At 41.7% G+C, this 52,374-nt stretch overlaps 1 protein-coding gene across 1 annotated transcript; it reads right to left on the bottom strand.

Moving 5' to 3' along the window:
* Positions 1-8,097: 8,097 nt before the first annotated feature.
* Positions 8,098-51,311, bottom strand: TMEM120A (transmembrane protein 120A). Its single transcript, XM_089676587.1, has 12 exons — positions 51,146-51,311; positions 30,062-30,180; positions 24,270-24,383; positions 21,712-21,771; positions 19,144-19,239; positions 18,072-18,161; positions 16,459-16,524; positions 14,214-14,275; positions 14,018-14,110; positions 12,386-12,450; positions 11,753-11,821; positions 8,098-9,034 (listed from the first exon to the last, which is right to left on the bottom strand). The coding sequence occupies exons 1-12, from the start codon at positions 51,215-51,217 to the stop codon at positions 8,921-8,923; spliced, it is 1,020 nt and encodes a 339-aa protein (XP_089532713.1). The 5' UTR covers positions 51,218-51,311; the 3' UTR covers positions 8,098-8,920.
* Between the last annotated feature and the right edge of the window lie 1,063 nt (positions 51,312-52,374).

The following is a 52,374-nucleotide window of genomic DNA, read 5'->3' as shown; positions in this document are numbered from 1 at the left end:
AGGGAGGCCACTGGGACTTTTGGCTCAGATTGCCTAAAGTTCGGCATTTGGCCAAAAGAACCATTGTACAAGATGGAGCTCCAATGGCCCCTGGCGATGCAGTGAAAAGCATTCTGGAAAAACTTGTCTATTTCAGGAATCTTTTCTAGCAGGTCCCTGGGAATAAAGAGATGCTTATTCTTCAGAAAATAGGCTGAGGAACTGTGCTCATAGACTTTTTCTTTTGTATTTCTGGGTTTCCACCACATTATGTTGGTTTTTGGCATCAGGTAGTTCAGTAGGAGGTATTAAGCCTTTAAAAGATAAATTCACCTTTGGGAACATGTTACATATTCCACCCGTTTTTAGGGCGAAACATGTAACATGTTCCCATAATCGCAGCCACCCCTCCCTCTGACAGTAAGGGGAGACGTCTCCCTGTACTATCTGTCAAATTTGAAAACCATGCGGGGCCTGGCCCACACGGCTGTATCATTCATTCATGGAATTCCGTGACTGAATGAACTGCAAGTCCCAAAAGCGATTTCTCCTGCACTCCGGGACCCAGGCCGGTGGTGAGTAGATGGAATCTACTCTGAGCTCTGAGGAAGAAGGCATGACCTTCGAAACGCATCAGCTGTACTGAGTGCCTACCCCCATGATGGGATTCGCGCTGGCCTCTTGCCTTTGAAGTCCCTTGGTGGACTTACATGCCTGTTTTTATTCACTGTTTGTGAGTACCATTCTTTTATTAAATACATTTTGGTTACTGAGGTAATGCACAAGGTTGGTGCGCTTCTTGTTGTTTCACTTCACAGCATGAACTGCAAGTCCCAACAGCCTTAGCAGTGGTGGGCTTGTAGTTTTCAATGAATTACCATGGTGCTGTGGAGCACCGTGGCAGTTCATTGAAGCTTCCTGTCAAAATATCTGCTTGATCGTACATCCCGTACGGCTAGCAGATATTCTGCCAGGACTCGCATGAACACAGTATGCATTGTTTCCAGATTACTTATATTTTTGTGGCTGTCTTCAATGTAGGCAAACCTTTTATAGAATAGTGCCACCTAATGGCTGATTACACTATTACAGTAACTTTCATATCTTGGCAGTTCTCCAGCTCCAGTCTCTGTAAATGCTGCAAATCAAATTCTTTCACTGATTGTTAAAGCCTAAGTGTAGCTACAGTATAATTAAAAACAAAAAAATCAGCACAAGTGACATAACTTACAGAGGCAGTATGTTGTGCTGATTCCTCTTTTAGCTCAAATCCTCCATCTATGTCCACCTCCCGCTTCCATTGTTTATTCAGGTGTGGCACAGCTAAATACAACTAAGGGGTTGTCACAGGCTCTTATCAAGAGAGCATGACTATGCTCACCCTTTATTTATAACTGCCACATTCATAGAAGCTGTACTACAGCTTTTATGAATGAAACAGGATCTAAGAATGGAGGCCAGTGATGATAGACGGCCCTGCCCCTTCCATTCATAGAAGCTGTTGGCTATTGACAGGGATGGATAAGGATTTCAACTGCAAGAGGAGGGATTGGCACAAGGGACACATCCAAGGTTTTGTACTTATGGTTTTGTTTGGAAGCTACTAACATATTCTGTGCAACAATCACAGTAGTAGATGACGGTCAGTTCCTTTTTAGAATGTGTTTTTTGGTTTTATCATAGGGAACTTAATTGTTAACCACTTAAAGTCCAGACACTTTTACCCCCTTTCTGCCCAGGTCAATTTTCAGCTTTCAGTGCTGTCACACTTTGAATGACAATTGCATGGTCATGCAACACTGTACCCATATGACATTTTTTAGCATTTTTTTGAGACAGATATAACTTTATTTTGGTGGTATTTATGTATCACTGGGATTTTTTTTTCTTGCTATATAAATGAAAGCCCAAAAAAAGTGTTTCTTATAAAAGTTTGCAAATAATCTTTCTTCATAAATCTTGGCCACAATGTATTTAGCTATCTTTTTAGTAAAAAAAAAAAAATAACTCAAATCAATTTCTAACCAAAAATTTATAATTTTTCAAAAAGTTTTTTACATTTTTATTTTATTCTTTTATCATTTTTTTTAACATATGGTCACCCTAGCAGTACAGTGTCACCATAGTGACACTGTACTACTTGTGGGGGGTGATTATTTTTTTTTTTGACACTGATTGTTTTTACACTCGGGCTGTAAAAGCAATCATTTCTGCTCCTCTCTGGCTGCATTCTTACAGCCATTGAGAAATACTGTGAGAGCTGTGATTGGTCACAGCTTATCACAAGGTACAAGGCTGTGGTGAATAGCCTTGTACCATGTGATCTCTGATTATTCACAGATTTCACACGTAGTAAGCAATGATGTCAGAAGTGACATCTTGCTTACTACTATTCATGTCACATGATCGGGACCTCACACAGAGGTCCCGTACAGTGAGCGGTGTTCACACACCAGGCACCGGAATACGGTGCTGTGTGCTCCCAGGGAGCGTGCGCAGGCTGAAAATGCAGGCGCCGTTTATGAACGGCAACCCTCTCCTGCACTGCTCCCGTCTGGCTGTTTATGTATATGGGCTGGATGGGAAGTGGTTAAAATATTCATTATATAGTTAAATTCATTCTCACCATTGAGTGACATAGGAATCTAGATACAGTCACGATGTCCAAAAACATTTATTTGGACAAGAGTCGCTGACAGGCCCAAGGAATTGCAGATGGTGTGCAACTCAGGACAGACTGAAAACTAATGAAGCAGATGAGAAGCAAGCTGACAATGGCCAAGAGGAGGCCACAGAGAATTGTCCTGCTATTCAAGACTCAGCACCAGAGAAAGAGGACTCCACCCTAAGAAACACTGAGCTTGAACCAGTGAGAAACTGAGAAACCGTATGATTAAAGAAGAAAAAGATCCACAACGTGATGTGGTCAACAGTAAAAAAAAAAAAAATAAACCAGTGGGGAAAGCCTCTAGATTAGAAGAACAGGTCCCTGAAGAGAACTTCAGACAAAGTCAGGTCCACAGGAAAAGACCTGTCTGCCTGCACAAGAAGGCTCAGGCCTTAATCCCCTAATCCTTATGATAAACAGAAGGACATTCTGGGATAGGAAGTGGTTTGCCTAGCTAGACAACCAATTCACACCATATGAAAACTCCAGAGGATGTAAGAACCACCACAAACACAACCAAAAAAGGTTGTGAAGTGATCCTTGAGACAGGAAGAGAATTCAAGGGTACAATCCCATTAAATCAGCCTGTCTGAAAGGAGTAGGGTGCCAGAAGAGCACCCCTACTAAGGCAGGCAGGGATGGAAATTATAATTCAACCCCAGACTAGTGAAAGGGAACCACTAGAAGAAAAGGAAGATTTAAAGAAAAAAAAACAACCAAAAAACATACCCAAATGTGTCTCTGGAGCTTGACAGAAGAACTCTGCCTAGCTGTGAACACAGGACATGGTATACAAAGTGTACACACCTCTCCTTTCTGTTTTGGACTACCAGTTGAGAAGAAATGGAAGAGAAGACAGTGCAGCAGGGATTAGTACACTGAGGGGTTTGTACACTAAAATTAAAGTGCACAAAATCTGGTGCACCTTTGGATGAAAACCAATTAGCTTCCAGGTTTTATTGGCAAAGCTTAATCAAATAAGCTGAAGTTAGAAGCTGGTTGGCTACAATGCACAGCTTCAGCAGATTCTGAGTGTACCAGTTTTATTAAATCTACCCCTAAGTGTCATTCAGTATAGGAACCAGGTTACTTGTCCTTTTGCAGAAAGGACTTCCACAACTTTCACAAGATGAAGGCATTGCAACACCTAGGTGATAGTCCAACCCAGGAAACGGACTCAATTTGGGGCACTCCAGCAAGGAGGCAACCATCTATTATGGAGGGGCAGACTAGAGCCCCGGGTACAGAGGCACCCTGGCGGTTGTGGTTTCCTCACAGGGCAGGGTTGAAAGTGCACCCCACTCACATGAAGAGACTGATGGGCCACACCGGGGACTATGTGGTCTATGGGGACAATGTGGATGTTTCGATCATAATCTAGACCCCTAGCAATAGAAATGGGAGCTGAGATGAACTAGAATCAACAATAGAAGACCATCCTTAGAGAAGGTTACCCCAACATCCAACACACTCCGGGCTTGAGAAAAGGGGTAAACTCCCTGACTGTTGACAAAGGGGTCAGAGGCACATAGGGTGAAGACTGGTTTAGCACAGGTTTGCAGTAAACAACCTCGGGAGCTACCAACCGTTCATGGCTGTGAGGCCTTACCCAAGCGAATCTTGGACCTTCTGAGGGGTGCAAGGGTCCACAAAGCTGACTCTTTAGAGCAGGGGTCTCCAAACTTTTGAAACAAAGAGCCAGTTTACTGCCCTTCAAACTTTAGGGGAGTCAGATTGTGGCCATTGGGAGTAAATACCCTAGGCTTGTTGGTCAATGAGAGGAACAGTGCCCCAATGTTGGTGCCAGTGGAGTAATTAGTTCCCCATTTCTGGTGTCAGTGGGAGGAACAGTGCCCCTTCGCTGGTGTCAGCGGGAGGAACAGTGTCCCTTCGCTGGTGTCAGCGGAAGGAACAGTGCCCCGTCGCTGTTGTCAGTGGGAGGAACAGTGCCCCGTCGTTGGGATCAGTGGAAGGAACAGTGTCCCATCGTTGGTGTCAGTAGGAGGAACAGCACCCCATCATTGGTGTCAGTGGGAAGAATAGCGCCCCATCGTTGTTGTTAATGGAAGGAACAGTGCTTCATACCAGTGGAAGGAAAAGTGCCACAAAGGGTCAGATAAAAGCAAGCAAAGGGCCACATATGGCCCGGGGGCCGCAGTTTGGGGACCCCTGTTTTATAGAAAGTCTTCTGAACATCCCAAAATGGGGATGCTAGGAAAAGGCACTGGGGTGAACACATGGACAAGACAGTGGCACAAGAGGGGTAGTGAGTAGTGAGCAACTAAGGGAGGTGACAGGGACAAGTGGGTGGTATGTTGGCTAAAAAAGGGTCTCTCCCACACCTAAATGCCAAATTATCCATGTGACCAACAAATGCACATTCAGTCCCACAATTATAGTGGGGGCACCTTCATGCAGAAGGTTTTTCAGGGGCTTTGGCTGACCTCTGGCTTCAGGCTTTGAAGGCAAGTGTCTACTGCTGATGTAGATGGGTAGGATTCCACCTTCCCCTTCACAGACATCCTGTATTGAGGCAGTTTCAAGAGCAATGCTTGAAAGACAAAGTCCCTTGAAGGCTGATGGGGCAAACACTCATTGAATGCAGCATCAGCATCTCAACCATGCAGCCAGAGTGCTCTGTGCATCTCTATACACATCAGTCCTATGCGAGCACACGTGTAGATGCATGTGTGTTTGCTTCAGCCACACCCTGAAAGAGGCGCCTACCCAAGTGGGGGAGGAATCCTTTTTAAAGGAAATCCACCCATTCTGCGATGGCTTTACAGATTAAAGTCACTGCCAATATTGAACAGAGAGCAAGACGAGACAATTTTAAACTGGGATTTTAGGCGGGTGTCAGAACCAGGGTCTGAGCCTGCAATCTCTGCTGTGTCTGGAAGATGTCCTTTCTTACTGAGCCACCTGGGATGCTGGACAGCTCCCTAAACAATTCCTTGAATGATCTTGCCTTCAACCTTGCTTCCCTCTTTGCTCCTACCATGAACTTCAAATTTTAGCCATGCCTTTGCACTGTTTTTTTATTGTATTCTCTTTAGCCAATATCTTGCTCTGGTCATTCCTGCTGATGTCTATCTTCGCTACCACTCGTTACCGACCTTTGGCTTGTTCCTTGACTATGCTTCTCCTTGATCTCAACCTGCAACCACTACTTACCAACCTTTGGTTTGTTTACGAACTATGCTTCTGCTATATCTGCTACTGGACCCTGGCTTGTACACCTCCTGGTGGGGCAATCCTAAGGATTGCAACCTGATACTAACACACAACAAAACCCATCTCCATCAGGAGCTCTGGTGAACACTGGTTAGTATTTAGACTTCAGACCTCACGTGAGCCTGTGTCATCCGCCAGGGTGACCTGCTTTGGCACTTATCCAGCTGGTCGGTGGGAGCCTCTCTACTGCTATAGTTGGTGGTCTCCGAACCTGACCCCTATCTGTGACAGAGGGTCTCTAGCTGTCTGTCAGTGGAATCCTGAAATTGAAGCACAACATCAACCTAGCGGTTCTTCTGTTAGGTGGACCAATGGTGTATCTACTGTAGGTACAGACCACAGTTAAATTCCATCTCAGACACACTTTCGGGTGGGACCCAAAACTCCTCACCGTGCTCTCATTCAGCATAGAGGAATATCACAAACAGTCGTTATGAATGCTGCAATGCCTCTAAAGACCCAAAGCCTGGAATGACGAACTGATCCTCCAGATTCAGGGTAGTATGCACTGCATTAATAAGGTTTGAAACAGCCCCCTGTATATTTGAGAAAATGACAGGAGTCTGTGATGCCTTAAAAGCAATCTTTTCAGAGATAGACTGCTGGGACTTTGCTTCGGAGTCAGAGATGGTGACAGGGGTCAAAGGCCCAGTCTGGTCTACAGGTTCAGAAAGGTTAGAGGCCAACTCTACAGGGGGGGGGGGGGGTGTTGCTGAAGAATACTTAAAGCCTTTGTGGGCAGGGTGTGATTTTTAATTGGGCAAATGCATGGATGTCCCTGTAGAAATCAAACAAGACTCAGCTACATCTGACAGAGAGAAAGAAGACTCCAGTGAAGACTATGCTATAAGAACAGGATTGCCAGGTTTTGGATTACAGGCACTGATTAATTCTGGGGATACTAAGTAAATGCCCCCAAAAAACCTTTAGAGGGGTATGAGCTATTAGGGACACCTGTGGCAGCAAAGCTGTCCGTTGTTTGTTGCCTTTGTGTTTTGGTAAGTAACTAGGACCAACATAAGGCAAGGCCTCAGGTACATACAAACTCAGGTAGTTGATGCTGAGGAGGGTTTTAGGCAGCAGTAGGTAATTAGATCACTGTGGGTGGAAAATGGAAACAGAGCAGAGACCACTAATCCAAGTGGTGCTTCGCAAGCAAGAACAGCAGCAAGATGGTGCTTCCTCCAAGCAGAATAGCAGGAAAAAAAGTGGATGTCACTCCATCTAGTGGATGGTGCTATGGTAAGGTTGCTCCTGGTGCTTTAGCCCAAACTGCATAACAAAGTGAGTCTTCAGAGACAGGGTCACACCTGGGGCTAGGCCTTGTCTCTATATCTGGAAAGATCTCCAAGGCTAACACAGTACACTTTGCTCTTGAAAGGGACACAATGTTGAGCCCAGTGCCAAAGGTCACATTCTACGCTAGCCCTGAATGTCCAGTTCAGTCCCGTGGTGGTTTGACCTTCAAAGCTAGGCTAGAGATACAAAGAGCTGGATAGCTGCAATATAGTGACCAGCTCAAGCAGCGGTCAATTATCCAACCATAGGAACAGCTAATTCCTGTTTACTTTCATCTGCACATGATTGGGTATTCAAAATGAACAGGAATTTGCTTATCAAATGATCCAACAGTCTAAATGAATATTCACAAAATGTAGTGAGTAAAGATTTTCACCTCCTTTAATAAATCTGACTCGCGGTGTTAAACTTTCTTTAGGGGCAAATTTTTAAAGCAGTGAATTTGGCTTTCAACAAACATTCATTGGTGGTGAATCAATCACTGTCATTTCAGGCACATGCACATAGAAAATACATCTGCAGTAAATGTTTGGTGAATGTCATATTTACTGCTTTATAAATATGAACAACAGGGGAAATTTACTAAAACTGGTGCACACATAATCTGGTGCAGCAGTGCATAGTAACCAATCAGCTTCTAACTTCACCTTGTTCAATTAAGCTTTGACAATAAAACCTAAAACCTGACTGGTTACTATACGCGGCTGCACCAGACTCTGTGTGCACCAGTTTTAGTAAATCCCCCCCCTTAGTGTCCATCAAAACCTTACATTAGCTGTAGGGGATGTGTGCCACAAGCTGCCTGTTGTGCTGTAAATTCAAGTGTCTGTAGCTGCAGGGTCTAAAATGTTGCAGAGTTATTCTTTTTTGCTTTTGACATTGTAACATTTACCATAAATAAAAAAAGATCCAGAATCTTTTGTTGAAGATTTTATTATACATTGGGTTTGTAAAAAAAAAAAAAAAAAAAGAAAAGAAGAGAGAGTGTATAGCAATGGCGAGATTATTTCCAAAAGGACGGCAGATGAACAACAGGTCACTTATCAGAACAGATCACTAAATGTTCATAATATGAGTTCACATAGTTATGAGGCTTAAAAACTAGGTAGGTTTGTACATACAAATACAATACATTTCAGTTCTCTGTGATACAAGTTAGATTTTTCATCCATGTGCTTACAGGGCATCGTAGATGGCCATATATACAGTTCTGAGCAAACCCTGGAAATGACAATATCTGACAATATCTAATATCTATCCCTCCCACGAACTGCACCACTGAATTCTGCTGTCTTTATCATCCAGAATACTTCTGGACTGTGGGATTCCTGGTCCCGTACCAAGCCCTGTGGTTTTATGAATATCCTCCAGTCACCTACAGGATACAGCTTTGATGTAGGGCCAGCTAAAGAAATGAGGAAAATGAATGGGGGTGTAGCATCTGACACACACAGAAGTGGCAAATTCAGAAGATTTGTCAGCAATTTTATCTTTTAAAGACAGCTTGGTGATGCAGAGTAACAATGCTTTTCTTTGAAGGCTGGTCTTATTTTTAGTGGTGTAGCAACACAGTAACTTTAGGATGTGCACTCCTACAGAGTCTTCCATACAGTTTTCCCTAAACCTTAAAAAAAACAAGTGGAGTGCTTGGAATAATAGGGAAACAATTCAGGCTGTCAGTCATCATATGATTTCCCAAATTACAATACAACTAGATATCATAATTGACGTACAGTTGATTCACTTGTCCTTCTGTTCTTCAGTTTGTTTCTGAAATTTCTGGTGGACGACTCGCAGAGTTGTAAAGAAATTTCCCAAGAAATGTACAAGAAAAGGGAGACCACACATTATTACCTACAAAAAACAAACCAAATGATTTATTTTGAAGGAAAAAGGAAAAACAATAAGGTGTATTGTGCAAATCTCAAACTGCATTTTAAATTTGGTGTGACCAGATCTACAGTTGAAAGGAAAAAAGAACTTTAGAACGGTTTGGATCAGATGGATCACTGCATGATTGTAAAAATGACTGTTCTTTAACAGCATCACAATAACAGCAAACACAATCTGCTTACAGCAGAAGTCTATTATATATTGTTTTAGAATACAGCACCAAACCTCATTAGTAATGTGTATTGTTGTTTACCCCATTACTTGCAGGCTGCTGTTTCTGGTAAAAATCCCCCTGGCAGTGTCTCCTTCACAGTTACTGGATGCTGCCCTGATTGGCTGTCTTCCAGCTTTGTAAAGTTTAACAGCAGCCTCTGCTACAGAGAAAAGTTGCACCACTTGCCCGCCCCCTTCTGCCCTCACCACTATTCATACTGCTATACTATACTCCCACAATGCATTGCATTTTTTTTGAATGTGTGAAGGAGACCTTGTCATCCAACTGCTCCTCCAACATTCAAAGAACGTAATGCATTGTTGAAGGATAACAGTAGGAGTTCTATGAATGGCAGAGAGGGAGGGGGGCAAATTTTCTCAGTAGCAGCTACTCTGGTTACTCTTCACAGTGTCAGAAGAAAATCAATCAAACTATTTGGTAACTGCGAAGGATATACTGCAGGAATTAACCTCTTGACGCCGAGAGCACACAAGTATGCGGCCTCTCGGCGTTTGGGCCTTGACGCTTCCCGGCCGCATATTTGAAAATATATATGTACTGAGGGCGCTCGCCCTGCGCGCTCCCAGCACATATGTCTGTGACTCACGGAAAGGTCCTGATCTCCCCTTTCGATTGGGACCTTTTCCGATCATGTGACTGCCATGATGGCGAATCACGGTGGTCACATGACCCTAAAACCTCGCCTGCCTTCTGAAACTCTTAAAGGGCCGGGAGCCGCCAGCGCAAAGAGGTTAATTTTATCAGAAGCAGCTACTAAGATATGAACAATTACACATAACTAATGTGTGTGGTGTTAATTCCCCCAAAAATATTACTAAACTTCTGCTTTCAATTGTACTCTCAAGTTTGTGAACACAATAAAACCTAATTTACTAACTTACAGACTGTTCACTTTGCAAACTGAATCTTCCCCCATCTCAGTAAGGTTTAAGCTATACCGTAGATTGTACGCCCATTGCGGGTTAGGAACTGATGTGAATGTACAATATAAGTGTAAATCGCTACGTAAATTGATGGCACTATAGAAGTACCTAAAAAAAATAAAATAAATGTTAACTTTGAATCATGGGTAAAAGGAGATTTAAAAGACAGGATTTTTTTGCACATTATTGAATGTTTGAAGTGAACACAGATTCACTGTGGATTCCAAATCCAGAAGATTGCAGTGGTGGGGTTGGGTAAGACAGATGAAGTTTTCTACTAAAAGCAGAAGATTCAAGACAACGGGCACATCATACTAACTGTACATTATGTCCCTTGTGCTGATTTTTCAGTTTTAGCGAACCTAAGGGTTTAAAGTGGAAGAAAAGCCTAACACTAACTATTCTTAAAAGCGTTCCCTCTTTCCATCTTTCCTGCATACCATGTGTGAAAAAGATCTGTGTACTTAGTTTTAATTCACTCAGGTCTGGTAATGTGTTCCTGCAGATTCAGCTCTCCTGTGTCAATGAGCAGCTGCTGCAGGGAAGAGGAGGGAGTGCCGACAACAGCTAAACTATGGGATTCTATAAGTGACATCATAGCGCTCGCAATTCACAGCCGTTGTCGAGTGCTCCCTTACACAGTGGAGCTGGAGGATCAAGTGACTAGACCACATTTAAAATAGGAACTGTACAACATGAAAAAACGTAGACTGCTTAAAATTAAATTTCAATTGAATGAGACTGATATATGGATTAATTAATCCTAAGTGTGGTTTGGCAACTTCTATTAATTGTTGCTTTATAAGTCTTGGATTCATAACAGTGGATACGGAGTATGCCTACTCTGCTCACTTTTAGGCTATCTCTGAAAACCTCTCTCTTCAGGGAAGCCTATCCTGCCCTCAGCTAATAATGGAATCTTCTATTCCTCCTACCAGTCCATCCCCCACAGTTATTACCTTTTGTACCACTAACCCCTCCCTCTTAGATTGCAAGCTCCCAAGATCAGGCCCTCCTAACACTCTTGTACTGAACTGTATTGTTGCTGTATTGTCTCCCGTTATATTGTAAAGTGCTGAGCAAACTGTTGGTGCCATACAAATCCTGTATAATAAATAATGATATCTGTACTGATTTTTGATGAGAAAATTCATGGTTGTAGCACTTATTCATACTCAAGATTCATCGGTTATATGCTTGTTGATTATGTTTACATTTCCCAGGGCACTTAAAGAGAGACATTCTTCTTATATTTCAGTATAATGTGTGATTTTTGCATTTACATACCTCACTTATCTTTATTATACAAGTTATTAACTATAGAGTAGAATGTAGTTTTCAGTCTTTGGTAGTTTTCTGCAAGTAATTTTGAGTACTGCTGTCTACACAGTTTTTTGATGATGCTCTTCATGTGGCAGTATCACATAATATTAAAATAATAAAAGTGGAGACAGAGATATACACAACATGCAATTATAAAACCTTTGGGTACAAAAAAAAATCCACTATAATGCACATTACCTGCCATTCCTTGCACTCTGAATGCCTGGCTAGTTGGAAGAGTGTGATTGCATTGTAGAGCTGCCAGAACTAAAATACAAAAAAAAAAAAAAAAACAACAACCCTTTTACAACAGCTCAGACTAACCTCATAAAGTCACAAAAATAGAGCAGAAAAAGGCCACCTAGAATGACACGAATAGCTGGTGTCATAATCATATCTCCGACTCACTTAGTATATAGGTGTGGATCCATAAACCCAGAAAATGCATACTGAACAATATGGTAGTGTGACAAGAGCACCCCTACCTGAAAAAAAGAAGGTTACTAAGAGATCCACGCGGAGTAATATGGATTCAAATTTTTTTTACAGGCAATACTTTATTTGATCACATAGATCATAAGGAGGTTAAACATGAGCACGGTGAACATGTCAAGCAAATAAAATCATTTTAAAAGCACTTAGCGTCTTCATATCAGGGTCATCCATATTACTCCGCGTGGATCTCTTAGTAACCTTCTTTTTTTCAGGTAGGGGTGCTCTTGTCACACTACCATATTGTTCAGTAACCTCATAAAGTGTACACTGCTGTGTTCAATACACTATTACAGGTTAGATGGAGCCAATAAATGAACAGCCCATTGCTATACATACCTGACCAAAGAAGAGAAATGGCAGAAGGAAGGTCAATCCTCTCCACATCCAGGACTGAAAACCCTCTAGAAACAGACAGTACATAAGTATTACAGCAGAAACATTTGGTAGCATAATGTCAACATATCACGACTGAACTAAATGCTCACACCTTTAGGGCGTGTTCACACAAAAAAACTGTTAGGGATAGGTAGGCGGGTTTTTCCTGTATAGCACCAAAATATAGACAGAGCAACATGACTTGTGGTGTGTACTGGAAAAAAAAAAAAAAAAAAAGTACTGCATTCAGTACTTTATCTTGGCACAGCAGGTTTCAATGCCACAGTGGTGAATAGAACTGCATTTAAAAGGCACTTTGTGACATTTTTAACCCCAAATGGCACAGACCATACTTTCAGGTAGAGGCAGAAAGGGATGTTTACGTGGTCTGACACCCTGGCTACCGAGGCTGCAGACATCACAGCTCCCCCAAAAGTATTACAAATAAAAGCATTTATTATTACACTTATTTAAAGGTTAAATGGGAACTCTCATTTCAAAACCTTGGATGACAAAACCAGTTTTGCCATTTTCACATGCACACTACAACTTCAAATGGCATAGTCCTTGAAGAACATAAAGAGGTGAGGCAAAAACACAGGTATGTAAAATAGCTTTTCTTTTAGAGGAATTTGTTTTCACTTTGAGCTTCTAATATGTGGGTGAATGTACTGCGTGTATGTGTCCTAATTGTGAGTAGGTTTATGTTATGTCTGTGTACTGAGTGTGTATTGGTTGTTTCAATTATTCTATTCTATTTTGCCTATTTTTACTTCTTTTAATGTTTCATTTATTTTTTTTTTCTGTCACCTGGGCGCTAACAGTAAACAGTGATGGAGGCATGTAGAAGTGATTGCGTGGCTTTGTAGCCCCCAGGTTACATCTACAATTTGCAAGAAGGACAAAGAGTAAAGATAAACAACTTAAGTCTCATGTGTTTTCTTTTAAAACAGCACTGAAATGGTGGCTATTTTTCCCAGCCTCATTTTAAAACAGCACTGGGACAACTTTTGACATTGACAGCCTACCGTTCCAGCTCTGATCCCTACCAGCACCGGTAGGGATCAGAGCTGGAACGGTTTGCTGTCAATGACAGTCAGGCTCCAGTGTTAAGCCCAAAAGATGAAATGATCAGCTTCTGGGCTTCCAACCCTACTGCAGACATCCTTATGGTAGCACTATGTAGCAGGCAATGTACTTATGTACAATGTGGAAAAATGTTTACAAACTGTATTTAGAGAGTGATATCACACACAGGGGACAGAGTGACACTTCCTGTGTGACACTAGAGGTGAGCCTTTATCAGCTCTGTCTTGTCAACCTGCAGCAATATATCTACCCAGCTCTCAACAGATATATCAGATGATCTAGATGACACTGTGCGAGTGTCAATTGCCTAAACATTACCCTGTATTTTTTACAGTCCGTTTAATAAAAATTTATTGAGATTGAAAATTGTACTGTTGTGTGAATTTTTATCCACTCAAACCTGATGTTTCCTATAAAAGCAAATCTTCACTTTTTGAGTTCAGGTCTACTTGTGCACTGACATAGATCTACATTGTTTGTTAATACGGAGTTTCTTCCACCTACCCACAGTAAGGTCCATGTTATGCCTCTCCCCAAGAGCCCGTAGTCTGTACAAACAACCACTTTGGTAGTAGTATTGCAAGAACTGAACAAAACCTACAGGAGCAAAAACAGCTCATGAAAAAAAAATATTGACCCAGACTTACAAAATCTGACAAAACACAATATATGCACAGACACAAAAACATATCACACCTACTTTGATACATAGAAAATGAAAGGAATTGGTTTCTGAACATCTGGTACATTAATCCATCTGGCCTAAAAAAAAACAAAAAAACAAAAGCATTTTTTTAGAGCTGACAAAATCTAACTGCTATTAAATCTTTATTTTACAGTCATATTTCTTGCCTGTCACCTTATCCCATGGATGGGAAACCAGTTAGACATGGAAGACCTTCAAAAACAGCCCATGACTACCCATTAAAACAGAACTAAAGTCAGGAGACAAAAAACAGCTAGGAGATGGGGCTTTTGGTAGAAGAGACATTGGATGCCTTTTCTATCAAAGTACCAGTACCAAAACTAATAATAAAAAGTAGACACCTTTCAATGTCATCTCAAGTGCTCCAGGACCCCAAAGTTAGGTTTTTGGAAAGCAAAGTGGAGAATTTTCTTAATGTGCAGTGGGTGTTATATACAAGAATACGGAACCCACCAACACTAGAGATCTTCATAAACATGTCAGCACATCTGCCTGTAAACCTATCCCCGTACGTTATGCGAATTCTATTATTTTCGCACTGGTAAAGAGCTGCTACTGATTTGCAGAGGTTCCAAATCCTTTTCATTTTTAACAAACCTAAAAACACCATGTTATATATATATATATATATATATATATATATATAGGCCTGTACAGTGAATGGCAAGCAGTATTTGAAAAAATCTGGCATTTCAGGAGAAACAAGTATCCAGTGAAGTCACAATATTACATCTGCACACTTCTTTTGGGTGAAAGCCTTGCTAACTAGTGAAGCCAAAAGATCAGGAGCACAGACATTTCTTCAATTAATCACTTCAAGTCTGGACACTTTTACCCCCTTCCTGTCCAGGTTAATTTTCAGCTTTCAGTGCTATCACACTTTGAATGACAATTGAACGGTCATGCATTTTTTTGAGACAGATAAAGCTTTATTTTGCTGGTATTTATTCACCACTGGGATTTTTATTTTTTTGCTATGTAAATTAAAAAGTCCATTAACTTTGAAAAAAAAAAGTGTTTTTCTTATAAAATTTTTCAAATAAATAATATTTCATCATAAATCGTGGCCAAAATGTATTCCGTTATTCCGTAAAAAAAAAAAAACACCAAATTAGTTTATAACCAAAAATTAAAATTTTTAAACTTTTTTTTACATTTTCATTTTTTTTTATATTATTTATGGTTTTTTTTTTAATATACTGTCACCCTAGCACAGGGGTAGGCAACCTGCGGCTCTCTAGCTGTTGTGGAACTACATTTCCCATGAGGCATTGCAACATTACAAAACTGAGTTACAGCTATGACTTGCAGAGGCATGATGGAACTTGTAGTCCTGCAACAGCTGGAGAGCCGCAGGTTGCCTACCCCTGCCCCAGCAGTACAGTGTCACCGTGGTACTAAATGTGGGGGGTGATGAAATTTTTTTTTTTTTATTAACACTTATTGCTTTTACACCCATAGAGGCTGTAAAAGCAATAATTTCTCCTTCTCTCTGGCTGCATTCTTGCAGCCATTGAGAACTACTGTGTGAGCTGTGATTGGTCACAGCTTGTCACATGGTACAAGGCTGTTGTGAATAGCATTGTACCATGTGACCTCTGTGATCATTCACAGATTTCACACATAGTAAGCAATGATGTCAGAAGTGACATCTTGCTTACTACTATTCATGTGATCACTGATTGGCCAATCAGTGATCACATGATCGGGACCTCACACAGAGGTCCCGTACGACGATCGGTGTTCAACTGTATCCCAAGGAGCGCGCACAAGCAGGGGGTGGGGAGGCCGTTTATAAACGGCCACTCGACTCTGCACTGCCACCGTCTGGCCGTTTATATACAACGGCCGGACGGGAGATGGTTAAAAACCTTTTAGTGTGAATTGTGCCATTTTGAATGATAAAGAAATCCCCCTTTTATTTATTTGTGGTATTCTGTTTATTTGTAAATTTACACTGTACAATTAATTAAAAAAAAAAAAGAAATCTACACTTTTATGACCTATGTAGCAGTTATCAGACTTCCTCGAAAAGTCTGGTCCAAGGAAGAACAACAGTCCAAACCCCCGGCCTTAGAAGCAGGCATAGCCTAAGAATATGCAGTTACTGCATATACTGTCAAATATGGGGACATGATGACAAAGGAAAAGTTCCCTAAAGAACATTAGTGGTTGACTTTTCATTTTGAAGTATAAGGTAAAATCCAGTTTACCAGAGAGCTATAATATGTGAACTTACCAGGTTAACATGACACCTGAGAGGAAAGTGGATACATAATGGTTTAGGACCCACCAGCCTTTAATTCTGTGGAAACAAACATAGTATGAAGTTAACTTTCATAAATCTTTCACATAATTCATGAAGCACAAAGCTCTGCTATCCTCCCCTCAGGATGGCAAACATCCGGCTATCCTCCACTACAGGATCCATCATGTATAAACTTGCCCTCTAAGATGCATACCCCATGACTTACTGTATATTTTGAAGATCAGAGGTTTCTTTTTTTTTTTTTTAATAACTCAATTTTGACATATCAAGTTAAGTACACTCGAAGGCTGCTGTTTACAGTATTTACTGTAGTCCCGAAGAGAAAACAAAATCCAGTCTGTCAGCAACCAACTATAATGAATGTACAATTATCTTTAGGTCTTAAACTTTAACCCTCCCAGGGCCCTCCTACCTAAAGGGCCGCTAGGAGGTAATGCAACTTCTGTATCATGCAAGCACTGTGAGTGCCGATTCACACATGTGCAGTGCGGACTGAAGTTCAGGTTTCACAGCGAATTGATACAATAGTTCTTCACAGGTTCACGTCGGGTTTACAGGATTAGCCAAGGATCTTATCCTGTTCACGCACATGCGGTTTAGAAACGGTTCCCATAGAAGTCAATAGTCTGTAATCCGCACCTGAACTGGACTGCACGACTCTTTAAAACCGCACTGAATCTGCACCAGCAGTGCACTGGACATATGTGAACAGGCACCATAGGAAGCAATGTTATTTCACATGTCATGCGGATTGGATGTGGTTCAAACTGCAACCAATCCGCATATATGTGAAAGGGCACGGACTGGTTATCACAGATGTCAGATGATTGGGAGCCCACCCTGCTGGCTCCTGATTAGAGAAGCCTTTTTGCTTAGAGCTGTCAGTGATAGTTTGGTCAGTGCGCTGAAAGCTTGCAGTGAGCACACGCTCTCAGCACACAAAGCTCATGCCACCTTGTACCCATATGTGCAGCAGCTGGGAAGCTCATCTTTCTCACAGCCGGCAAGAAGTTAACCAGCCATCAGACGTTAAATTAAAAACTGGTCCTCCTTTGCCCCAAAAGGCCGACACTTTATAGGAAAACTATGCTGTCAACAAAATAGGTATTTCACACAATACCCCTGAAACACTTGTCAAAAGAACAGGTACCAGGGTGTTGGTCAGCCATCACCTAACATCAGTGACAATGGCTGAATGTGTTACATGAAAGGTTCTAGACTACGGGGCAAATGTGCTTTGCATTCCACTGGCTTTGGGACTCTGAAGTAGTTGGGAGAGCAACAGAACAGACTGGAAAAAAAAAAAACAAAACAGTAGAACAAGCCTGGTCGCCTTCAGTAATAGAGCTGTATTCCATTGAGCAGAAAGTACTTTATTGGGCTTTGCTGGCTTTACACTGTGGCCCAAATTTAATGAAATAGTTGGGCTGCAGTGTGAGCAGTGCAGCGGTTCATAATGGAGAGCGATATCTGTGAAAGTTATCATGCCTTGAATGTAACCATTTTGGGAAACAGTAATCAGTGGGCTTAGTTATGTATTAATGTACACTCTATATAGAAAACAATGACAAATTTCCACTAACCTGGAACCATTATTGATTAAAATGCTTTCACGGATTGTAAGTGTACAGTAATACCAAACCAATAAAAAGTTAAACACAGCATCTCCCACCCTGAAAGACAAAACAAATACATGCATATTCAACAAGGGATCATTGCTTATTGTCACCACTCTACATTGCTTATGGTCAATAGTATCTATAGGAATCAGAGATATTTGTTGAATAAGTAGGAATTTTTAGGCACATGTACAGCCATCTCCCTTTTAAACAGATATTGACGGTGTCCATGATCAAGGTACTCTCCCAATTCTTGATGATAAATTTGGATTCTCATTTCTCTATGCATAGACTTAATTTCAAACCCAACAGATTCTAGTGATCGGAGACAACCATTGGTAGCAAGTAATAATAAAAGTGTGCCTCCAAAAGAATTCCCACTGAGAACCTATGGATATGGTATTTGACAAAGATTGACAGTAGTATTTCTTTTGTTTTTGTTTTTTTAAATGATCAATCAACTGAGACTGAATTTTTAGTCACAAGTGGACCTCAATGGGCGTAAAACCTGTCTTCTTATATCCCTCCTTTCACCTTTACAAGACGTTTTAATCATGTATAATTTAAAAAATTACACTCCTTATGATAGCAAGATGGGGGCATTTGCAAAAATATATGCGGAGATATAAAAAAAGAAAAACAAAAAAAAAAAGGGAGTCTTTTATTACGGTTGTTTCTTCCCATATGTCCTGCACTCAATCTGATGGACTTTGCTCTATTGTATTTGACTTTTGTTTTCTACTGTACAAGTCTTCAATGACCAGAAACAATCCCCAATAAATATTTAAATGACAAAAAAAAAGGAGTCCTCAAGAGAAGATGGTGGTATATGACTACCAGCAACAACCATATATTGAAATATTTTGGGTGGACTGACCCTTTATATGAATGAAGTGTAACTTTTAGCATGTGTAATTCTAGAGTGTACATCAAGAAACAGAACTAGAAATAAAAGTTATTATGATCATCTTACAGGGAATAATAACCTTCGCAAGTTATTTTGACAGGTTTAATAATTATAGTATAAGAAGCTCACCTGGAGTTCAGTATAAAACGACACATAAAGGACAATACCATTAGGATCATGGTTAGGTATAGTTTGAATTTTTCATACTCGTCTTTGTAAGCAAACCTGATAAAATAAAAGACACGTAATGCAACTATGACAAAAGGGATAAAAGCATAAAGCGGAAGTTTAGGTATGGCAATTTTTTCATAGTTACATTGGCCCAGCTTGAATCCCACAGGTATGACATATACATAATTACATTGGTCCAAGCTGGATCAGGGTAAATATACAAAACTTGTCATACTCGTCTTTGTAAGCAAACCTGATAAAATAAAAAGACACGTAATGCAACTATGACTATGGACAAAAAGGATAAAAGCTTAAAGCTGAAGTTTAGGTATGGCAATTTTTTCATAGTTACATTGGTATAGCTTGAATCCCACAGGTATGACACATACATAATTACATTGGTCCAGCATGAATCCCACAGGTATGACACATACATAATTACATTGGTCCAGCTTGAATCCCACAGGTATGACACATATATAATTACATTGGTCCAAGCTGCATCAAGGTAAATATACAAAAATAGCCATACCTAAACTTTAGCTTTAAAGTGAACATAACATCCGATATTGTTTATTTATTTTGAGTACACGTATGTGAAATATTGTAGAAGCACCTGTACAATCCCAATTCCAAAAAAGTTGGGATGCTGTGTGCAAGCTACATAAAAGCATAATGCAATGATTTGCAAATGTCATAATTCCATATTTTATACACAATAGAAAACCTATCAACTGTTTAAAATGAGAAAATGTACCAGAAAAAAAAAAGAAAAAAAAAAAGAAGGTAATTCTGAAACTGATGGCAGCAACACGTCTCAAAAAAGTTGGCACAGGACCATGTTTACCACAGTGTACCACACTCTGTAAACATCTGGGAACTGAAGAGTGCAGTTGCAGGAGTTTTGGGAGAGGAATGCTGTCCAATTCTTGCCTGATATAGGATTCTAACTGCTCAACAGTCCTAGGACTTGTTTGTCAAATTTGTTTTTCAAGATGCACCAAAAATTTTCAATTGATGAAAAACAGCCAGCTAAGCACCTGGACTCTTCTACTACGAAGCCATGCTGTTCTCACAGATGCAGTATGTGGTTTAGCATTGTCTTGCTAAAATATGAAAGGCCTTCCCTGAAAACGACATTGGAGGAGACTTACTAAAACTGGTGCACACAAAATGGTGCAGCTCTGCATAGTAACCAGTCAGCTTCAGACTTCAGCTTGTTCAATTAAACCTGGAAGCTGATTGGTTACTACGCACAGCTGCACCAGATTTTGTGTACACAGGTTTTAGTAAATCTCCCCCAATGGCTGGATGGAAGCATATGCTGCTCCAAGATCTGCATATATCTTTCAGCATTGATAGTGCCTTTCCAGCTGTGTAAACTGCCCATTCCATATGCACTAATGCACTCCCATACTTTCAGAGATGCAGGCTTTTCAAATAAGTGCTGATAGCAAGCCGGAGGGTCCTATTCCTCTTTAGTCCAGAGGGTATGGCACCCATAGTTGCCAAAAAAGAATGTCAAATTTCGATTCGTCTGACTACGGAACAGTTTTCCACTTTGCAACAGACCATTTAAAATGAGATTTGACCCAGAGAAGACAGTGGTGTTTCTGGATCATGTTCAGTTATGGCTCCTTTGCAAGATAATGATTTACCTTGCATTTTTTGATGGCACGGTGAACTGTGTTCACAGACAGTGATTTTTGGAAATATTCTTGAGCCCATGCAGAGATGTCCATCACAGAATGCCTGTTTTTAATGCAGTGCTATCTGAGGGCCAGATCAAGGACAAATAATAATGCGTTTCAGCCTTGTCCCATGGGCACAGAGATTCCTCTAGATTCTCAGAATCTTTTGATGATATCATCTACTGTAGATGATGATATATTTAAAGTCCTTGCAATTTTACTTTGAAGAACATTATTGTGAAATTGTTTGACAATTTTTAGGGGCTCTTCACAGATTGGTGACCCTTTGCCCATCTTTACTTCTGAGACACTCTGGCTCTCTAAGATGCTTTTTTTTAAACCCAATCATGTTACTGACTTGCTGCCAAGCCTAATTAGTTGCAAAATATTCTTCCAGCTCTTCCTTGTTAGTAACACTTACTTTGCCAGCTTTATATTGCCCTGTCCCAACTTTTTTTGAAAGGTGTTGCTTCCATCAAATTCAAAATTACTTATTTTTTTTCTTTACATGGTACATTTTCTCAGTTTAAACATTGTTTTCTTTTTGTCTACTGTGTTCAAATCATTGCATTCTGTTTTTATGTATATTTTACACGGTTTCCCAACTAATTTGGAATTGGGGTTGTACAAATTTTGATGCAAAGTCTAATTGCTGGGGGAGAGGTGAATAAAGAAACGTTTCCTTGTGCCAGAAACAGAGGTACTAGCTTTTGATTATAAAAAGTACAGATTTTCTGCAAAATTATACTGTTGTTATACATTGTGACATAGCAGGTGTTTACTAAAGCAGAATTGTAAAGATACTGAAACGTCCCCTAAAGTGCCTTATACTTACTTAGACTGCTTGCTTAAAAGAGTGACATTCACATTCCCCAATACCAGACTCAGGTATAATCTGAAAAAAAGCACCAATTAGTTAGGATACATTTGCGGTTTGAGAAGCACTTCCAGTTTTCAATCTCTCTTTCACTCACACATAAAGCCTGGGTTCACATACGTGCGGCTCCGTATATCGCATGTGATTCGCAGAGGAACCGCACCGCATTCCTGTGCAAATCACATGCGATTTGTGTGCGGTGCAATTGGAGCCACACATTTTGTATCCGCACCAAAAACTTGCAGGACCCTTTTTTGGGTCTGCACTAGAATCAGATTCACACCTATGCGATCCGATTCTTCACATCGCACCATGTTTTGCAGACCACTTTCGGGGTTTTGTTAACTTAACATACACACCCGCAGCAGTTCCCATGAACGGAGTGCAATTCTGATGCAAGGCGGAATTCGCACTGAAAACGCTGCGAATTCCGCACCGCATCAGTGTGAACCAGGGCTCAAGCTTTATTCTGTATACAAGGCAAGCAGCTGAACCTCTAAGTACAAAGAGCAACAAGCTATAACAAACAATAGGCATTCACTTTACTTAAGTGAGACCAGGGCATAATGGATTGTGACTGGCTGCTATGCTAACAGAGCTTTCCAATTTCCGTCCAGATGTTACACATTTATAGGCGTTTATCCCATGTGTGTCTGGCAGTTACCATACTATAATGAGATCACAGTTTAGCATTTTAAATCCTCAAATCAACAAACTTCCAAGCTTCTACTATCCTTCGAGCTTGAACTGGGGGAGTCTAACCTCAGCATTAAAACGTTGGTCATTCATAGAAAGGAATAGTATAGTAATGAACTGAAAAGTTTTTCCAAGAACTACAGCATTTGAGGAGAACATTTGTTTTCTTGTACCAAAAGTTTTATTAAACATGGCAAAAGAAACATACAAACCATGACAAATCGTATGATAGAAAGCGACATCAGACAACAGAGGACAAGGAAACACCATACAGAAACACAGGAATACATATATAAGACCCACACTAGGGTCCAGATAACACATTATAAAACAGAGGGCTGCGAAGCCCACAATCACGTTATAAAATATACAAGATACATTAAAAAAAAGCATAAAAAAAAAAACCACAAGGAGAGCCTCGCCCTCTTGAGGAAATATTTTCCCTGAGAATCATAGAACTATGAAAAAACAACAACAAAGAGAACATTTATGTTCAAGAGGGAACTCTTCGATTAGGGCCAACACACACTTTTGAGATACAGTGCGTTTGTGGTAACACCTGTTAAAACGTACATGCTATGAATAGCTCTGCAATGTACAAAGACAACGCAGCTCTGATGCACATGCATGAATGATTAGGCTGCCTTAAAGTGTTACTAAACCCAGGACCCTGAATTCATTATATTTGGTCTCCCACAGTACACAGAAATGCAAATGCTTTAGTAAATATAAACTGCTAAATACCTTTTCTCATCAGCAGTACACAGAAATCTTGTGACTTCTATCAGTGTCCAGCACAGCACTGGTTAAAGCTTGTAGGAGTTTTCATTCTCCTCTCACTGTCCTACGAGGCTGCAGGACCCCTGACCCTCTGTCTTGGCAGTGCTGATTGGCCCTGTGCTGATCAAATACACCCTCCCAAGAAAAAAAGAAAACGCTCTAGCACACTAAGCTGAGCATGTACAGCTTGCCGCTAAGACTCTCTTTTATCAGGAGATGACATGGGGACTGTGGAAGCAAGGAAGGATCAGAGAAGCCAGGATCAAACATCCTTTTTACACTGCAGAGAATTAACCCCTTAGGTTCTACAGTGAGTATAAGCAGCATGCTTTACTGCAGATACAGACTGATTTTACTGTTTTGGGTTTAGTAACACTTTAACACAACACACAAGAATAACCCAAGTGTGAATGGTTACCTAACGTTCTATAAAATCATTACTGAACAGGAGATGGCTTAATGGAAACACAGAATAATATTTTTTTTGGACTGACAGAAGTTATTTGCATAGAAGAGACTTAAATAGTTTAACTGGACTTTTGGACTTCTTTGTTATTTTTGCCTTACAGCACCCGTGTCTTTTAACATTTGGGGATCTTTATAAGGCATTTGCACAGCCAGTATGAACAATCCCTGTAATGTGCCTAATACATTTATTTCCTGTGATCATCAGCTCCATCTAGTGGTCATACTGTCATATTTTCCTGAACTAAATCAGGAAAATACTGCATTACCACTAGATGGAGAAGACCATCATTGGATACAAACTTATTATATATAATATGGTGATTACTCATGACGGCTGTGCCAATGCGTAAGACACTTGAACAGATATTGTTTCATAAATAGACCAACCTACATGTGCATCTATACTTTTGTCTACACTATATTGTTTCTAAACAATTGTTGTTCATTTCTTATTTGCCAGCAACCACCTTAAAACCTAGAGATGACTTTATTGTTGTTGAATTTGTACATGCATATTATCAATCATTTTTTTTTCACTGGAAAGATCAAGTCTCCTTGACCATATCCCTTACCCATTTTTCTTTGGTAAAAAGGACTCCATCTCAAAGAATGTTTTATCCCGCAGCTTAATGATTTCTTGTATGTCTTTAATTTGGTCTTCCTCATTTTCTTGGCTGTCTTTAACCCTGCATACATGCAAAGACGTCAGGATCCAATCCCAGGCATTTTACTTAAAGAAATCAGTGTTCATCATACATTTTCCAAGAGACAGCCCACTTTGGGTGGATTATTGCTAGAGAAATTATCTTCAAAGCTTAGAAAGCTTTCTACTATAAAGAGACAAGGAGAAAAGGACAAAGTCCCAGTTGTGCACCACAGTTTGTTGTAGCTAGTTAGGATATGTTCTGGGAATAGTACAGGCTGCCTGGGCACAGGTCACACCTTCTAACATGACCCATTCAAGTAGGTAAAGAGCATTCTGCGTCTTATCAGCTCTCTGCCTTTCTTAACCTACTCACCACACAACTTCAACTTGACTGAGCTTAGATGGTTGCAATCATGCTTGAGGTGATTGCAGCCATATTAGTGCACTCGCAACAAAAACAATTGAGTACTGTCCGTGATACATTTTTATTTGCACTAACATCCAATTTTTCAGGACAAGCTTCTGGGGTGTACCTCCTTCTTCAAGGTCCAAGCAGTACTAATGCACAAAGTTATAGCAGACCGTCCTATGAACACCCTGCTAAAATTTTGTGCATTAGTACTGCTTGGACTATGAAGAAGGAGGTACAACCCAAAAGCTTGACCCAAAAAACTGGATGTTAGTGTAAATAAAAAAGTATCATAGACAGTACTCAATTTTTTATGATTGTAATCAGAAAGATAGTGAGATGATCAGGAGCAGATCATTTTGTTCCTACTGGAATGGGTCGCCTTAACCGCCTCCTGCCCGCCATATAAGGCAATAATGGGCGCAAGGCGGTTCTCTCGTTCTGGGAGGATGTCATATGACGCCCTCCCATTCTAACCACGCATGCGCGGCTGTGAGAGCACGCAGTGTGGCGATCGGCTGTGCCCCTCGGACACAGTGGATCACCGATCAACGGAAAGAGCCAAGATTTCTGCTCGGTCATGTGATCAGCTGTGTCCAATCACAAAGATTGCATGTAAATAGGGAAATGTGGGTTATCGGCATTTCTCTCCTCACGAGCTGTCACGCTGACAGCTCGAGAGGAGAGGACAGGAGGTAATCGGCATTCCTCGGAGGGGACATGTACACTGATCATCAGGGCACTGATGATCAGTGTGCCCTGATGATCAGTGTAGCCCCAGCAGTGCCACCTGTCAGTGTCCATCAATGCCAGCTGTCAGTGCTCAGTGCCACCTGCCAGTGCCCATCAGTGCCACATCAATGCCACAAATCAGTGCATACCAGTGCACATCAATGCAACATATCAGTGTCCATCTGAGATAGCTTTTAGTGTCACCTATCAGTGCCAGTCAGTGCCACCTATCAATGCCAGTCAGTGCCACCTATCAGTGCTGCCAGTTAGTGCCACCTAACAGTGCCAGTCAGTATCGCCTATCAGTGCCGCCTATCAGTGCCATATATGAGTGCTGCCTTTCAGTGCCTATCAGTGATGTCTGTCAATGCCCATCAGTGCCACCTACCAGTGCCTCCTTAGTGCTCATCAGTGCCACCTATCAGTGCCCATCACTGCAGCCTCATTAGCGCATATCAGTGAAGGAGAAAAATCACTTATTTACAAAATTTTAAAACAAAAACTAAGAAAAAATTTTTTTTTTTCCAAAATTTTCAGTTGTTTTTGGTTTGTTTAGCAAAAAATAAAAAACCCAGAGGTGATTAAATACCACCAAAACAAAGCTCTGTCTCAAAAAAATGATAAAAATTTCATATGAGTACAGTGTTGCATGACCGCGAAATTGTCATTCAAAGTGCGACAGCACTGAAAGCTGAAAATTGACCTGGGCAAGAAGGGGGTATAAGTGCCCAGTAGGCTAGTGGTAAAGACTCTACGCTGCAGTTATGTCAGTAACCCTATAAAAAGAGGTAAGGCTGTAGATGGGCAACACAGTGGCTAAATGGGTAGCACTTCCGCCTGGAAGTACTAGGGTCATTGCTTCGAATTCAACCACGGCACCACTTGCCTGGAGTTTGCATGTTCTCCCTGTGCGGGTTTCCTCCGGGTACTCCGGTTTCCTCTCACACTCCAAAGACATGGATTCTGTCTAAATTGGCCCTAGTAAGTATCTATGAATGCAAGTTAGGGATCTTAGATTGTACACCCCTTGAGGGTTAGGGACTGATGTGAATGTACAATATATATGAAAAGCACTGCATAAATTGACAGCGCTATACAAGTACCTGTAATAAATAAATCAATAAATAATGCAGGCATCTGTAATTCAGCACTGTAAGAGGTAAGGGCTAGCAAATCTCTTGACCAAAATAAAATTAAAGGTATGTGCACGTGAGGTTAAGCCTACAAAATTGGGCTGTTATTCAGGCAAATTCGCTCTTGGGCCTGAAACTGTCAACTGGCTTTGGCATTAGGGCAGCTCATTTATTGAGTTACTACAAGCAAATATTTGCCCATCTCTGCAAAATGTGAAGTTAAAAGTGTATATAAACTAAATATCAATTGTTCAGTAGGTTTGGCATCACGGCTGACAGATTTCTTAACCCCTTGGCACCGATGCCTCCCGGCCCTTTAAGGGTTTCAGAAGCCGGGAGGCGGGGTTTTAGGGTCATGTGACTGCCATGATTCGCTGTCACGGCGGTCACATGTTCAGGAAAGGTCCCGATCGAAAGAGGAGATTGGGACCTTTCCATGAATACCGGACATGTGTGCTGGGAGTGCACAGGGCGTGCGCTCTCAGCACATATGTTTTTCTTAATTGCACGCAAATGTGCGGCCGCTCCGCATCAAGGATCAGACGCCTGGGAGGTCGCACATTTGCATGCGGCTGGTGCCAAGAGGTTAACTGAATTTTTGTGATTCTGTTGTAAAGTTTTTTCTCTGGAGATCCTGCCAGTAACAGCTCTTCCTGTTTCAGGTAAGCCATTGCCTTGCAATCAGCACCAGCAATATCAGCCTGCTGTGTGCACTCTTAAGCAGGCCATACATGGGTCAAATTCCGAAAGAGTTTTCTTTTGAAAATCTTTTCTAAGAATTTTCATTTGAATTTCACACCATTAATGGGCCGCAGCAACAGTTGATTTTCGAACAACCATCAAATGTAAGTGATCGGTATGTTGGAATTTTTTTGAAAGACAAAATGAATTTCTAACCAATGATGGGAAAATTGTTCCAGAAATGTAATTGAAAAAGAAATGTGCATGAGCTGTGACCTGGAAAGAAAAGAAAATTCTTGGCCACGAAAATTTCTTTTTTCTGTAGCAACATGAGATGAAATTAAAGGCTTGGCTCGTCAAATGTTGAAATCAATAGTGGCACCATCGGATTACAAAACGCAGAAAATATCTGATTTTCTAAAAGAAAATTTCTTCGGAATTCGATCCATGTGTGGGTGGCATAAGTTGGCCATGGGCTGCCTATCAGGTGTATCAAACTAGCAGTCCAATGGCCACATAAAGAAGCTTGCAAGGCAACCAGACAACACTTCTGTTAAATGAATGACAGTGGCTTAGGGCTCGTTCACACTTGACTTATGTCTAACTCTTGCCAAACACGCCTATAGCGTTTGACAGGCATTTGGGAAGAGTTTTTAACGCACCTCAATGCCCTATACGCGTTTTTGAGGCGTTTGCCAAGCATTAAAACCGCACCACAAACGCCTATAACGAAGTTTAATGGTATTACGTTCTGCAAACGCCTTGCAAACGCCTGCAAGGTGCTTCAGGAGTGTCACCATAGACTTGAATGGGAGGCTTCAACTCCTCCTGACATGAGGCGCCAGTTTTGCCACGATGCTTCAGTGTGAACAGCAATGTGTGCTGCCAAGTGCAGAATTTTCATTAAAAACACTTCCCAAACGCCTGTCTGACAGAGCTAGTGTGAACGTAGCCTTAGTGTTTTCAGTCTGCAACAGGAAATGCATTTATTGGCAGAATTTCCAGGTAAGAATCTTTCCAGCGGATTTACAAAACACTGTTTGTTTAAAACCACTTCCTGTCCGGACACTTTTACCCCCTTCCTGTCCAGGGCAATTTTCAGCTTTCAGTGCTATCACACTTTGAATGACAATTGAGCGGTCATGCAATACTGTACCTACATGAATTTTTCACCATTTTTTTGAGACAGATAAAGCTTTATTTTGGTGGTATTTATTCACCGCTGGGATTTTTTTTTTTTTGCTATGTAAATGAAAAAGTCCAAAAATTTTGAAAAAAAAAAAGTGTTTTCTTATAAAATTTTGCAAATAAATAATCTTTCATCATAAATCTTGACCAACATGTATTCCATTATATTTTTATTAAAAAAAAAAAAAATAAGCCAAATTAGTTTATAAACAAAAATTGTAATTTTTAAACATTTTTTTAATTTTTATATTATTATTTATGGGTTTTTTTTTTTTAACATAGTCACCCTAGCAGTACAGTGTCACCATGGTGACACTGTACTACTTGTGGGGGGCGATGACGATTTTTTTTTTTTTTTTTTTTTTTACAGTGATTGCTTTTACATCCATATAGGATGTAAAAGCAATCATTTCTCTTTCTCTCTGTCTGCATTCTTGCAGGCATTGAGAAATACTGAGTGAGCTGTGATTGGTCACACCTTGTCACATGGTACAAGGCTGTTGTGAATAGCCTTGTACCATGTGACCTCTGTGATCATTCACAGATTTCACACGTAGTAAGCAATGATATCACAAGTGACATCATGCTTACTACTTTGCATGTGATCACTGATTGGCCTATCAGTGATCACATGATCGGGACCTCGTACAGAGGTCCCGCCCGACAATTGGAGGACACAGCGGGCACCGGATCGCGGTGCTGCACGCTCCCAGGGAGCTAGAAATGGCGGGTGCCGTTTATGAACGGCAACCCGCCCCTGGAGTGCCACCGCCCTGCCGTTTATAAACAGCAGGCGGACGGCAAGTGGTTAAAGGCTATGTTCACTTTTTGTATACAATAGCCTATAGTGACATGGGGCCTCAGAAGATTAAAGTGAACTGTGCCATTTTTCAAAATATCGTTTATTGTAATTTTAATACCTGTAGAACTGTTTTTGTCCCCCTGAAGAGTTGCCAGTATACTCCCATACTGTTTATATTCCTATGTCATGGCTACTTTCTTGGACATACCAGATGTATGGTGTTCATCCCCGCATTACATGAGGGCGCATGCTTGATAAAAAGCTGTGCATGGGCAGTGCGCTCTCCCTCCCCCAACTGCAGCAACAGCTAGACTTCTATGGGTCAGTTTCCCCGCTAGGAGATGGAGGTAGACATGCCCCATAGAAATCTATAGGACTTATTCTTTAACCTCTGCGCAAAAGGTTGCAATCTTCATAGAACATAGGCTTCCTATATCACTGTAGGCCTACGGACTATTTTTTCATGTGGTTTTAACAAAGCATTTTTTTCAGTTTCATTCATCTAGGGCCTGTGACCAGTTTTCTATAACTTTTAATCATTCCGTTTTTTTCATAGTCATCCATATCTAGATTGTCAAAGCCTAATTTATATGTAAATATATTTTAGGCAATGTTACGGTTCCTAACATCTGGTGCAGTCAGAACTTTGAATGTCACTGTATACTCTGAGGGGGTATATGCAAGATTAGCTTAGTAATTACAATATCATTGTCTAGAATGAACAGTGATTGCATCTGCCATTTAATTCCCATTAGACAAAAGGCATCACATACTGCTTTAATTCTAGTGATAGGTCTTTTAGCTTCTTCTTCTGACGTGTAATAGAACTAGAACACCGTGTCTGGAGCTTTGTTAATTCCTCCAACTTCTGCTTGTATGAGCGATGGGTATCCTGGAAGATAAAACAAAAAAGGGACACATTTAACAAAGACCCCAACACAAGCTAAAGGCTGAGGTGACATGAAAAAAGTGTCACTATCTAGGAAAATAAGATGTTTGTACTTCCTGTAAAGTTTTTTGTTTTTTTTTCAAAGTCGATTGAAAGAGATGGGGATTTATGGAATTCCTAGACAGGTTATAATGCCACTTACAGGAGGTTGGGACACTTGCAAACAAAAATGTTATAAAATAAGTTGACCTTTGTAAAACAAAAATAATAAATGCACAGCTTTTTGCAGGTAAAAAAATATGCATTTATTATTTTTTTAATTAGGAGCCTGTAAAGAATTGCACCCAGGGTCAGCAGATCACGGATCCCATCTCAGGCTCCTGCAGACTGTCAGTGTAGCTGTCTGCCCGTACCTCATACGGGCAAGCAGTTACTGAATGACAGGGAGCATTAATTAACTAACTAGAGCTCTCATCAGTGCCCTGTAGTTTGTTGAGAACTAAAAGCCGTCAGCCGCAATGGCTGACAATAGTTGAAGTTGTCCCATTCACACAACTGTATGCTCGTGTTTTTTTTTTTTTTTAAATTTTGGCAGCGGGTGTGGGAAGAGGATCCTCGGCTTGTTGTCACAATGGGGGATGGGGGAAAGGGGGTAGGGTTGTGTTGGCTGCTGCAACAGTAATGTTACATCCTGAATATGGGTGTAACATGTTAGGAAAGCTGAACGTATCCTTTAAGCTAACTGTCATATAATCCTTCCTTTAACATAACACTATATTTGGAGTACAAAACACCTTCCCTCTCTTCCCCATACCAGGGGAAGATATTTTGTAGACCACGGCATTGGCAAGGAACAATACTAACGGACAACAGTCCAGGCACAAAAATTATAGGAAAGTACAGTATCAGCTCACAATATTTCTTACTAGATGAACCAAATTTTATTTTCATTTGTTGAACAGACATAATAAAATGCTGTCAATAGTATATCAGAACAAAAAGTGAGCAAACAAGAAAAATGTATTGTTAGAGTTTATACATTTTAATATAGAATATATAAATGACATATTTTAATATAGCAAACCTTTGACTTCTTGGAAAGGAAGTTTGTAAATAGTAAGCCGGTCAAGAGCTTCAAGAAAGGGAAGGTCCATGATAAGGAAGGATGTAACCAATTACCATTGTTAGAAATAGATAGCCATGGATGCCCTCACAGCATAAAATCTAAATGGATACAGGTGAAAAAAAACCGACCCCTGTAGAGAGCAGAATACTTTGCCAAGGAGTGAGGGATAGGAATCCTAGTACTAGTACTAAAAATATTCACCTGATATAGAATAGGAGAAAGTAGGAAATCTAAGGAGGCTTGCCATAAAGACCGAAGCTCGGCCACAGAGGACATATCTCCCAGTGATCAGGTCCCATGAAGGCCTCTGGATTTACACTAACCTCTTTAGGGGAAATATGTAGCAGGGTAACAGTGTGTTCTGCCTGCTTGCCTTACAGTAATGAACACTTCCCTTCAGGAAGGAAAGGAGAGGCATTCATGTGCAGAACCCTCACCCTTCATGGTGGGGATCATCAGTTGAGGAGATCTGGAAGGCAATACTTTGACTGTAAGAAAGATGTTGTGATAACAAATTATACACTCAGTGCTATCCAGCATAGGGAGAAGGTCAACCGATCTGTCCCAAATCTTTCAGGAGATGAAGGTCCTGCAGCATCCATATGATATCCAGCACAGTTTAGGTCAGCACAAATTTCCCCTTGACAACTCAGGATCCAGTCTGTTCTAGAGAACAAGACTCAATGGGCAGTCCATTAGGGAGTCCTCCTAAGATGGGAAGAAGGGACCATCCCTTCCAGAGCTAGAGTCCAGCAAAGAGTGTCCTGGACTTCTTGGTCTGAAGGGACCAGTTTGGTGCTTTGTCCAGATTCCAAACTCAGAAAGAGAGGTAAAAAAAAGATTAGTTGCCAAGATAGTTGGCAAAGCGTACATAGACAAAGTCTGAAGATGATAGGATAATTGGCATTGCACTAGGGTGGACAGAATAAGTGTTATGAACAGGGATCAGAACTGTAGTAGGGCACAAAAGCATCAGGTTCTTATTAGGGAAGGAAGCAGCAGGGGCTGAGCCTTATGAACCTTAGAGATCAAAAGGTCCCTCAGGAGAAAAACTGGGCTCAGAGTCAAGTGCAACAAGGGGTACAGGACACCTCAGAGAAAATAATTTGAGTTTATGTGGGATATCATCCCTAAGGATAGGCTCATACTAGAGTAGGACGTAGAGGTCCTAAGATGCTGGGAACCCAAACAACCCTGGGAATATGTACAGTGGGACGCAGTATTATCAGAAAGGAGAGGAAGGACAGCTAAAAGAGGTGCTTGAGTCAAGGGTCTAGAGTGAAGGCCACAGGGGGAAACCTGAGCAACCAAGCTGCGTAAACTACCGAAGAACCTAGCTGAATGAACAGCCTCCACTTGCAAAAGGGTGAACCTTAATGCAGAAGGTTGAGCAAACAAAATAGAGGACTTTTGGCTTCAAGACCTGTGGTTTTAGTGGCAGGTAAGCTCTGGTCGCCTATTAGGGTACTACTGCAGTAGAAGATGAAGGTTAGCGTTACTCCACCCCATCCAAAGATCTCGTGTTGCTGCAGGAGCACACTCTGATCCCTAGTGACATCGCTAATGAGAGTGTCAAGGGCAGATCAGAAGAGACGATGTCCCTTAAAGTGAATCAGATGTTGCTTGGGCATATCTGCAGCATTCAAGGTGCATCGCCAAAGGGTCCTTTCTCATATGAACAGACATTTCCAACCCCGCCTGGCCAGACCACTGTGAGTGTGTGGCTGCTGCTACAGTGCCTTTGAGTAACTTCTTCTTACCCCAATTTACATACCGTTAGTTCTCTGGAGGTCTTAATAAACCTTGCAGCCTTAACAAAAATGTTCTTGTGCTAATTAAGTGTAGAAATTCACAGCACCCATGCATCTTGTACTTGTATGAGGTCTATAAAGTGAAGTCTGACTCGCTGCTATGGGTTACTGCTTTAAGAATGAGACCTTAATAAAATAGTTTTTTTTTTTATTAAACTGCAAATGCTTTAATTTAAACTTAATTCAAAGCAGTCTGACAGGCACTAGGTGACTGTGTGTGAATGTCACTAGGTGACTGTGATACATCTGCAGCTGACAAAAGAAGGTGAACATTAATGAGAAATAGGCGAGTCAGTGCAAGTACTTCAAAAATTAACTTCCCAACACAATAGAGAATATGATGCAGCTGACACTACTGAGGCTGAAGATGTACAGTGGGGATCGAACGTTTGGGCACCCCAGCTAAAAATTTGTATTAATGTGCATAAAGAAGCCAAGGAAAGATGGAAAAATCTCCAAAAGGCATCAAATTACAGATTAGACATTCTTATAATATCTCAACAAAAGTTAGATTTTATTTCCATCATTTACACTTTCAAAATAACAGAAGACAAAAAAATGGCATCTGCAAAAGTTTAGGCACCCTGCAGAGTTAATATCTTGTACTGCCCCCTTTGGCAAGTATCACAGTTTGTAAACGCTTTTTGTAGCCAGCCAAGAGTCTTTCAATTCTTGTTTGAGGTATCTTTGCCCATTCTTCCTTACAAAAGTCTTCCAGTTCTTTGAGATTTCTGGGCTGTCTGTCACGCACTGCTCTTTTAAGGTCTATCCAAAGATTTTCAATTATGTTGAGGTCAGGATATTGTGAAGGCCATGGCAAAACCTTCAGTTTACGCCTCTTGATGTAATCCCCCGTGGATTCAGAGGTGTGTTTAGGATCACTATCCATTTGTAGAAGCCATCCTCTCTTTAACTTCAGCTTTTTCACAGATGGCATCAAGTTACCATCCAAAATTTGCTGACATTTTATTGAATCCATTTTTCCTTCTACTCGTGAAATGTTCCCTGTGCCACTGGCTGCAACACAACCCCAAAGCATGATTGATACAACCCCATGCTTAACAGTTGGACAGAGGTTCTTTTCATTCAATTCTGTGCCCCTTCTTCACCAAACGTACCTTTGCTCATTCCGGCCAAAAAGTTCAATTTTAACCTCATCGGTCCACAGAACTTGTTTCCAAAATGCATCAGGCTTGTCTATATGTTCATTTGCAAACTTCAAACGATGATTTTTGTGGTGATGACGTAGAAGAGGTTTTCTTCTGATGACTCTTCCATGAAGACCATATTTGTACAAGTATCTCTTTATAGTGGAATAGTGTACCACAACTCCAGTGTCTGCCAGATCTTTCTGGAGGGATCGTGCAGTCAAACGTGGGTTTTGAATTGTTTTTCTCACAATCCTGCGAGCTGTTCTGTCTGATATTTTTCTTGGTCTTCCAGATCTTGCTTTAACTTCCACTGTTCCTGATGGCTGCCATTTCTTAATTACATTCTGAACAGAGGATATTGACATCTGAAAACGCTTTGCTATCTTCTTATAGCCTTCTCCAGCTTTGTGAGCGTCAACTATTTTCAGTTTTCTAGACAACTGCTTAGAAGAACCCAGGGTGCTGATTTTTTGGCAAGGTCAGATGAGTCTGGGCATTTAAAACCTTTGAGATTGACATAACCTGGTCTTCCCAGACGATGATTGAGAACAATCCATGACACTGGCAGGTCTCAGCTTTGCAAAGGGGGCAGTGCATGCTATAAATTCTGCAGGGTGCCCAAACTTTTGCAGACGCCATTTTTTTTTTCCCGGTTATTTTGAAAGTGTAAATGATGGAAATAAAATCTAACTTTTGTTGACACATTATAAGAATGTCTAATCTGTAATTTGATGCCTTTTGGAGATTTTTCCATCTTTCCTTGGCTTCTTTATGCACATTAATACAAATTTTTAGCTGGGGTGCCCAAACTTTCGATCCCCACTGTACCTGACACACATATCTATAACACAGAATAATGGAAATCACATTAAGCTTGTTCAATATACTGTAATAATGTACACAAATGAGTAATATTCAAGTGTTTTTTCATAAATAATAAAAATGTTATAATTACCTGCCTGTGCAATGGTCTACTGAAGTCTATGGGGATAAAAACACACAAAAAGACAAAAGTGGTAATAAAGGGTGTTGCAAAGGTGTGAACGGACCGCCATAGAAAATAACAGGATTCTTCTTGTCATGTTTGGTGAGCGGAGTAATGGCTGAATCATGACAAATTGCACAGGCGTGAATAGGGACTGATGTAGAACATTGCACATTCAAAAGCAAGGCTCCTCAGTGGATAGGGATTTCAAACAGATCTTAGCACTGAGATAAGAGAGCCAAATACTTTATAACACTAAAATCCCTCTGTACTCATGAAATATTTTCATACTGTTCTCACGACTCTCTTTAGCATTTGTAATCCAATAGATAATCTGTCTCTGCTAGGAGCACAAGGTTAAGCACTCAAACAGCTGCAACCTACCATGTTATGGCTAGGTTACATGGGTAATTATGATCATTAAATGTGAAACTGACAATTCAGCTCAGGGGTCCTGTTCTTCATTCAGGGCTTGCACTAGCACACCAGAAACACCATCTACTAAATCTTTTCAATGTTCAGCAAGATGGCCTTGATTCCTGGTATTGGCCTCCTTTTCTATCTGCAGCTGGAATAAATCAAGTATCATCCTCAGTCATCATGGCCTAGGTTTAGGCCCCTTTTACACGAATGTTCAGACTGGGGCCGCCTCTCCGGTTTCCAGGTGGACCCGATCGGAATCTCCATTCTCCTCTATGGAGTAGCAGGTGTAAACGGACATGTGTCTGTACAGCCGCATACACCCAATCCGATCCTCCAAAAAAAGATGGATGGGGATTCATTCTCCTTTCTTCCAGCGGATCATATCGAATGGCAGTACAGACCGCCCCTAGAGGAGAGTGGGCTGTATTCGTGTATGCTCTGCATAAGTGGAGAGGACAAGGACCTGTCATCAGACAGATCCCCTGCTGAGCAGCCAGATCGCAGTTAGAGTCCACCCTACGTGATGGGGGCCTTATGTTCACTTATGACTAGCACTACTAAAATGCCTCATCAATATCACGGTCAGGAAACTACTGCAGCTAATGCTAATTCTTCTTCAGCTAATACTGATTCTCGTGCAGCCACTGGCCATTTCTGTGCAGCTAAGGCTTGTGCACATGTACCAGCACACAGACACGCCCAGGTTAATATCCAACGTGCACTGACACGTAGGCGCATTTCTATGCGCATAGGCACGCACGTCTTCCCACATTGGCGCCAAGCTGACTTTTTAAAGGAGACTCTGCTGTGTACTAATCGCTGGATGTTCTTCAGCTTCTTGTGATCCATGTTCCTGTTTGTACTGACTGATCTTCCTTTGCTGACCTGACTTGCTCCTGACCTTGCTCTGTGAATTCTGACCTCGGCTTGCCTTTGACTATTCTCTGCTGACCTTCTAGTGCTGACCTCGGCTTGCTACTGGACATCGCTCTTCTTGCTAACCTGGTACCGATCCCAGCCTGCTTCCTGACAACACTGCTGTGTGTGACCCTGGCTCACCTTGACTACATCCCAGACCATAGCAGTCACCTGCTATCAAGCTATCGGCACGTGTGCTTCTTTGATCCTTGTACCTCTGTCACCACATTCAGGGATGCTCAGTCCAGAGCCGCAAGGGAAGCCCTCTCATCAACTTGGCCTTCCACCAAGGTACGTGACAAACATCCAGCCATGTCTGAGGTCGAAAGAGGTGTTACCCCTCTAGAAACTCTGTGCCAACAAATTGCGGCTCTAACCCAAGCTATGACAAATCTGCAGGAGGGATACTGCCAGATCAAGGGATGGATACAGAACCTGTCCAAAGCTGCCACCACCTCGACTCATAGCTCTGCTACAAGTGCAACTACACCAGCCTCTACTTCTGGGAACTCTCAACCTGTGACTCCTATTGTAGTTATACCACCAGCAGAACATGGGGTGCCAACCCATGAACCCTTTTCAGGCAATCGGAGGAAATTTTTTTAGTTCAAAAATGCATGTGAACTGTACTTTGTTCTGCAACCTTGGACTTTCTGGGAACAACGCAATCCTGTCCTTAACTCAGTAAAGACTTTCTTTGAATCCATGGCTCAACTTTATGATGATCCACAATGCACCGCTACAGCAGAGGCTGCGCTACATGCTCTTCAACAGGGTTGGTGGCTGGTGAAAGACTACACCAGTGAATTCCGCAGATGGGCCGCTGACACAGCCTGGAATGACACCACTCCAAAATATCAGTACTGCTAGGGATTGTCAGACACTTTGAAAGATGAACTTGCTCGGGTAGACATGTCTAATTCCTGGTACAACTTGCCATCCAATTAGATTGCCGGCTCCAGGAACGAGATACAGAACAATACTGCTCATTCAGGCCCACATGGGTAATGCCCAAGGTCTAACCCACCTTGTCTACTAATTCTCCAGTCCAGCCAGCAACCACCTCCAAGGTTGAACCAATGCAGATTGGCCTTCTTTGTCCTGCCTTGTCACCAGCAGAGAAACTACGGTACTGTGGAGAATCTGGTCACTTCCGTATCAACTGTCCAGCAAAGTAAGTCTCTTCACACACATACTACTTACCTTCAAGTTTCAGGAATCCGGTCAGCTCACATTATCCTTCCTATCTCTCTACAGGTGGCTGGAAGGGAAAACAAGTTCCAGGCCATCATTGATTCCGGAGTTTGTAGCTGCTTTATGGACATTAACCTCACGAAAGACTTGCAAATTTCTCTAGTGCCCAAGGAACAACAAATTAATATTCATCTTGCGGATGGAACACATCCAAAAATTGGGCCTATTACACAAGAGGCGGTGCCTATCTTAACCACTACCAGTTCGAGTCACCAAGAACTGTTATGCTTTGATATCTTAAGTTATCCCATGTTTCCAGTAATTCTTGGCACACCCGGGTTACAAGCTCATAATCCCCTGGGGGATTGGGGTACAAGGACTATAACTTTCAAGTCAGCCTATTACCAGCAGAACTGCCTCAGCACAAACCCTGTTAACCCTACACTGGGCCTCAGCAGCCAACTGGACTCTAATCTTTACCTGCTCATACCACCAGTATATCACTTCCACCACTTCGGTCTTACGACTGTCCCACTGAGTTGCTCCCCGGGGCCGAGATCCCTTTTGACCACATATTCCCTCTGTCTGAACTGGAACTAGAATCTCTTCAGCAATACATCAATGAAAATTTGAAAAAAGGTTTCATCCACCCTTCATCACCAGCAGGAGCTGGCATATTTGTGGAAAAAAAAAAAAGACCACTCTCTCCGACCTTGTGTGGACTATTGGGAGCTCAATAGGATTACCGTTAAAAAAACGCTACCCACTTCCCTTAATTCCTGAACTTTTCCTAAGATTCCGGATGGCCCGGATATTCACTAAGTTGACTTGCAGGTGGCCTATAACTTAGTACGCATCAGGGAAGGGGATGAGTGGAAGACAGCATTTCAAAATCGCTTTGGGCATTTCGAGTACCTTGTGATGCCTTTTGGGCCTTACTCAGAGACTGAATGATATATCATGTTTGAGAAGTTAAAAAAGGTGATTTCAATGAAAATATTTAATCTTATGACTCTTAACAGATAAACAAATTACATTTGGAATTGTGTGTGTTGGCGGGTACGTTGTGCGATGGGAGCAATGATGTCAGAGAAGCTTTTTATGAATTTGCGATAAAAATGAGCAAATCTCACAAATCTCTGAACTCTCTTCTTGTCTTTGGGTGCTGGCCATTCAAGGAAGGAGGACACCTTTTGAGGGTCCATAGTGATTACTTCTGTAGAGATCACCAAATTGAATAGATTGTCTTTCAAACTCACATTTTTTCAGCTTTTGCGTACAGTGCATGCACTCTCAAGACAGTCAAAACTTTCTTTACATGAATGCTATGCATTTCCAGAGAGGGAGAAAACATCAGGAGGTATACGACGAGGAAGAGATCTAGGTACTCCTGGAAGATGTCATTTACAAAATGTTGGAATGTGGCAGGGGCATTACACAAGCCAAAAGGCAAATTACATTAATAAAGTATACCCATTTCTCATATACTCAAGACAGACATTTTTTTTTTAGTTGGACTAGTAGCAACAACTGCACAAGTTCATTGTGTGCGAATAATGCCAATCGGTGGATTTGATTTAAATCAAACTGATTTAACTCACGATTTAAATCACTAGTCAGTAAGGCTTGATTTAAATCATAGTTTTCTACATAAAGACTAATTCTTGCTGGTATAACTTTTTATATATATATTTTTAGAATAACAACTTTTCATATTAGTCTTTTTATCCCCAGTTTAATAGGTTAATCATTCATATTTGGACAACTTTTCTGTTGTACTTAGGAAGGAGAAAAATAATCATTACCTTAATAACAATTTAAATAGATTTATTCAACTGAAACAATAACATTACAGCATATATTATTTGCTTAAACAAACATCCATGTCTGTTAACTAATTTGGCTAAACAAAATCTATATATTTTAAGAAACGTAGACTGTCAGCCCCTTCCTCCTCACACTTAGTTTCACTTTCTTCTTGTGCAGATCTATTCCACTCCAAACAATCAGAAAAATATTGTTTCTATTCTATTCACTGAACTTCTTGAAACTTAGCACTGGAGGGGTTGATTCTGTATTCATAGGTTTGTAGAAGTTAGGATTAAGGTCTTTTTCTTAACTCTGTTCATGTTATAACATTTTTGCTGTGAAGAAGAGGCATGTGATCTCCGCTGAGTCAAAATTCAGTTCTGAGAACTGCAAAAGTAAACCAAGCATCTGTGATAATATCTTGTAGGCAGAGAAACTGCCCAATAATCTTACAAAAACCCCTGGAAGAGCATGACATTGTGAATGGATTAATGGAATTTATTTACCAAAAAAATTAAACATATACAGCCTTATTCTACATAATTAAAAAACTAATCTTTATTTAATGATGGAATAACCTTTGGATGGTAATATATTTTCCTCAAAAAGCATTTTATTTAAAAAAATCTGATTAAAATAAAAAAAATCAGATTTAAATAAAAAAAAAAAAATCAGATTTTTTTTAAAAAAAAATCATTGATTTATATCCACCCTGATGCCAATTGTAATTTACCTCCCAATCTGGCTGCCTCTGTTGTGCATCTTTGAAGTATATTTTCTTTAAAGCATAGCTATTCACTTTTTACTACTTTCCAAGATATAAAATAGCAATTTTGTATATGTTTAAATTGAGCACAGAAAAACGGTTTGTAAATGATATTGCAAAGTGACCCTTGAAGAGATAACATTTAAATGGCATCCTAAATACTAACACTGTGCTATATAAAGGAGAGGTGTAAGACGAGCCCCATCAAAAGACTAGGATACTTCTGACCAATAGCTGTAGCAGAGATTATTAGAAGGCAGTCTCACAACTTTGGCCCTGGTGCCCTTTGTGAAGATATCACAGTGTGAAGGTCTTGTGCAACTGCATAACAGAGGAATATTGAGGCCAAAGTGCATGTGTGGCAGACATCTATCTCTGTGCCTGGATGTGTCACTAAGCGACCTCTGTCTTGCACCCAAGGACAATAGGCTCTCTAATGTGTTAGCAGTTTATAGCCAGTGAAGTAGTTAATTTTTGCCTTTTCTGTTGAAGATGATAAGAAATAGAAACACCAACAGATAATGTTCTTGCTAAAAGTGCAAAGGTTAAAAACAGGGTTACAGTATTTGAGGTCCAGGAAATATAGCACTGATAGTTTTATAATATATAGTGTACTTATAATGGGATAAGTCCTCATGCACACTTGATGTTTTACTGCTGCTGTTTTTGTCTTTTGGTGTTTTTTTTCTACAGCCAGTAACCCCCCCCCCCCCCCATATTATCCTATGTGTCCATGCACACATAGACTGTAATCAACGTTTTGTGGCTGTGAAGTTTTTTGGCTGTGTGCATGAGGGCTAAGTAGACTAGATTTTAAAATTGTTATTATTTAAAATTATTTGTTTATTTAAATGGGTGGACTAGACAGAACAATATAGTTTGGCAAATTGAGGCACAACATGCAGGTGCTTGCTGAAAGTGTGACCTTTATGCCAGTAATGATTTCTAATAAGAGAAGCACTCAAACCTTGTTCAGTGGGAGATGTACAAGACGAGACACACGCACAGTTTGATGTCACTTGCACTTTTCCACCAAAGATTTTATATAGCACTTAAGTATGTTTGAAAGAGTTTTATCTCTGTTTATATAGTGCATCCTTATTATGCAGAGGTCTAGAGCAGCGGTTCTCAACCTGGGGGTCGCGACCCCTTTGGGGGTCGAACGACCATTTCCCAGGGGTCGCCTAAGACCATCGGAAAACACATATTTCCGATGGTCTTAGGAACCGAGACACCGCTGCTGTCTCCGGCGATGTGTGGGCGGGATGATATGCTGCCCCTGTCACCGCCTCCTCGCCGCTGATTGGCCACCGGAACTGTAGCTCAGGAGAGGCACACAGGCGGCCAATCACCGGCGAGAAGGTGGAGCTTGGAGAGGAGGAGCCGAGCGGCAGCGCGCGGAGATCGAAGAAGATCGAGGGAGCTGCAGGAACGAGTGAAGAGAGAGGCCAGAGAAGGAAGACAGCTGACAGGTAAGTGCAAATTTTGCTGCTGCAGCCAGGTATGCAGGCTGTAGATGGGAGAGGGAGAGAGCGAGCCCAGGCTGGAGCAGGAGTCAGCAAGGTAAGTATCATTGGTGTCAGTGGAAGGGATAGTGCCCCATCATTTGTGTCACTAATACCAACGATGGGGCACTATTCCTCCCCCCACTGACACCAACGATGGGGCACTATTCCTCCCCCCACTGACACCAACGATGAGACAGTATTCCTCCCCCCACTGACACCAACGATGGGGCACTATTCCTCCCCCCACTGACACCAACGATGGGGCACTATTCCTCCCCCCACTGACACCAACGATGGGGCACTATTCCTCCCCCCACTGACACCAACGATGGGGCACTATTCCTCCCCCCACTGACACCAACGATGGGGCACTATTCCTCCCCCCACTGACACCAACGATGGGGCACTATTCCTCCCCCCACTGACACCAACGATGGGGCACTATTCCTCCCCCCACTGACACCAACGATGGGGCACTATTCCTCCCCCCACTGACACCAACGATGGGGCACTATTCCTCCCCCCACTGACACCAACGATGGGGCACTATTCCTCCCCCCACTGACACCAACGATGGGGCACTATTCCTCCCCCCACTGACACCAACGATGGGGCACTATTCCTCCCCCCACTGACACCAACGATGGGGCACTATTCCTCCCCCCACTGACACCAACGATGGGGCACTATTCCTCCCCCCACTGACACCAACGATGGGGCACTATTCCTCCCCCCACTGACACCAACGATGGGGCACTATTCCTCCCCCCACTGACACCAATGATGGGGCACTATTCCTCCCCCCACTAACACCAACAATGGGGCACTATTCCTCCCCCCCACTGACACCAACGATGGGGCACTATTCCTCCCACTAACGCCAATGATGGGGCACTATTCCTCCCACTCATACCAATGATGGGGCACTATTCCTCCCACTCATACCAATGATGGGGCACTATTCCTCCCACTCATACCAATGATGGGGCACTATTCCTTCCACTGACACCAATGATGGGGCACTATTCCTCCCACTCATACCAATGATGGGGCACTATTCCCCCTACTGACACCAATGATGGGGCACTATTCCTCCCACTGACACCAATGATGGGACACTATTCCTCCCACTGACACCAATGATGGGACACTATTCCTCCCACTGACACCAATGATGGGACACTATTCCTCCCACTGACGCCAATGATGGGGCACTATTCCTCCCACTGACGCCAATGATTGGGCACTATTCCTCCCACTGACGCCAATGATTGGGCACTATTCCTCCCACTGACACCAATGATGGAGCACTATTCCTCCCACTGACACCAATGATGGGGCACTATTCCTCCCACTGACACCAATGATGGGGCACTATTCCTCCCACTGACACCAATGATGGGACACTATTCCTCCCACTGACACCAATGATGGGGCACTATTCCTCCCACTGATACCAACGATGGGACACTATTCATCCCACTGACATCAGTGATGGGGCGCTAGTCCTCCCACTGCAAAATTACAGTTATGAAGCAGCAACGAAAATAATTTTATGGTTGGGGGTCACCACAACATGAGGAACTGTATTAAGGGGTCGCGGCATTAGAAAGGTTGAGAACCACTGGTCTAGAGCAACCTTTTTATCCCAGAGGAACCCTTGAAAGAATTGTCATGTCCACCAGCAGGGAACCCCTGCTAAGATTATTCCACTGGGGTCGTTGGAATGCCACCATTACAGACAGCTTAAAAGAAAACTGGTATGCTACTGGCTCTGCTAAGTGGTGATAGACTTAGATCGATTATAGTACTTTCAGATGGAGGGTCAATTAGCAACTGATCAAGGAACCCCTAGCAACCTCTGGAAGAACCCTGGTTGAGAATGGCTGGTCTAGAGTATACAGATTCACATCAGTCCTTGCCATTCTTGGGTCCCTACCGACGTAGCAGAAATGGCCAGCACACCAAAGGTTACGGGTCTCAAATATTTACTAAGAACTGAGTTCTAACAACATAGCTTGTGCATCAAAGATTACAAAACCATCAATGTTTCGAAAATCCTGTGGTCACAAGTTTAGCAGTTACTCTAACCACTTAATGCCCAATCAAATACATTTATTTATTTATTTATTTCAGGTACTTTAATAGCGCCATCAATTTACGCAGCGCTTTACATATATATATTGTACATTCACATCAGTCCCTAACCCTCAAGGGGCGTACAATCTAAGGTCCCTAACTCACATTCATACATACACATACTAGGGCCAATTTAGACAGGAGCCAATTCACCTACCAGCATGTCTTTGGAGTGTGAGAGGAAACTGGAGTACCCGGAGGAAACCCACGCAGGCACAAGGAGAACATGCAAACTCCAGGCAGGTGGTGCCGTGGCTGGGATTCGAACCAATGACCCTAGTGCTGCCAGGCGGAAGTGCTAACCATTTAGCCACTGTGCTGCCCATGTACATGATTTGGCGTTAAGTGGTTATATTGGGATGATGCCTGCAGCTACAGGTATTGTACCGGTATTTTTTTTTTCAGCCGGCGGTCGGTTTTTATGTGAAAGTCATCCTAGCGGCTATTCAGCCGCTGGTTGGCTTTTACAGGCAGCAGGAGGGGTCACCTCCAACTCCCGCCACCTGCCGATGCCTCTCCAGGCTCTACCGTCCCACCGGAGGCCTACCACATAGATTGCCAAGGACCGGAAGGTCCCCAATGATCTATATGGTATAGGAAACCGTAGGTGATGAGCATTTTCATCACATCCGGTTTCCCGGACGTAAAACCGCCATTTGTAACCAGATCTTGGTGTGATCAGATGCTTTTAAGGGCACAGGAGAGGAGAGATTAAAATAAAATTAAAGAGACAGGTTAAAAAAAATATATATTTTTTTCGTATTTCAATGTTTTTATTGGGAAAGAGCAAAAGAACAATTAGAACAGACTAGTAATACATTTTTTTTTAAAGTATTCCTCTCCCCCTGTACTTCCACACATAGACGAACGCACATGTTGGTCCCGTACGCATAAGTAAATGGCGATCGCACCACACATGTGAGATATCGCTGCGAATGTCAGAGTGATAGCAATAATTCTAGCACCAGACCTCCTCTGTAACTCTTAACTGGTAACCTGTAAAGGCTTTTAAAGTGTCGCCTATGGTGACATAGTTTATTGCTATTCCACAAGTGTGCGCAATTTTAAGTTGGACATGTTAGGTATCTATTTTCTTGGTGTAACACCATCTTTTATATTTTACCAAAAACTGGGTAATATATTGTTTGTGTGCATTAACATTCATTTAAGTGTATTTTTTCCCAAAGATTTGCATTTGAAAAACTGTTGCACAAATACCGTGCGACATAAAAAAATTGCAAAACCCACCATTTTATTCTCTAGTGAAGGGGTAGGCAACCTACGACTTTCTAGCTGTTGTGGAACTACATTTCCCATGAGGCATTGCAACATTACAAAACTGACAGTTACAGCTATGACTTGCAGAGGCATGATGGAACTTGTAGTCCTGCAACAGCTGGAGAGCCGCAGGTTGCCTACCCCTGCTCTAGTGCCTCTGCTAAACAAAATACTGAATACAAGAAATACTGATTTTCACTTGTATACAAAAAGTGTAATAAAAATGCCTTGTCTTCAAGTGGATAACTAAGATCTCAGTAAAGAATAGAGATCTGTAACCTTTGGTGTACCGGCTATTTCTGCTATGTTTGATTTTCATGGTATCACTGCTAGCCGAGCACTGTCCTCAAGGCCTGAAAGGTGAAGGTGTGGGATGGATTTCTGTTCCGTTTTATGTCTGTCACACAAATATACATACTATGGATAATTTTTGGAGGCACCTAATTCACTTATTAGTATACTTCTGGATTGTGGGGGGAAACCCATTCAGACATAGTGTGAACAATCTCTATGCAGATAATGTCCCATGTGAGGTTTTTTTTTTAACCTATAGGTTGCAGCTTTAAGTGCTCAGTACTGTGCTTTTAAAGGGTTAATTCATCTATATGTAGAATTTTGTTTTCTCGGATCATCAAGAGTTAATCCACCTAACATTTTCATATATTGCTCAGGGCTCTATTGTATCTATCTGTGCTTTTGTTCATGAGTTTGTACACCTGTCATGCTCACTATGAAGGTCTACCACTCCCTTTTGGATTTTTTATTTATTTTGTTATGGAGGAGAAGGAGGCGCAGGAATACATAAAAAAAAAAGAAAAAAAACGGATTTCAACACCCAAAACAAGGTGAATGAGAACAGGGATGATGATGCATTCCTTTTACTCAAAGTGTTACTAAACTCAGGATCCTGCATTCGCTATATCTGGTGTCCCACAGTACACAAAACATGGAAATGCAATTGTTTTAGTAAATATAAACTGCTAAATACCTTTTCTCATCAGCAGTCTTAAGACTTCTATCAGTGTCCACTTGAGGACTGGTTAATCTTGTAGGAGGTGTTTTCATTCTGCTCTGACTGTCCTATAAGGCTGCATGACCCCTGACACTTTGTCTGGACAGTGCTGATTGGCCCTGTGCTGATCACATGCACCCTCCCAAAAAAAACAAAAGAACTCTTTAGCAATAAACACCAATCTGGGCATGTGCAGAGTGACTCCTAGAGCTGTGTACTATCAGCAGATGGATCAGGGACTGTGGAAAAAAGGGGAGGATCACAGAAGACAGGATCAAACAGCCTGTTTACACCTTGTGGAGGATTAACCCCTTAGGTTCCACAACGAATATAACAAGCATGCTTTACTGCATATATACTGATTTTACTATTGTTGGCTTAGTAACACTGTAAAATTGGTTTGTAGCTACAAATGATATGAATAGAATTTTGTTACTCTTCTACTACAGCTTAACCACACACATTCCATGGGCAGAGGTCCACTGTGTTTATTTTATTCATTTATTCTCTATGTTTGGACATTTTTAGAGTTTTACTAGACCAATAGTGCAAAGAACAGTAAAGCCTACCAACTAGAGCAGCCTTTCTCAACCTTTTCAAGACAGAGGAACCCTTAAAATAACTTTCTGGTCTCAGGGAACCCCTGATAAAAATGACTATATCTATAATTCATGATCCATTAGTGTGATAGTCAGTGGGAAGAATACTCCTTACACTTGTGGTCATTGGAAAGATTTACCTCCTTTATATCTATAATTTATGATCCATTAGTGTGATGGTCAGTGGGAAGAATGCTCCTTACCCTTGTGGTCATTGGGAAGATTTACCTCCTTTATATCTATAATTTATGATCCATTAGTGTGATGGTCAATGGGAAGAATACTCCTTACACTTGTGATCATTGGGAAGATTTACCTCCTTTATATCTATAATTTATGATCCATTAGTGTGATGGTCAGTGGGAAGAATACTCCTTACACTTGTGATCATTGGGAAGATTTACCTCCTTTATATCTATAATTTATGATCCATTAGTGTGATGGTCAGTGGGAAGAATGCTCCTTACCCTTGTGGTCATTGGGAAGATTTACCTCCTTTATATCTATAATTTATGATCCACTAGTGTGATAGTCAATGGGAAGAATGTTCCTTACACTTGTGATCATTGGGAAGATTTACCTCCTTTATATCTATAATTTATGATCCACTAGTGTGATGGTCAGTGGGAAGAATGCTCCTTACACTTGTGATCATTGGGAAGATTTACCTCCTTTTATATCTATAATTTATGATCCATTAGTGTGATGGTCAGTGGGAAGAATACTCCTTACACTTGTGATCATTGGGAAGATTTACCTCCTTTATATCTATAATTTATGATCCATTAGTGTGATGGTCAATGGGAAGAATACTCCTTACACTTGTGATCATTGGGAAGATTTACCTCCTTTATATCTATAATTTATGATCCATTAGTGTGATAGTCAGTGGGAAGAATACTCCTTACACTTGTGATCATTGGGAAGATTTACCTCCTTTATATCTATAATTTATGATCCATTAGTGTGATGGTCAATGGGAAGAATACTCCTTACACTTGTGATCATTGGGAAGATTTACCTCCTTTATATCTATAATTTATGATCCACTAGTGTGATGGTCAATGGGAAGAATACTCCTTACACTTGTGATCATTGGGAAGATTTACCTCCTTTATATCTATAATTTATGATCCATTAGTGTGATGGTCAGTGGGAAGAATTCTCCTTACACTTGTGATCATTGGGAAGAATTACCTCCTTTATATCTATAATTTATGATCCATTAGTGTGATGGTCAGTGGGAAGAATACTCCTTACACTTGTGGTCATTGGGAAGAATTATCTCCTTTCAGATGGCTAAAAAAGATCAATGGTGTCAGTGGGAACTTATCTGAGAGGCAGAATTTGCTCATTGCTCAAGGATCTCCTAGCAATCTCTGGAAGAACCCTGGTTGAGAAACCCTGAACTAGAGAGCAATGGTTACTTTACCCACTTCTATTCTACATTTGGACATACAGTATGTATATGTCCTTTAGTCCACTCAGCGCTACACATGATTGAGAACATTATAGAAATGGTTTCCAAAATGAAAATTCTTTTCACCACCTAATAAATTCACACAAACCCCTTCTTAAGCAATATAAAGAGTAAGGAGATAGCGCCCGCAATAGTTTCTGGGTTAGAGGCCATCCAGCACCATCTACCCTTCCCAGCCTTCCTCCGCCAACCCCCTCGGACTTGCATTCTTTGCTTTTCAGTTCTTTCAACCATGAAGTTTCAGCACATGTGGTTATTACCTAGGTTGGTCTGCCTAAGAGAACGCCCGCTCCTCCAGACTGATATCCACCTATCAAGGCATTGTGATATTTGCATCAGAACTAAGATTTAATGAGGGGAGTACTGAGGCAGGGTGATGTGATGTTTCCACGTGCATTGCATAGACAAATATAGAGACCCGGTGGTGATGTCCCTACATCTAAAACACGAATCTCCAAACTTTCTAAACAAAGGGCCAGTTTACTCTACTTCAGACTTTATGAGGGCCAGACTGTGACCAGTGAGAATAGAAAATGTCCTGGCGTCCAGTGAGGGTAAACAATGACTATAACTTTGGTGTCAGTGGGAGGACTAGTGTCCCATTGTTGGTATCAGTGGGAGGAATAGTACCCCTTCATTAGTATCAATGGAAGGAATTCTGCCCCATTGGTGTCAGTGGGAGGAATTGTCCCCCATCATTGGAATTAGTGGGAGGAATAGTGCCCCATCATTGGTATCAGTGGGAGGAATAGCACCCCATCATTGGTGTCAGTGGGAGGAATAGCGCCCTTTCATTGGTATCAGGGGGATGAATAGTGCCCCATCATTGGTATCAATTGAAGGAATTGTGCACCATCATTGGTATCAATTGAAGGAATTGTGCACCATCATTAGTGTCAGTGGGAGGAATAGTGCCCCATCGTTGGTATCAGTGGGAGGAATAGTGCCCCATCATTGGTATCAGTGGGAGGAATTGTGCCCCATCATTGGTATCAGTGGGAGAAATTGTGCCCTTTCATTGGTATTAGTGGGAGGAATAGAGCCCCATCATTGGTGTCAGTGGGAGGAATAGTGCCCCATCATTGGTATCAGTGGGAGGAATTGTGCCCCATCATTGGTATCAGTGGGAGGAATTGTGCCCCTTCATTGGTGTCAGTGGGAGGAATGGTGCCCTTTCATTGGTGTCAGTGGGAGGAATGGTGCCCTTTCATTGGTGTCAGTGGGAGGAATGGTGCCCTTTCATTGGTGTCAGTGGGAGGAATTGTGCTCCATCATTGGTATCAGTGGGAGGAATTGTGCTCCATCATTGGTATCAGTGGGAGGAATTGTGCCCTTTCATTGGTATCAGTGGGAGGAATAGTGCCCTTTCATTGGTATTAGTGGGAGGAATAGTGCCCTTTCATTGGTATTAGTGGGAGGAATAGTGCCCCTTTGTTAGTATTAATGGAAAGAATTTTGCCCTTTTGGTGTCAGTGGGAGGAATTGTGCCCTTTTCATTGGTGTCAGTGGGAGGAATTATACCCTTTCATTGGTGTCGGTAAGAGGAATTATACCCTTTCAATGGTCTCAGTGTGAGGAATTGTGCCCCATTGTTAGTATTAATGGGAGGAATTGTGCCCTTTTACTGGTGTCAGTGGGAGGACTAGTGTCCCATTGTTGATGTCTGTGGGAGGAATAGTGCCCCTTTGTTAGTATTATTGGAAGGAATTGTGCCCTTTCATTGGTGTCAGTGGGCAGAATTGTGCCCTTTCATTGGTGTCAGTGGGTGGAATTGTGCCCTTTCATTGGTGCCAGTGGGAGGAATTGTGCCCCTTTGTTAGTATTAATGGAAGGAATTCTGCCCCATTGGTGTCAGTGGGAGGAATTGTGCCCTTTCATGGGTGTCAGTGGGAGAAATTGTGCCTTTTTAATGGTGTTAGTGGGAGGACTAGTGCCCCATTATTGGTGTCTGTGGGAAAATAGTGCCCCATTGTTGGTTTCAGTGGTAGGAATAATGGCCCACTGTTGGTGTCAGTGGCTGGAATAGTGCCCCAGGGGCTGGCTAAAGGCAAGCAAAGGGCTGCATCAATCAGAATTGATCTGATCGGTCCTGGAAGAACTGAACAGAAAAGAGTGGGCATTTCAAATTCCTGAAACAGCTGCATGAAGGCTGACAGCTCGACAACCCCGGAGGTAGGTACAGCAAGGACCAGGGGAGTTGGGAGGGTGTACGGTGCTTACCTTTACATTGTTTCTGTAAGCATGAACTAACTCTATAAATATCCCATTACAAATATTGTGTTATATCGATTTCATACAAACAAAACAATAACCTGTGGATCCTGCCAGAAATCCAGAGCTGTCCTGTGCACTCTGCAGATGTATAACCTAATGGGCTTTCCTACGAACCACCTGCCCTCATTGCGGAGAGGAAAGAGGTATTCTGAAGTTCAGCAAAGGACCACTAGGCAGGGCTGACACCTTCCTTGTCATTACAGCCCAGCAAAGTCATTGTGCCATCAGCCCACCACAGGTCTTCTGAACTGAGATTGCTTTGAAAGCCCACATACGTCCTACTAGGCTATGAGGTAATAATCACTCCATAGAGAGAAACCTGTCCCCGTGTACCCCTGCACTGTCATAGTTGCCATGGCGACTTCCTCCTCTGACCCTTTCTTGCCATATGGCATCGTCCACTGCTGTGCCTCAGCCAATCACTAAACAGCGTGGGCGGGGCCAGAGTCACACGGCGCACTGTACACCATACGTAGCCAACAGGCGATCGCTCACCTGGATCTCATTGTAATGCTGCTGCAGCTCTTCCCATTCCCGCAGACAATCGCGGAACCCCAAAGAAGCCATCTCGCCCCGAGAGGGGACAACTCACTTGTGCGCGACCAAGCACCACTTCCTGATTACTCTTACCCCACCAATTGCGGCCAGCCGACACGCCTCCTAGCTGATAGCGAATCGAGGGAGGCTGGTGAGGTCACGTGCTGTTAGGAAGTTCGCGGGTCTCCTCCTCCCTTCGCCTTCTCTCTAGTGGGTGGAGGCGGGGCTGTGTGTACACAGAGCTGTGTGTCATCACATCAGGAGGATCGGCAGCCTCCTGGACTGGGCAGGGTTGACATTTGCATTCATCCTCTGACATTTATGATCTGTGATTGCTCATGGTATTACTTTATAGAACACAGAATACAAAATAGCTGCTATAGGAGGATAAATGTGTACAAAACTGAACCATGGCATTGGCTGGTCTGTATAAAAACACTGATCATCTGCAATAAAATAACTGCTACTGAATTATAAACCTTTTTAGAGCTGCAACCTATGATTTGCTGGTTTATCTGAGAACACTGATCCTCTACAATAAAATAAAAAAAACTAAACCCACATCATAAAAGCCCATCAATAAATTCTGTATTACATGCTGTTCACTCAGTTACAGTGAGATTCAGGCCCAGACTGGGACAAAAAATAAACCCAGGTATTTTAGACTGAGCAGCCCAGAGACCCTTTCCTTGGAGCCTGTTGGTGGAACATCAGGGCCCGGTTGCAAGAGCGACCTTCTCTGACCCTGGTGGTTCCGCCACTAGTGTCAGTAAGTTTCTATCTTCAATGTATTTTTTCATAAGTTTATTTTTTTTGTTTACATTTTTTTAGGAGCCCTGTTTGGGGGCTTTGGTGAGAGGGAAAAAAGGGAGAGATAGAGAGAAAGAACAAGGAGAAAGAAAGAGAAGAGAGAGAGAGAGAAAAAAGAGAGAGAGAGAGAAAAAAGAGAGAGAAGAGAGAAAGAAAGAACGAGAGAAAGAAAGCAAGAGAAAAAGAAAGAGAATGAAAGACAGAAAGAGAGAGAACTAAAGAGAAAAATAGAGAATGAAAGTAAAGGTGGAGAGAGAAAGAAAGCAATAGAGAGAAAGAGAGAGAAAGAGTGCGAGAGAGAAAGTGAGAGAAAAAAAGGATAGAGAAAAATAGAGAGAGAAAAAGAGAGAGAAAGAAAGCAGAGGGAGGGAGAGAAA

This window comes from Staurois parvus, unplaced genomic scaffold, assembly GCF_062004578.1.
Source record: "Staurois parvus isolate SC_StPar_1 unplaced genomic scaffold, SC_StPar_1.0 ptg000172l, whole genome shotgun sequence".
Taxonomy (NCBI): domain Eukaryota; kingdom Metazoa; phylum Chordata; class Amphibia; order Anura; family Ranidae; genus Staurois; species Staurois parvus.
This window is presented reverse-complemented; position numbering and strand designations above follow the sequence as displayed.

What these genes read in the sequence shown, in the direction of transcription:
- TMEM120A (XM_089676587.1), bottom strand. Translation starts at nt 51,217, where the DNA reads ATGGCTTCTTTGGGGTTCCGCGATTGTCTGCGGGAATGGGAAGAGCTG. An exon ending in TTCATTTTCTATGTATCAAA is followed by an intron (nt 14,111 to 14,213) that starts GTAGGTGTGATA and finishes TTGCTCCTGTAG; the next exon opens with GTTTTGTTCAGTTCTTGCAA. An exon ending in CAGAGTGCAAGGAATGGCAG is followed by an intron (nt 9,035 to 11,752) that starts GTAATGTGCATT and finishes TGTTTTTTGTAG; the next exon opens with GTAATAATGTGTGGTCTCCC.